Source organism: Oryctolagus cuniculus, chromosome X (assembly GCF_051225735.1).
Source record: "Oryctolagus cuniculus isolate XC-2025 breed Fujian yellow rabbit chromosome X, ASM5122573v1, whole genome shotgun sequence".
Classification (NCBI taxonomy): Eukaryota; Metazoa; Chordata; class Mammalia; order Lagomorpha; family Leporidae; genus Oryctolagus; species Oryctolagus cuniculus.
In genome coordinates, this window is record NC_142888.1 from 3855358 (window position 1) to 3927446 (window position 72089).

Genomic DNA, 72089 nt, shown 5'->3' on the forward strand with positions numbered 1-72089 from the left:
CTCTTAAGCCAGAAAAAGAAATCTTTGAAATGATCTTGATTTTTTTCAAACGAAAATTCCCAAGATGCAGAGAGGGCAGCAATGAGACGTGAGGCTCAAGGTCATGTCCCTGTGTTATAGCTGACCCAGCGCAACAGGGTTTTGTTTTGTTTTGTTTTGTTTTTCATGTTCTACTATTAGAATACTTTTGGTAGCTAGTGGGAGCCACTTGAACATGTTTAAGAGAATGAGGGCCAACTACTCAGCTGCAGCTTCAGGACAAGACTATAAGGAGACCACTTTCCAAAGTATATTCTATCACCTTGCATGAAAGGCTCACCCAAAAGTAGACAAAACAACACAGCAGAGAAGACAGGATTATATTATCATTATAGTCAGCGTCAGGTAATAGAAAGCCTCTTAAACCAACGGTTGGACAAAAACCCACTTGCGGTTTAATTTTGGAGTGCCATCCGTGAGGGTATAAGCTATGGACATCACTAGGTTCTTAGACTTGATTCACACAAGAGTAGGGAAGATTGCTAAAATTTTCAGCTAAACCAAATGTCTTGAATTCATATGATTTCATCAGTGAGATCTTATTTCAATATTCATCATGCAAATAAACAAGATATTCATTTCACTAATAAAACCCCTTTCTGACATTTGCTTCACTCACTAGCAAAACTGAAGTGCTGGAACTAGCAGAAACGGGTAAGAGTAGCAGCCTCTGAACGGCGGCTTCTCTGCTTAGAACGCCACAGACCAACCAGCCCTGCGGTGTGCACACATGAAAGGCATCTGAGTTACTGCTTAGCCTAAACTCAATACACGTAATGTCACCCTGTCACGGGTGAGGAATTTTACAGTAAATTTCAGGCACTATAAAAAAGATGAAACAAGAACTCAAACCCTGGTCTTCTGTCTTTCTTTTCAAAAGCTTTTCCTAAGGACTTCCTGCTTCTCTTCTAAAAATAGGAATCAGGGCCAGCATTGCAGCATAGCAGGTAAAGCCACTGCTTGCGATACCCACATCCCATGTGGGCACCCGTTCTAGTCCCGGCTGCTCTAATTCCAATCCAGCTCCTTGATAACAGCCTGGGAAAAACAATGGAAGATGGCCCAAGTCCTCGGGCCCCTGCTGCACATGTGGGAGACCTGGAGGAAGCTCAGCCTGACTCCTGGCTTCAGCCTGGCCCAGCCCCAGTTGTTGCGGCCATCTGCAGAGTGACCCAGAGGATGGAAGATCTCTCTCTCTCTCTCTCTCTCTCTCTCTTCCTCCCTCCCTGCCCCTCTCTCTCTGTAACTCTGCCTTTCAAGTGAACAAATAAAAAATAAATCTTTATAAAAAGTAAAATAAAAAAGAATCACAATGTTGCTAAACATGTACTGGAAAAGATGCCACCGTGCACAGGAGAGTAGGATTCTCTGGAACTGTTCTTGGGAATCCAGACTGATGCGTCCCAGCACTTCTACAAAGAGCTACAGTTCAGAACTGTCAGAGAAAGCACCTTCCCCCAGGGCCATCAGCAGAGCCGCAGCACGACCTGTGAGTGCGTTGCCGTGGCAGATGCTGCAGAAGACAGTCCTGCTCGCAGTGCATTGTGCTGTCTGCCTTGTTCGGATCTGCGGGATGCGGCAAGGTGGACCCCAAATGGACACTGAACAAACACTTGTCAAGTTTACTGGCGTTAAAATCCCTGTGGGTTTCCCTGGGAGACTGGGTGGGAGACTGGGGAGGGATTTTAGAAATGTTCATGGGGGGGCCGGCGCCGTGGCTCACTAGGCTAATCCTCCGCCTTGCGGCGCCGGCACACCGGGTTCTAGTCCCGGTCGGGGCGCCGGATTCTGTCCCGGTTGCCCCTCTTCCAGGCCAGCTCTCTGTTGTGGCCCGGGAGTGCAGTGGAGGATGGCCCAGGTCCTTGGGCCCTGCACCCCATGGGAGACCAGGGTAAGTACCTGGCTCCTGCCTTCGGATCAGCGCGGTGCGCCAGCAGCAGCGTGCCGGCCACAGCGGCTATTGGAGGGTGAATCAACGGCAAAAGGAAGACCTTTCTCTCTGTCTCTCTCTCTCACTGTCCACTCTGCCTGTCAAAAAAAAAAAAAAAGAAGAAGAAGAAGAAAAAAAAGAAAAGAAAAGAAATGTTCATGGGGTAGTAGTTTAGGTTTAGAATGATTTGTTTAGGATCTTCTCAAAGATTCTGTGTAATTCCGTGAGTCTAGCTCTGGGGGCTACATGAATGATCACTTCAGGGGTGGGGTCCAGGCACCGGGATTTATTTGATTAGCAAGTTCTCAGTACATTCAAAGGTGCAGGCAGAGACGATACCCATTTGTCTAATCCAGTGCTTCTCACGCTGGGATGTGCCACCTACCTGGAGATCTTGTAGCAATGCAGATTCTGAATCAGGAGGTCTGGAGCGAGTCTTCACTTCTAACTGACTTGTCAGGGATGCTGCTTTTGCTGGCCCACAGACCACACTTTGAGTGGCAAGCGTTAAATCTCCATCCAAAGAATTTTGAGAGCAAAACCACTAAAGCAAAATCTGAGAGGGGCCAAAATAATCTAACTCAACCCCATCATTTCTCATTCTGGAGAATGTGAGGGGTACAACGTCAGTGTGAATATGAAAGAAATAAAAACAGTTTAACACCTAAACATTTTTGTCACAACTGAATGTGACTTCCCCTAGAAGAGCCTTAAGTGCTTAGAATATTTTTCCAATCACAAAAATGGCCTGGCTCTAGTACCAAAGAGCTCGGCATCTAATGGACTCCAAAGTTTTACAAAGAGCCATCTCCCCATCCTTATTTATTATCCCCTTTACACTTACTGATGGTCTCTACGGTTAGCCTGCCAGTGGGCACTACCCGCATTTTCTGTTTGTTTCAGAGCTCTGGTTTAAGTCAATTAACCGCATGATCCAGGAAGGGTGTGGAGGAAGCTTCCTTGAGTCCAGCCAGAGGGGCTGGGAGTAGCATGGACGGCTGGAAAGGAAAAGGCAATCTTTAAAGGTAAACAAAGGAGTGGGCTGGGGCTCAGTGAGTGGCCTTTTCACTACACCTGCGTAAGCACATAGTGGCTGACATCAGTCACAGCAGCTCAGGATGAGCTAGAGAATTCTGCAAGCTCAGAAAGAAAAGCAAGCCCACGCCACTGCCCACAGAGCGTGTATGAATTACGTTATCAGCCGCACAGCAGGACTGCAGAAAGCACTAACTATGAACAATATATAAATTACAGGGGTCATTCAATGAGCAGATCAAGTGCAATTAAAATGCAAAAGACTTTTCTTTTTACCTGCCCCAGAAAAAAAATTTTTTTGCAACCTCTCTGGATCACACAAGAGTGCCTCAAATTGTCCTGAAGAGCGTACAGTGGGAAGGGGGGACCTGATTACTGGGCTCAAAAAGGCTAACGTGCAATTTGGGTTCTTTTTATGTAGATTAAATGCATTGACTGCAGCTTGTACCGCTTAGATACGCAGCAGGGAGTCAAAAGCTTGGGTATCAGTCAACCACAGCCAGCAGCTAAGCCACAGGGCCAAATCTGTTATTGTGCCTTAGATGAGACACTTAATCTAATCTAATGGGAGCAAACCCCCCTGGACAAATAAAAGGGCACCACCAGCAGCAATGGTAGCTGTAATGTTAAGAAAAAGCAGCAAATATTTTTTGTGATAACATAATTAATGACTCCTCCAGCCTCCTGCTTCTGCCTTCCAACTCCTGCCTTCCCGCTCAGTCTCACACACCCTGATGGAGGACCTCAGGATGTAAATGACAGGGGGCAGCAGGCTGCCTTCTCATCCTCTCAGGAAGCTGCCGGTCCTAGGCAGCCTAGAGAACTATGGCTGCTCTCCCTGGAGCCATGTGTGCATCCTCAAGAAGAGATAAAACATAGCTGGGTTTGCATGAATTTGCCCTATTAAAGCAAACAAGACTGTGGGAGGGATAGGAAGAAAGAGGAAGGCGCCACTCGACTTCAGGCTCCTGGGGGACATACTGTGTGGTGTCTAAGGCAGGATGAAATCGGATGTGATGATCACAGAATAGGTCACCAGAGTACTGGAAACCAGAGTTACTCTTAGAAGACGTGAAATCCAGTCTGCCCCAGTTCAGGAATTGATTCCATGGTGTTCCTATCAGATTTGGAATCCACCTCCAGAAAAGGGAAACCCTCTCCAGAAGCAACCCTTCTAGAATGTCTGCCCTTCAGTTCCCAAGTCGCCACACAAATATGCTTCAGCAAAGTGCTTCTCTGACTTGGAAATCCACATGCAAACCCTGGACTCATATAAGAATGCAGATTCTCACTCAGTAGGTCTGAAGTGGGCCATGAGATATTAAATTTCTAGCCAGCTCTGACATGATACAAGGTTGCTGGTCCTGGACTACATTTTGTATAACAAAACACATTGCACGGGACGGGTGCTGTGGTACACCTGCTTGGGATGCCTGCATCATTGCTTGGGATGCCTGCATTCCACATCAGAGTGCCTGGTTTGACTCCCAGATAGCCTGCTTCCAATTCAGCTTCCTGCCAGTGTGCACCCTGGGAGGCAGCAGGTGATGGCCCAAGTACTTGGGTCCCTGCCACCCACATGGAAAACCCAGATTGAGTTGTTGGTTCCTGGCTTCAGCCTGGCCCAACCCTGGTTGTTGCAGGCATTTGGAGAGTAAACCAGTAGATGGAAGATTTTTCTCAGTCTCTTTGTCTCTGTCTCTCTCTTTCTCTAACTGCCTTTCAAATTAAATGAAAATAAATGAATTTTAAAAAATCTTTGGTTATCTTACCATGTAGTCTAAATTTGTTACTTTGGTTGAATTTGGTGCTAATAAGGCCAACATTTCTATTTTTATCCTCACATAGTCCTTTCTCCTTCATGATCACAGCCTTGACCTGATCAACCACCTCACACATGGTCTGGAGAGCAGATCAAAAGCTACAACAGCTTTCCTGACAGATCCTCTGCAGTCACACAACGGACCTAGCTGCGAGGAATTCAATACAGAAGGAAACTGCAAAGGGTGTGAACACCAAAAGGCAAGGATCACTGTGGCCTATCCTGGGAGCTGGTAATCACACCAAATTAATCCAAGCTCCCTAGACCCTATTCCTTCAGCAAAACATGCTGACTGAGGTGCATGGCCCACTGAATGCTCAGAGCCACGCACTACTAAGCCCCACATCTGTTCTCACTGGCTGAGTTCTACACCTACAAAAGTTGGTCATGTTTGCTTCCAAATCTCTTTATGACAATTGTTCCATGTACTTGTTATTAAAATTAAGCAATTTACATGTGTGAATTGATGAAATATGAATGCAAAAAGCAGTTGTTTCTATGGAAACGAAATTGAAAATTTCAGAAAGATCCAATAGTAGCAGGTAGCTAAAATACTACTGAATTACATGTGTGCCAAACAATTGTAAAAGATAGAAAAAAGTCATTTAACAATTGGAGTGGGGGCAGGGATGGCATTTGGTGCAGCAATTAAGCTACCACTTGAGATATGCACATCCCACATTAGAGTAGCTGGATTCTAGTCCCAACTTCACTTCAGAATCCAGCTTCCTGCTAATACACATCCTGAAAGGAAGAGGTGATGGCTCAAGTACTTGTTGGGTCCCTGACACCCATAAGGGAGACCTGGATTGAGTTAAGGGCTCCTGGTTTTGACTTGACCCAGTCCCAGCTGCTGCAGGCATTTGGAAGAGTAGGATAGAATGTGTGTGTGTGTTTGTTTGTTTGTTTGTTTCTTTCTTTCTCTCTCTCTCTTCCCCCTTCTTCCCTCTATCTCCCTCTCCCTTCCCTTCCTTCTCTTTATCCTCCTGCCTTTCAAATAAAATGAAAATAAAAATAAATAAAATTTAAAATAACTATCAGAGGGATTATACATTGAGCTCACTTCACAAGTATCTTGTTCTGCTTTCAAGACACTAAAGCTGAAATTGTAGTGCATATTAGGTAAAGCTCATGCAGGAAGGAAAGCCTGCAACTCCTCTCAGCAGATCTGTATTAAAAGGAAATGATTTCAATGCACATCTAAAGCTTAGTGAATGAATGTGTATTTACATCTTTCAAGTTAAATAGAATGTTTACAGTTTGTATCATTTTTAAGACGATTCTCTGGTTTACTTTTTTTTTCAGTTAATCAACCAAATTCTGATTCAAATGACTGAGTATGAACGCATCCATTATAAATGGGAAATTGCTCCTGGGACTGGCATTTTTGTTTAGAAGTAGGCAAAAGGAAGGGTAGAGCTAGAGAGAAGGGAAGAAAGTTCTGAAGCTGACAAACAGTTGTTTGCAACGTCATCTACTTGCTACAACAAGATGGGGCCACAGCTGTCCTATTCTACATACACCAGGGGCTGCATAATGTCTCTTGGTTGCTTTTCCTTCTAAGGCAGATGAAAATCCATTGATTTTCATCTGCTCTTGCCTGCATGCAGTGGGAGGAAGCAGTCTGGCTTGCTGGCCACCGAAACCTCAAGCTCTCCTCTCCATGATGTGGCGATGTCGCTTCACAGACAAGGCTACATTCTCCAGCTCTGCTACCATCCTGATGTGGCCTATTACCAGTTCTCACTGATGAAATCTGACTGGCAGTGATGTGTGGCCCTTTTAGGCTCAGGTTTTAAAGAAGTACCTGTTCTCAGAGGTCATTCTCCTAGGGCTACAGGTCCAGGATGATGAGGCTCTGGGTGGAAGAAACCATAGTCCCTGAATCACCGTCCACTTACTGAGCAAGAACACCCACAAGCAACTGTTAGGTAGCAAGGCCCTGCAAGGTGGAGAACTGTTTGTCCCAGCAGCTGGTGTGATGTCACTTAAACTCCTAGGGAGGCTGCTCTGGCTGAGACTTGTCCCTTGGCATTATTCTGCCCCCTTCCTCCTCCTACCCCAGCCCCTTCAGTTTCACTACGATTAACCTTTGGTATGAGCTGTGAGTTCTGAACGCAAGGGGTCTGTGGAACTAAGTGCATGCAGAATGCTGTTGGTGCAGTTTGCGGGAAAGAGGGCCCACTGATTTGGTGGCCTTCTCACAGAAGCCTGGGAGCTCCCAAATTGTTATGAAGAGCTTCTGCAAGAGGTTCCCCTTCAATGTCTCCTTCTTAACGCCAATTTGCAACAGCAACCCAGCCTACACTTTAGAAACCAGAATATCTGCAAATTCAAATGCAGGTGTGCACTCTGCTCTGGGTAGAAGGGTGGGCTCAACAAAACCCACAAAAGCCCCTCGAGGCTTTATTAAGAAGTGTCCCTTCTCCTGTCCCTGTCAGTCAGTCACTCCTGGTGTCCTCAAAAGCGGTACCATGTTCCTTTCCAACAGTCTAATTTATAGCCCAGGATTAAGGAGATCTTGTTTTTTGTATATTCTGAGAAGTAATTCTACTCCAGCTGAACTCATATGTCCTGAGAGGTTTATGTCCAGCAAAACTGCCTTAATGCTAGGGCAGCTTAAAAAATGGCCTGCAGGATTCTGCAAGGGGCTGGAAATATGAGACAGTGTATCATGCCTATCCCAAGCTTTGAAAATTACTGGGTGGAACTAAGGGTGGCCAGAGAGTTGATTACTTGTATGAAGGTGTGTACTCTCTTCAGAGGCCGCGAATGACCTGAATTCTAAGCCAGGAGTTGACATAGAGCTTCCCGCTTTATGTGGTGTCTTTTAATAGAGCAGCTATAAATATATCACTTTCATCTTGAAGTACCGTGGAGAATTATGGTATCACCACAGGAAGTGCCTTGCCCGCTAGAAGCAAGCACACTGGGAAGAGGTAGAAGCGGTCATTCAAGCAAGGTAAGGGGGTGCTGGCCATTCAGATATCTTCTCTTGTTGCCCTGGTTTCTGGACACAGCTTCATGTATTTTGCTCCTTCGATGTTCTGGACCTTGGTCTACTCATTGGACTTTGGTCTAACCCAGTGGTTCTCAGAGTATGAACCCTACAGCAGCAGCATTAGCAAATGCTTGGGCCCCACCTCGGACCTGCTGAAATCAGATCCTCTGGAGACCGGGCCAGGCCATGTGTTTTGCCAAGGTTCCCTGGTCATTCTGAGGCATGCACACGTGTGCAGACAGAGGACCTATCTTTATCAGAAGCCTGTCCTGCACTGCCTAAACTTGACTCGTACAGTCTCTGAGCACATCCATGGGAATTTTTCTCCAATTCTGAAGTCTTATAAGTAGCTCTAGAGGCATTTAATTTTTTTGCAGGGGGCACCTAAGGGAAAAAAAAAACTACCTTTTGAAAAATGGATGCTTTTGTATATGAATGGTCTTCAACTTACAACAGTTTGACTTACTATTTTCTGACTTACGATGGTATAAAAGTGACATGCACTCAGTAAAGACTGTACTTTGAGTTCTGAATTTTGATCTTTTTCAGGGTTAGTGACACACAGTAGTGATGTCTCATGGCACCAGGCAGTAGCACCACTGATACTCTGTAGTGTGCTGTGCTGCTCTACCCACATGTTTGATAGGTGAGGCCTATTAAATGCATTTTCCATTTACCATATTTTGGGCGTCTGATGGGTTGATTAGGATGCCACTCCGTCGTGAGTTGAGGAGCACGTGCACTGTGGAATGCATACCATGTAATCAGGCACTCCCGGGCCTTGCCTGTCCCCCGGTATCCCCCAGAGGCATGAGCTCCAGGTTTTTATTTGGGGATGGGGTGGGTGGGAGTGGGGGTGGGAGTACCTGGAGATCCCCTCCAGCTGAAAGAAAATCCATAATGTTAATCTACTCCCTTAGATCACATAGCTTTTTTTTTTTTTTTTTGACAGGCAGAGTAGACAGTGAGAGAGAGAGAGACAGAGAGAAAGGTCTTCCTTTTGCCGTTGGTTCACCCTCCAATGGCCGCCGCGGCTGGCGCGCTGTGACCGGCGCACCGCGCTGATCCGAAGCAAGGAGCCAGGTGCTTCTCCTGGTCTCCCATGGGGTGCGGGCCCAAGGACTTGAGCCATCCTCCTCTGCACTCCCGGGCCATAGCAGAGAGCTGGCCTGGAAGAGGGGCAACCGGGACAGAATCTGGCGCCCTGACCGGGACTAGAACCCGGTATGCTGGTGCCGCAAGGCAGAGGATTAGCCTATTGAGCCACAGCGCCGGCCCACATAGCTTCTAATACTCATGTTTGCCTCCAGAGTTTATTAGAGAGAACTCTGCTTCTCAATGCTCAGAGATTTAAAGTAATTGTTTGCTATAGAAGTCACTATCTGGTGGCCACCCACTTAGTTTCATGGGTCCTCTTGGCTCTCTCAAATTCCTCTTCTTGGGGCTAGTGCTGTGGCATAATGAGCTAAGCCTCTGCCTGTGGTGCCGGCACCCCATATGGTCACCAGTTCAAGTCCTGGCTGCTGCTTTTTCCATCCAGCTGTCTGTTATGGCCTGGAAAAGCAGCGGACTATGGCCCAAGTGATCAGGCCCCTGCACCCGCATGGAAGAACTGGAAGAAGCTCCTGGCTCCTGGCTTGGGATTGGCCCAACCTCCAGCCATTGCAGCCATTTGGGGAGTGAACCAGCGGATGGAAGACCTCTCTCTCTGTCTCTGTCTCGCTCTCTCTCTGTAACTCTACCTCTCAAATAAATAAATAAAATCTTTTAAAAAAAAGAAAAAAATTCCTCCTCTTTTCCATCTCTTCACCACTTTACTTCCTGCCTGTCGTTTTCCTCCTTTATTTTCTTCCTTTTCCTCTGTCTATGTCAAGCAGCTTCTAAAACTGCACTTGTCAATGTTCACTTTGAACCATCTGAGATTCTGGTGGAAAAATGCACATTGCTCTAGACCTCCTGAGTCAGGGAGTGCAGCTCAGGAATCTGCCTTTGAAAACTGGGCCCCCAGGGGGATTCTAAGACTCACTGGTTTGCCAATCAGGGTTCCAGGGTCTCTGAAGAGGGGCAACTGGGCTTTGTCTTAGAACTCGAGGCCTAGAGTAGGCTGGGTGACTTGTCTGGCTGCATGGCTGGTAGTCATCTGAATTTTCTGTGGTTTCAGTGCTTACTCAATGAGACTGGAGGAAGGCTGAAGGGAATTACGGAGATGCTAAAGTCTGGCTGCCATGCAATAGTATTACCCTCCAGGCCAGAAAGTAGGCTGAAGCCCCGAGTGGTCACCTTAGTTGTACTTGAAATGGGACTCAAAGATACGAACCCAGGATCCTGCCACTTGCATGTCAATGTACTGCTGAAAGCAGCCATGCATTGGACGGACGCCAGTGTTTGTCACGCCCACTCTCCTCCCTGAACCAGGCAACTAAACCATGTTCCTCAAGTGCCCCCGGATGTGTCCTTCCTGGGGTTGTAATCTGATCTATCAGATCCTACTGGAGCCCTTTTGGGTGCTCCTCCCTCTATATACCCCAGGTTGCTTACTGCGAATGCGCACAACTCCTGGAGAACACTCTAGGTTGATGCCAAGGGCCACCTGGAATTACTGGAGAGTTAATGTCCCTGGAAACAGCCCTCTAACAATGACAGAGCACAGATTAGATGGAGAAACCGGCCAGCTCTCGCACCCCTGGGTGGAATAACTCTGACTTGCGGGCCGCACTGGCCCCCAGAGTCCCCAGGGGACCGTTCTCCAATGGCACACAGTGGAAACTTGCTCATTAGCACACCCACTCACGGATTCATGCCCTTCCTTTTTCAGTTCTCCACTCCCTACCCAGTGCTTCTTGGGACCCCCTTCCGAATATATTACTTGCACTTGGGTCTTTGTCTCTGGATCTGCTGCTGGAGGCCCCCAAACCAAGGCCACCATCTCACCTCCCCCAGGACCTTGCATTCACAAAGGTGAGTGAATAACTGAATGGGCCCGGGAACTGGGAGAAACAGGAATGGAAGATAGAAAATGTGTATCTGTAGCATTTTTGGTATGATGGTCAAAATCATCTGACTACTGCTCCCGTGTCTCTGGCCTCCACACAAAACCTGTGGGTGTTGGAGAAACTTGATGGTCTGTTTCCATCGTGCTAACTAAATAACGAGACTTTTGTTACCTAGAATGACTGAGGCAGAGTGACAACACTTTTCTTTTACCTTGTCACAAAAAAAGACTCCATGTTCTACAGCAGGAGGTCATTATCCAAGCACAATTTGGGGTCTTGCACAGTTGCCTGTTCACATTCATGGGGAGTCTTCAGAAAGCAGCGAATTCTACTTGTGTTTACTCCTCTAACAAATGTTTACGGAGCAACTGCAGCTAGTGGGGTCAGGAGGACACAGGAGAGGTATATGTAAGTCAAGTCTGGTCAGCTTCTGGCCCAGGGGTCCTTGTCACGCAGAAGCTCCTATCTCCTTCTGCTCAACTCCATCCACATCACCCTCTACCCTGGGAGCAATGATGTCTTTCGTGAAGACAAAGTTCCGTGTGCCTGCCCTGCTCCAATCCTTCTGTAATTCCACTTTGCCTGTGGAGCCAGGAAGACTCAGGGCTTGGAGGTGACGGAAAGGCTGGCACTGGGATCACCTGGAGCCCTCACTCGCACCTCTGGCAGTTGATACTGCCTGTTGGCTGGGACATCCGCGGGGTCTGTTAATCTGAACACTTACACATTGCCTCTTCAGTAGCTACTTTCTCACACTCTGGTAGCCCTACCTGTGTGAAATCAGACTTCTTTCATGGCAATTAGGATTCCCCAAGTGTGAGCCTTCCAGAAAGCAAAGGGAAGCTGTATTGCCTTTTGTGAGTCAACTTCATAAGTTACATCCACTTCATTCTATCCGTTGAGAGTCCTTGAGGCCAAATAAGATTCAGGGGGAGGGGACATGTTCCCCTACCTTGAGAAGGAAGGAGTGTCAAGAGAGGCACTGCACTTTCATTATTCTGTAGGACAGGGGTTCTATGTCTATGTTATCTTGAAAACCCATCCACCTAATGTGGGCCGTGACAAACAGTCAGTGCTAGATGAGTGACTGGTAGGTAAAACCACAAATCTAAGTAAATCAGTGAAAGACAAGTCACCCTACCAAAGTGTCTCCTGAGGAGTAATGGCATTTAGTCTCTTTCACCTACTTTTGTTAGTACTCACTCTGCTCTTGCATTTTAAGAATACAACAGATCACAGAGCAGACAGAAAATCAACGCCATCATGATAGTTTTGCTTCTCAGAAGCATCGTATGCCATTAACTTCCTCAACCCAGTATGGTCTCCTATGCAGGGAATTCTTCCATGGCTTCTAACAGGGGGGCTAAGAGACCCAGTGCTACTAGAACAGGGTGAGCATTTTAGGGTGGGGCCTCAGCTGCCTTTGCCAATGGGCCCGCCCAGCTCTCTGGCTGTATTCTCGGGGTTTGGTTCTGGCCTTCCCCTGCTCTGTCCTCCCCCATCTCTTCTCCTGCCTCTCCCCCTCCTTGTTCTTCCGCTCACATGCTCCTGCTCCATCCCTGGATCTCTCTCTCTGCCACTCTTCCCCGCACTCCCCTGCCCTTGTTGCACCCTCACCCACCCCCTGCTCCCCCTCCTTTTGTCTCTCCTCCTCCCTGCCCCCCACAATGCCACCACCTCCAGCTTGGGGTTGGGTGTGTCTCTAGGAACATCAGAGGAGTCCAGGAACTAGGAAACCAAGGGCAGTGCCCACCCCGAGAAAAGGAGAAGGCCCTGGTTTGGATCGGGGCATCCATGCCAGGAATTCCCTTCCTCCCCAGTGTGGGATACGGGATTTCATCACCGTTATGGGCACCAAGTGATGATGTCACACAACAAGCTGAACATACTCCCCTGGCAGTTTCACACTGGTAAGCAAAGCCCAATCTTACAAAAACACACCAGAAAATCATTCTTTAAGAACACCCATGCCAATAGGACTCTGCCCTTCCCAAATCAGCATCCCAAACGTATGCCAGCAGAGACCTCAGAGAGCACCCTGCCCAGCTCCTCATTTAATCAAGAAGCACTGAGAGCCAAAGAGGAAGAGCCACAGCAACAACTAGGGTACTGACTATGCCCTGGGCCCTTTATTATAATTACCCCTTTTTCTAGGATGAAGAAACAAGCTCAGAGAGGGTCAACGACTTCTATGAGGCCAAACAGCTGGAAAACGGCAGAGCACATCACAGAACTTATGGCGGTCCAAAAACTGTGTTCCTAAACATTCAGTTGAACTGTGTCTCCATGTAACCCTTTATTCCTCCTTCTCCACCAAGGTCACACCTCTTGCTATCTGACTAAAGTCAGAAAGGTAAACTGAGCAGTACCTAAAACAGAAGTGATGTTGCAGTTCAGGTCACAGTTAAACTTTCTTACACTGAATTCTAGCAGAAGGGACTCAGAGTAGAGCTCCTAAGGCTTGGAGGATGGCCCTCTGTAGGGTAAGTATGAGCTCAGGGGGAGCAAGGACCATGGCAGTACAGTTCCATCATTTTAAGACCTAGACGTGCAGTCAGTCTCCCAAGGATCCAACACTAGCTCTGTCTTTTGATAGCCTTACCTCACAGTGCCTCTGTTTCCCTTACCTGTCAAATGAGTGATGGTAATAGCATCTTCCTGATAGGATAGATTTCAGGGATCAATAAGATTAATAGGCATCAGGTCCTCAGAACTGTATCTGATGTGTAGCAAGCTCTTCCTAAGAATTCGTTCTGTGGTTACTCAACAATATCTCTACTGTCTAATCATCTCCAGGACTCCACCCAGTTCCTAGCTCATGGAAGGTGTTCAATGAATATTTGTTAAACAAATGAAGAGAAGCATATTTGTCCTTCTACTGGTATTCACCTGTTCTTCATCTTCTCAAAACAGAAAACAAGAAAACACAAGGCTCTCCCTCACTTTACCTTCTGGATTTTCCATATGGTGATGCTTGATTCTTCAATGATTCAAACCACTTTTCCTTGGCAAAGCTGGGAGAGGCCTGAGAATCAGCTGTTTTCCACCTGAATCCTTCTTGGGGGGGGGGGGGCATATTCCCAAGGAAGTGACATTTTATCATGTAGAAGACACATTCTCAGGATTCTTTCAGTTACAACTGTCAAACACCCAACTGAAACTAGAAGAAGCAAAAAAGGTAAATCTATAGAATCAATTAAAAACTATAGGGGTCACTTCAGGCATGGCTAGATCTAGGGGCTTGAGTGATATCATCAGGACTAGCTCTTGTTCCCATCACTTATCTCTGCCTTCTCTGATGATGCTTCTATTTTCAGGCAAGTTCTCCCCTGTGACAGGAAGACAGCTACCAGCTATTTCAGATTTATATATCCACAGCTACAAAACCAGGGGAAATAAAACGTTTTAAAAGATTTGCTTACTTATTTATTTAAGTGGCAGAGAGAGATAGAGAGAGACCTCCCATCTGCTGGTTCACTTCCCAAATAATTGCGACAGCTGGAGCTTGATTAAGCAGAAGCTAGGAACCTGGAAATCAATTCTGGTCTCCCACATGGGTAGCAAGAACCCAAGCATTTGGGCCATCCTCTTCTGCCTTCCAGGCACGTTAGCAGGAGCTGGATTGGAAGTGGAGAAGTCAGGACTCAAACAAGGCACTTGATATGGCACATGGGCATCCCAAGCAGCAGCTTAACCCCTGTACCACAAACTCTGCCCCCAAACAGTTATTTTAATGAGAACTCCAGCCAAAGTCCCAGTTTTAGCTCTCATTGGACCAACAATGGGCCCCGTGTTCACCTCTGAACCAATCACTGTGGTTCCAAGAATGAAACACTGATTGCGCAGCCTTTACATGTGTGTTCTCTCTGCTTTGATTCTGGGGGACAGTGCTAGCCTCAGACAGACCATAGGGACTAAAAGAAAAGGACAAGTTGAAAACTTCCACTACTAATAGCCATATCTTGGGATGGCTAGAAAATCCACAGTGCCCTCCTTAAAGGGGTAGGTACCTATTGCTTCTCGGCCACGTGAACTGAAACAAATATTCCACCAAATAGTATTTACTTTTCACTGCCTGCAATGCACACTAAAAATTTCTGTTCTATTCTAATTTAACGTATCCATTATATTCCTTCCTGTCTGCCCCATTCCATTTCATTGTCATTTTCATTAGTCAGGGCAATGCTTGGCTAGGTGCTAAAACAAACAGCCCTTACATCACAGTGGCTTAACAGAATCAAAGTTTATTGCTTGTTCATTTCCTAGTCTGCTGCAGGTCAGGAAGCTGTGATTGTGTTTTCTACCTCTGCAGGGTTCCAAGCTCTTTCCATATTATGATGGCCCCATCTTCAACAAAGAATCAAGGCAGAAAGGGGGAGGGAGGGAGAATCTGTGAGGTGGAAGAGTAGGAGGAGGAGGAAGCAGAATCACTGAGTGTGGGGGGAGGTTGTTATCAGCTTTGGAAGTACCTTCTATCACTTTTGTCTGCACTGTCCTGGCTGACCCCTAACTGTGAGCGCCCAGAAAGAGGCCATGCCAGGGAGGTGCCTGGAGGCCGCTCCACCACACTGTTGTCCTCTAGTTTGAGAAGGGAGAAGAATGGCGGTTCCAACCTCCTGCAAGCAACCCAGGACTCACTAACGGCTGCACTGCCTTAGTTGGAAAAACCTGGCCCTGGCAGCCTGCCTTAGGTTGGCCACCTTGGGGAGTGCACCTTTCTTTGCTTTTTTTATTCCTCATGTGTGTCATGGCACCTGACTTCTGAGACCTGGCCACCTTCTCTCCATCCCATCTTCCCCAACTCAGCCTGAGAAGTCCCAAGCACTGGTTCCCACCTTGTGCCGGTCTTGTCCAGCCCCCTCATTCTATCTACTTTCTCCCACGGCCCTGTAGCACGCGAGGTAGTGAGAGCAGGCTGTGCGGGACAGCAGGTGACCCTGGCACATCGGGGTTCTGCCCTGGGCTGGCTGCAGTGTGTGTGAGGTCAGGCCTGTGGTAATTGAGCCAGCCAGGCATGTAATAAGATAGCTGCCCCCCCACCCTGCTGCAATGGGGAGTGTCTATGGAATCTGATTCTAGCAGCATCTTTATCTGGGCGATAGACTTCAGGGTTCATTATCTAAAGAGCATTGGCTCTTAGCATGGTAGCGAATCTGTTATCATTGACGGGTGCTTTGCCTTGAAAACCCAGAGGGGTGGACGCCAGGCTTGTGGGTGCCCCAGTTCATAAGCCTGCTGGTTCCGGAAGAATTGCGAGCTGTTATTCAAGTTGATAAACAATGTGAGTCAATATGTCAACGCTGCTCCCCACACGCCAGCCAGCGTCACAATAGGAATGCACTTAACCCTCAACGAAACTCTTCAGATCAGGAAACTGGGGCCTGAGGTCACACGACTAAACCCAGGCCCAAGCCAGAATTCAAACCCTCTGACCACCAGCTTACACTGCTCCCCTGGGGATACTCTTTACCTGGAGACAATTTTGATAAGTTAAAACACCAGCATCCCATATCTGAGTACCTGGGTTCGGGTCCTGCTAATGTGCACCCTGGAGGCAGCAGGTGAGATGGCTCGAATAGTTAGGTCCCTGCCACCCATGTCAGAGACCTGGACTGGGCTCTGAGCTCCAAGCATTGGCCTGGCGCTGGCCAGATGGAAGACCTCTGTCCCTGCGTCTCTGCCTACAGCAGTTGAAAAGTCTTCACATACTCTTCAGACCATCACAAGAGCCCTGTGATCCAGATACGGTAATTATTCTGATAAAGAGGAGTCCATTTTACCACTGAGAAAACTGAGGCTCAGAGGCATCCAGTGAGGGTCCCCCATAGGAGCCAGCACTGTGGTGCAGCAGGCTAAGTTGGTGCCTAGGACGCCAGCATCCCCTGGGGCACTGGTTCCTATGCCGGCTGCGCTGCTTCCCATCCAACTCCCTGCTAATGGCCTCGGAAAAGCAGTGGAAGACGGCCCAAGCGCTTCAGCCCATGCTACCCACGTGGGCAGCCTAGATGAGGCTCCTGGCTTTGGCCTGGCCCAGCCATTTGGGGAGTGAACCAGAAGATGGAAGATCTCTCTCTCTAAAAGATAAAATAAAATAGCTCTCTGGTGCCGGCTCAGTCCAGCTTCCAAGGGCCAATTGCTAAATTGTCAAGAATTTTGCAAACCATGATCATTATTAAAAACTAAATTATATAAATTTGCCATTACAATTATATTCTAAAGTAATAAATACTCAAAGCACATCACTGCCTAAGCCTTTGACTATCTATCGGTCTTGGGCTTGCTCTGCCACTCTTGTGGCTCACCAGGGAAACGAGGGGTAAGAGGGTGCTTCGGTGACATCGCCTCGGCAGCGTGACGTGAGCCACAGCGGTAGCACTATGCAGAGCAAGTAAGCACACTGGGTGCAGGCGACCCCTCGCTGTGAGAGCCGCTTGTTAAACATCTCCTAGCACACCCTTGCTCCCATGATTGGGGCCCTTTTGGCTCCATGGGGCACCCAGGTGTGTGCTTAATGTGACTTATTTTCCTGTCTCACTCAAGACCCTATTTCCAGGGCCTAGCCCCTCCTCCTTCCCCTCAAATTCCTCACAAAGGCTCCAGCCAACTCCCCTGACTCTCCCCTTCGCTCAGCTGGACTCCTGCTTCCCAGCAGGGCCGTCCCTAGCAGCCCACAGCTGCCTCCACTTGGCCTGAGTCAGCTGCCATCCAGCCAGCCCAGGGGCCCTTGCTCCTGCCAAAGCCAAGTTCTGCCCTCCTTTTTAGCTCTGCCAAGCTGCACAGCCGCCTGCCCATTTTCCCTCTCTGAAGCGGGAGTCAGCAAGACCCGGAAACAGTCCTGCTTGCAGACTTCTCTCCCACGGTCTGACCTAGCCGGGTGGGCAAGGGGCTGCTCAGCTTCTGCGTGTGTGTTCTCTGGGAGCTGCCTGCAGATCAAAGAGCCGCCTTTCCCTGGTGTTAATACAGAACACCCCGAGCTGTGCCATCCCCTCCTACCCATGCCAGAGGCTCCCGCTTGGCAGCCTGGGCACTGACTTAGGGACATCCAAGGCGGGCAGGATGTGAGCGAGCTTTCCGATGCCTAACGAGCATAAAATACATGCTCAGTTCCATTCTCTCAAAAACACAGTTAGATCTGCTTTTTGCATATTAAGAATTCCCTTTCATTCACCAGTTCCTTTGCAGTCTCATGGACTTGTGGGAAGCCTAGAATATTAGCATAATCTATGTAGGGCTCATTACATGCCAGCCACTTTCCTAATTGCTTGGACAACCCAAGGGGGTTGGTACTACTATTGCCCCCATTTGAAAAATGAGAAACTGCAGCACAGAGAGGTTAAGGAACTTGCTCAAGGTCACACAGCTTCTGCAGAAGCCAGCTCTTGTCCAAGCATTCTGGCTTTAAAATCTGTGCCCTTAATGACTATGTTGATGCGACGTTCTATCTGCCTAGTTCTCCCCCTGGGCTTCAACAGTTTTCGGGTTATACCAGCTTAAAAATTTACCAGATTTTAATGTCACTATCTGTTTACAAGTTTGTGTGCATGCCCCTTCGCTCCTTACCTTGAACCTTTGAGACTAGGAATGTCTTTTGTTTGTGCCTGGCATCCAGGACAATGTCTGCAATGTGCTAAGTGCTCAGGAAGTGTTAGTTACAACAAAGGGCCTTCCATAGTTTCAAGTTGAGGAAACTGAGGCCCACAGCTTTGACTGAGAACCGTAGAGAACCCAGGTGTCATGGCCCTTGTTAGGACTGGGGACCAGGTTCCGGGGGCCCAGAGCATGCTGGCATGCCCACCCACCACGTTGGAATACTGCCCAGTGGCTTCTCCCAGGAGGAGTGCGCAGGTCCCAAACCCACCTCCAGGAGAGAGTGAGAAAAGACAAACAGCCATGGCAGGGCTGACCGGTCATGACTGGCGCGGGTGGGCACAGCTCAGGCAGCAGGTCAGCCTCAGCCTCAGCTGATGAGGCTGGGGATGTGCAAACAGCCAAGGCACTTAAGAAGGAAACTCATACTCTTCATTCGCCTCGTGTTTGCATCAAGATAAAAGCAGAAAGACCCCACCGCACCAAATCACCACCAGCACCACTTTGTCAGAGTCTCTGAACCCGAGCTGAGATTAAGGAACCGCCTGTTTTTTCAGCCTCAGGCTTCAGCGGCTGTTTCCTCCATCCTTTTAGATGGAGAGAAGCCCTCCCGTTTAATCTGGATGCACAAGGGCCAGACCCAGAAAAGGAGGACCAGGTTCTGTGTTGTTCTACAAAGCTTGAAACAGATGACAAATAAACAAGATGATGCTGGGGTGTGAGGGGCATCTTAAAACTTCATTTCACTTTAAGGAATCTCACAAGGCCTGGGGAACTCTGGGGAACTAGGTAATGAAATGCTTACGGTGTCACAAAGGTCCTGGCCAAGATCGAAGTACCTCTGACAGATCAAAGAAAAAAATACAACATTCTTCCATTTAGGTGCAGTGTTATGGATAACTTGGTATTCCGGCTCTTTGGAAATGATTAACCCCATGTGGTATCGATGGGAGTGAGCCTTCTGCAGGCGTAATGACTCCAACATTCCGCCATTGTTCGGGCGCTTGGCTTCCTTCTCTGTGTATATATCAATGGCAACTTTTTTTCAGTGCCTTTCAGTTTCACACACACAAAATAAAAACACTCCCCATAGGCTGCCAGAGGAGAAAGCATGAGCCCAGACGCTGATTTATTTTTATCACCCCAAGTAACCCTATTTCCTACCTGAGACATGAAACCGCATCAAGGAAGGAACAGTTCTGGGAGCTCAGAAACCTTTGTTGAAAAGTGTCCATTTTTATCTACCACTTTCCCCTGCGGAAAGCCCCCTGATTCTTCAGCAACAATGCTTTCACCCAAGACTCGCCCATCAGGCATCCCACTCATGATTAGCTAATCTGTGAAAATGAGAAACCACCTCCAAGTGGCTGCTGCCCGCTAGCAGCAAGAGAGAAGCACGGCCGCTCATCTCAGAAAAAGCGTGATTGTCTGTGACTGAGGTTTTAAACTGCAGGAATGCTGGCAGAAACGGGCAAAAAGAAAAGTCAGCTGGCCAGACATCTCTATTAAGCGCCCTAGTACTGTCTTTTCCTCGTGCGCGTTTTGTTTGGTTTGTTTGTTTTCAACGAGGTGCTGTCTCTAACAGTGCTAATCTGTCTGCAACATCATGGCGTTTCTCTGTATTACACTGAGCCATCTCCATGGCATTTAAGAGTGAAATATTTGCTTCAGAAATAAGAAGGATAGGCAATAAACTGTAGCTGTAAACAAGCCTTCATGGCTTTATTTTTCATAGATAAATACACGCTCAGTTCCAAGTAGAATTGAATTCCTAAAGCAATACTCCACTAATCTGTATTCTGGGGTCTCAAGCGTATTATCTGTAATTTACAACCAATTTAAATGGCATTAACAGCCTTCCCCTTATGGGAATTTAAATTTGCATCCTACCATTGAATTAAACAGTGATTGCATATTTTCTATAGGGGACAGAATGCTTGTTTTGAATAATAAAGCATCTATTCATGCACAGGGTGTGATGTGCTCCATTGTCCTCAATGTAATTGAAGCAAAATATGAGTTAAAGGGATTTTTCCTCTTTGCCAAGGTTTGTTGATTGGTGTCTATTTTCATCTATTCAAAATTAAGAAAACAGTCATCTCTTGCTATCTGGGAAAAATCATTTAGTCAAAGAGGCCCTGAGTGGAGGGAGGTCAAGTTTTGCCTTATTTGATCTTTTCAAAGACAGAGCAGGATGTCAGAAAATGTTGCAAACTAGCCTTTGCAGGGATGGTATTGTGGAATTCATTTGCAATTTTTCTCTAGGACTAAAACAAGAAAATTGGAAATGGGAGATTGGGAAAGGGGACATTATGGCCTGTTTCCAAAGCAAGAAAAGTTAAATAGCCTTAAGGTCCCATACCAAACTATACTGAGGAGAGAAAGGTACATTTCTTACCAATCACATAATCTGAAGCCTTAGCAATTCAGAGAAATCCATGCAATTTCCATTGTGCCCAGGCCAGACATCAATAATCAATTACAGCCTTCTTTGCCATTGAGTGAAGATATTGCCTCATAATCAAGTGCTGTGGGCAGCCAATAGCAATTGACGTGAGTTGGCACTAGAGGAGAAATATTTTTGCCATTTCAGTTAATCCACCTCTTTCAATAAATGGTTCTAGAAAGATGGAGTGAGCCTCCAGAGGTCTCAGAGCTGGCTATTGGAAGAGCCAGAGCTAAGAAGACACCACTATTGGTGCTCAATAGTGCTCTCCACATAACCACCAACATGCACCCAGTGCCTGTCTTGAGCATCCTTACATCCCCAGGTAAGAGTAACTTGTAAGGGCTCAATAATGACTTTTTAAAAGAGATTGATTGATTGATTTAAAAGGCAGGGTTACAGAGGAAGACAGAAGGAGGGAGGGAGGGGGAGAGAGAGAGAGGGAGAGAGAGAGAGACAGTCTTCCATCTGCTGGTTCACTCCCCAAATGGCCTCAATGGCCAGAGCTGGGCCAACCTGAAGCCAGGAACCAGGAGCTTCTTCTGGGTCTCCTTTGTGGGTACAGAGGACCAAGGACTTGAGCCATTTTCTACTGCCTTCCCAGGCCATAGCAGAGAGCTGGATCAGAAGTGAAGCAGCTGGGTCTCGAACTGGCACTCATATGGAATGCTGGCATTGCAGGCGGCAGCCTTACCCACTACACCACAGTGCCAGTCCCTCAATAATGATTTTTTGAAGTGAATAGGTGAGGGAGGGGCTGGCACTGTGATATAGTGGGTTGAGCTGCCACCTGTGATGCTGGCATCCCATATGAGCAACAGCTCAAGGCCCAGTTGCTCCACTTCCAATCCAGCTCCCTGCTAATGTGCCTGGGAAAGCAGCAAAGATGGCCCAAGTCCTTGGGCCCTTGCACCCACATGGGAGACCTTGATGGTGCTCCAGGATCCTGGCTTCAGCCTGATCTAGCACCAGTTATTGTGATCATTTGGAGAGGGAACCAGTGAATGGAAGATCTCTGTCCCTCTCTCTCTGTCACTCTGCCTTTCAAATAAATAAATAAATCTTTGGGCAAATAAATTTGAGAGATATACATTGCTAAACCATTATCATTACTAGGGAAAAAATTTCCTTCTTTGAGAAGGTATAATTATTCAAGGACCAAATGCAGTTTTAGCTCCTGTTTGCCAAAGCCTTTATTTGAAAATAGGGTCTATCTAGCCGGCGCCGTGGCTCAATAGGCTAATCCTCCACCTTGCGGCGCCGGCACACGGGGTTCTAGTCCCGGTTGGGGCGCCGGATTCTGTCCCGGTTGCCCCTCTTCCAGGCCAGCTCTCTGCTATGGCCAGGGAGTGCAGTGGAGGATGGCCCAGGTGCTTGGGCCCTGCACCCCATGGGAGACCAGGAAAAGCACCTGGATCCTGGCTCCTGCCATCGGATCAGCGTGGTGCGCCGGCTGCAGCGGCGGCCATTGGAGGGTGAACCAACGGCAAAGGAAGACCTTTCTCTCTCTGTCTCTCTCTCTCACTGTCCACTCTGCCTGTCAAAAAAAAAAAAAAAAAGAAAAAAAAAAGAAAATAGGGTCTATCACAAGTATCAATAACAGCAATAAGAGGAAAGTAGTTAGAGGATAAATTGTTTTTACAGACCTTAAAACACTTCCACAACAAGACTTGTTAGTCTACAATCAATATGCAATTGCAAATCACTTTTCAGCAAACAGATCACTGAAAAACTAAGCCTATTGCATTTCAAATAAAATCATATGGAAAAATTGCATACCTTAGACTTGTCAATAATTGAAATGGGGTTTCTGCTTATTACTGTGTTACTATTCTTGTATATTTCCTTTAAGGAAGTAAAACACTAAATGTTCTTGCCACTTGTCTATAGACTATCAAAGTTCTTTGATATTAAATGCTATCCCTCTTTTTCCCAGCTTCGAGACTGATAATGATGGACAATATAAAGTTCAATTGTCCTACATGCTTAATCTAAGTATATCCCAATGGTTCAACCAGGGACAATTTTCACCCGCATGGGACATTCGGCAGTGTCTGTAGATATTTCCCTTGTCATAACTGGGAGTAGGACGCCACTGGCATCGATGAGTAGAGGTCAGTGATGTTGCTCAACATTCTGTAGTGCCTAGGACAGCCCCATGAGCAAGAATTATCAGCCCCCAAAGTCAACAGCACCAAGACTGAGAAACCCTGGTATATCCCCTCCACCCACAATGGTTCATAGCAATTCAGCCTTATTTGAATTTAGAATACATCTCTCTGGGCAAATAGGACATTTAACTGCAGTTTCCAAAATGTGACCTTCTGTTTTTATTAAGATACCCAGCTTCCTTACACAGAGGGAAAGGTACCTACTGTTGCTCCTTTTGTTCGCTTCCTCCCAGAGCCACATTAAGGATCAGCCCAGGTAGCTTAATTCTAGGTTTTTCTAGAGCCCAGAGAAGGGTTTCAGGAGTTCTCTGGGTACTAAAGTACTTCACATTGGCCTAATGAAGGCAGGCAGGGGAGGAGACTGCCTGCTATTGCACACAGGAGCATGACTTCCCTTTGAGGTTGAATGACCCAGTTGGACGGTGGGAAGAGTGGAATTTTGTTTGTTTTGCTTTTCTCCTTCTAGTTTTAGTTTTGCTACTAACTTACTTTGTGGTCATGAATATGATGAGCTCATTGCTGACATTTTCTGTTTCTCGACTCTTCTATCAGGACGTGGCACTCATGCTGCTCTATTAGATGATAAAAAGGGGATTGCAAAAGCCAAGATGTCTACGGTATTACTCAGTAGAGCAGCAGTTTTAACTCTCTGGGGATAGGGACCACATCTTGCTTACCCTCTAGCTTCAGCTGGTTCTGAATACATAAGTGTTAACTGTCCTTTGGAAAGTATGTGGCAATATCTAAGAAGGTGGAACAGTGAGCTAGCCACCCAATTCCAAGGTATATACTCAAGAAAAATCAGTGCATATATCTTGCAAAGGACTACTACAAAAAGATTTAGAGCAGTTTTATTATTAATAGCCCAAATCTACAAAGAACCTACATCCATTGACAAGAGAATGGAACAATAAAAATGATTCAATTATTTCACATCAAACTCTCAGCAGAGTGCCAGGTAGTAGAGGCTGCTCAGTTATAATGATTATAATAACTACTGATCATTCAGCATGCGCCAGGAACTTACAGGAGCTTTACATATATTGAGTCATTTAATCCTCAGGACAATAAAATCCTAAGGGGGAGGTTTCCTTTTCTAGTCCCATTGTACAGGAGAGAACAGAGAGGTAGAGAGAAGTTACTTAAATCTTTGTTGAACTGAACTGAAACAAAGATACATTCTGATGTATTATTGTTTGATGCTGTGCTTTGGATAAGGTTTCAATGTGCCCCCCTAAGGGTCAGGTGCCAGAAGCTTGGTTACAAACATTCAGCCCGTTGCTACCATGTAGAAAGTAATATTGGAGAAATTCAAAAGAAGGATCTGCCTCCTACTTTGTGCGGATGCATCTTTTCCCACCTGTTTTGTATACTTTCTTCTAGACCTTTCCATCTTATTTCTTGTGGCCAATATTACTTTTCAAAACCCAAAGCCCATGCAGATGCTGCTCCTGTGATTGGTGGCTGCCACGTGAAATGCTCCAGACCATGGATGCCTGGGGAGGCATTTTGTCTGTGAAGGACCTTGCCTGCCCAGCTCCAGAGCCACCTCATGATTCCTGCACATGGCCAGTCAATGGAAACCTGAGGGTGAAGGTTTAAGTCAAGGCAAAGAGAGCACGCGGACCTCAGCTTTCTTGCCTGCCTGTCAAATAATGAGCCCCTCCACAGGACCAGAGCTGCGGGAGGAGGTAGAAAGGGCTTTTCCTCCCACCAGGCAGTTTTGGGATCTCCACAGTCAATACGGCATCCATGCTTGACAGTGGGTCCCTGGAAATCTCGTTCAGGCTGTCCTGTGCTTTGTGGTGACCCAAATGTTTAACTGGGTTGGTGTGCTGGGTTCTGGTGTTGAGGAAATGGCTGCTTAGAAGGGAGGGCGTCACTGGAGCAAGAAGCAACTGAGATTGTATCTCCATTGTTCCCATCCAATGCTCTGCACAGTATTTTGGACTCACAAAAATGTCTCCATTGGGAAAGGAAATAAATACAGGTAATGCAAGGACACTCATTTGCCTGGCATATAGAAAAAAACTGCCAGTGGTAATGGCAAAATAGGGTGTGTGAGAAAGGGAGACAGACTCAGATAGATGTTGTCACCTGGGGAGCCAGGAGTTCTGTCCGAGGTGATGGATAGGATGAGCCCCGTTTTCGGGAAGGCTGTTCTGGACACTAGTTTAGAGATGGTAGCATCAGTACTTTTAACTGGATTTAAATGGCTGTGTTTTGGGGGGCTTAACAAAAATAAATGGATCAAACAAAATTTTTTTAAAGAATCTATCTGAGGGCAGAAATTAATGACTTGATCTTGGAATTCTGGGGACGTGGAGTAGAAATAAACTTTAATTTACAGAAAGCCTCTAGGACTTTTTACTGTTAAAGTATTATGAGTATGGATTCATTTTTTATTAATTGACTTTTAACATTATACAAGTAATCAAGGGTTGCTGAAAACCTACAAAATTGAGAAGTAAAAAGAATAAATTAAAATAACAAAGAACCCAGATCTTTCATTAGAACAATTAGTTCTATTAGTGATTTGTAACTTGAAAATCTTCTCATGTTAATAAATACGTTTATATGTTATTATTTAATATAGCTGCCCAGTATGCCCTTGTGTAACGCCCTAGAATTTAATCTCCTTTTGTGGTCATGTTGACAAAATTGGATGGCTCTAGTTTTTGATTGTCATGAATAAAGTTGTGGTGAAATCCTTGTTCATATTCATGCATGTGCCCTTGGAATAAATGGCTAGAATGGGTATTGACCATTCAAGGAGTAATTTCAAGGCTGTTGGTATGTATTACCAAATTGCCTCCAGAAAGGTGTGTGAGAGAGCCTATTCTATGCCCCCCACCCCCCCACACACACAGAGGTTTGTCCAAGCAACATTTTAACAGCCTATGATTAACTTCTTTTCTATCACTTTTCATCTCATCCTGCAACATCTACACCCACTGCCCTGGTACTCTCAGAGAGCCAGGAGAGAGGGTAGAACCCATTAGGAGACCTGGTTTTTGGCAAACTCTCAAGGAATTTCAGTTTCACTATGGAATGAGACGACACAAAGAGCTGCCCATTCATTCTGTGCAAGAGGATATTTACATTACGCTTTATAACAGTCATAAATGAAAATGACATTAATCTGCCAAGTTGTTGTTTTTAAAAGAGAAAAGGGGAGGAGGTGGTTGACCTACCGGGGAAAGCCCTGTGTCTTCCAGAGCTTTGCTGTGCATATGATTTTAAATAGCAGGGCAAAGGTGATGAAGCTGGTTCAACATCTCTGTCTCCATGGCAACAGCATCCTGCTCTGAGCCTCTGACACAGCAGCAGGGACCAAAATATACTCCTCGCGCACAATTGCACTGCAAGTTAGGAGTTTCTTTTTATTCCTTGTAAATGCACAATTTAAAAATATGAGCAATGGTAGAGAAAGAGCAAATCATGCACAGCTAGAGGAGAGTCTCTAAAATGACTAAGCGAAGAAAATGAACATCCAAAGGGTTTGATGAAGTCTGCAGCTTACACTTACCATGTAGAAAGAGATTGAAAATCTTTCTCATATGAGTAGAAAAAAAATCTATGCATACATATAAGTATATGCATTAACATTTTAAAATGTCCTTTTCCTAAATTTTTAATACAGGTCAATCTTGCTTTCAGCAAATCCACTTAGCTCAGGTTATGATTTAATCAATTAAAGCAGCCATCCAATTTACATAGCTGGAAGCGCTTCATATGCTCAACCCAACCAAACTTCAAAGACACTGCATTAGCCCTGAGTTGTGAAGGGTATAAGTAGCCCCCTTCAAAGGCAGTTGAAGCCCACAAGTGGTCACTAATGCATCCTTGAATCCTGTTGAGGTCTAGCCTTCTATTTATTTTTAAGGGATTTTGAAAATAAAGCAATGCAAAAATGTGCCAATCAACTGCAGGATTCTTGCTGAGCTTATATCTCTGCTACTAGTAAGTAATGTTCAAGAGACCTGAAGTGATGGCAGAACGATTAAAAGTCACTTAACTTACTTTGCAGAGAAGGTGCCTTAATAAATATCAAGAGAATAAATGAATCATTGTGGAAATATAAAATAGGCCTGTGATAGGTCCCCTGTGTGTGTAATGCCATTGAGTATGCCAAGACCATCCAAGTTCAGTGGGTCTCAACCAGGGTTGATTTTTGCCTCCAGGGGACATTTGGCAATGTCTGGGGCATTTTTCTTTGTTCAGACTAGGGAGTAGGGATCTTACTGGCATCTGGCAGGTGGAGGCCAGGGATGCTACTAAACACCCTACAACACACAGGACAGCTGCCCACAGCAAAGAACGATCTGGTCTCAAACATCAATAACACTGAGGATGAAAAAACCTGCTCTAGTCTGATTATTCATGTGGCTACTTTTGGTTTCAAAGGTTCCATGGGGAGATTAAATCATTTTAATTTCTATATTCGGTATAGTAGCAAAATTCTCCTTGAATTGAGCACTATCATTTTCTTCATTGTTTTTATTGCCATATGATTTTCCATTTGCTTTAAACACAATATGTCCCATTTTATTTTAGGTAAATATTTCTCAAAGGAAAAATGATCAATAGAAAATGAGAGGTGGAGCATTAAGAATAAAAGGACAGCATGCATCCCTTCCAAGAGAACACCTACATAGTTGCTGGCACTGAGGAAAGTCCCAGAAATGCTAGTTGTTGTTATTTTTTCTTTTACTGTTTAGCATGAACAAACCATATGCACAAAATAATGCATTGTGTGTTGACTGCTGGAACAATAATAATGAAAAATGGGATACTCACTGTCCAACACTTCTGAAACTACTTTATCCTAGTTTTTTTACTAAGTCCCTTGATAACGATACATATATTATTGGGCTTCCCTTGTTTCTGAACTTTATATAAATAAAGTCATACTATTTTATGTTTATGTAAACTTCTTTTTCACTCAGTATTGTTTATATGTGCATGTGTACAGTTGTATTTTATTCACTTTAACTGCTGTATAGTATTCTATTATATGCTTATATCACAATTTCTTTATCCATTGCACTGGTGCTGGACATTTGGCTTTTTGGTGCTTGCCTCTTACAGATAAGGCTGTTCTACACATGGTCTTACGTTACTCTTGGGCCATGTGCACAAGAGTTTTTGCAAAATGTCTGCTTAGAAGTACAATTAACAGGCTGGAGGTTTCTGCATGTTAACTTCACTAGGCAATGCCATATTCTTTTCCAAAGTTTTATTATATCAACTTATTATATGCATACTTCTTAAAAGTGTATGAGGATTAATATTGCTCCAACATATAGAAGCAATCAACAACTGGCATAATCACTTTCTAGTTTTGCCATTTATGTGGGCATAAATGGTGTCTTCTTGTGATAGCAATAATTAATGAAGTTGAGAAGCTTTTCCATTGTTTATAGGTCTTTTGAATTGCTCTTGCTGTGAAATATTTACTACTGTCTTTTGTGGAATTTTCTATGGGATAGGTATAGATTGTTGTAGGTAGACTTCTAATATGGCCTCCACTGATCCCCACTTCACAATATGTATGCTGCTGTGTGATTCCTCTCCTTAAGTATAGGCTGTTTTTAATAACCAATAAGATACAGAAAAAGTGATGGGATACCGCCTAAGATTAGGTCATTCAACAGTGCGGCTTGTGTCTTGCTAGCATGCTCTCTCTTGCTGGCAATCATTCCTGCTCTCTTCCTTTCTTGCTCTGATGACGCCAGCTGCGCCGTGTTGTGAGCTGCTCTAAGGAGGGGCACATGTGGCAAAGAACAGATGGAGGCCTCCAGCCCACAGCTACTAAGATGCTGGGGCCTTAGTTCAACAGCCCGTGAAGAACTGAATCCTGCCAACAACCACATGAGTGTGCGCTTGGAAGCGGAACCTGACCAGTCACCTAGGAGACCCTGAAGTAGAGCACCCAGCTAAGCCACATCCAGATTCCTGAAGCATGGAAACTGTGAGATCACAACTGTGTGTTGTTTTAAGCCATTAAGCTTTGGGCAATTTGCTACACAGCAATAGATAATGCACATACACACAGGCATGTGTGCATGCAAAATTGCTAACACATCATATATATGAGAGGGTCTTCAGAAAGTTCATGGAGATGCCTATTAGGGAAGCACTGTGCATGGATTTCAAAAACATTTTACATCAAAATAAATATATATGTATACATATGTGTGTATATATACAATTATTTGTGATATATAAAATTATTTGTGAGCTGTCTGTGTTGCAAATATCTTTTTCCAAATTCTATTTTTTTCATTCTCATAATGGAGACCTTTTATCTAAAGAAGTTTCTATGTTTAATGTAACAAAATGTGTCGATCTTCTTTATAAAGTTTGAACTTTGTGTCTCATTCAAGAAATCATTCTTAAATGATTCTTAAATGACCCCAAAGTGGTCATATCAATATTTTCTTCTAAAGGTTTTCAAATTTTATCTTTCATATTTAAATTTTTAATCCATCTAGAATGGATTTTTACATATAATAAGTCAGGGGTTCATTTGTATGGTATATGGTGAGACACGGATTCATTTTCGTTCTTTATCCTTGGGAGAAACAATTATTCCAATACCTTGTATTGAAAAGTTCATTTTTTCCTTTGCAATTTGCAATTTTAACTGTCATACATCAGGTTTTCACATGTGCAAGAGTCTGTGTCTGGGGTCTCTTCTGTTTTGTTGTTTAGCCCTTGTCCAAGAGCACACTGTTTCAACTATCATTGCATAATAAGTCATGACTTTTAGAAGAACAAATTCTTCCCGCCTGATTTCTTTTTTATTTTTAAAGTATATTATTTATTTATTTGAGAGGCAGAGTTACAGACAGTGAGAGGGAGAGACAGAGAGAGAGGTCTTTCATCCACTGGTTCATTTCCCAGATGACCACAATGGCTGGAGCTGGGCCAGTCTGAAGCCATGAGTCAGGAGCATCTTCGAGATGTCCCACACAGGTGCAGGGGCCCAAGTGTTTGGGCCATCTTCCACTGGTAACCTAGGTCATAGCAGAGTGCTGGATCGGAGGAGGAGCAGCCGGAAGTAGTAGTTCTACTCATTCGGGATGCTGGCGCCACAGGCAGAGGATTAACCTACTGCACCACAGCACCCACCCCTCCACCTGATTTCTTTAGGAGCATCTTAGCTATCCTTATGCATTATGCAGTTGTGCCCAAGAAAAAAATTGATAAATTTTTGGCTAACTCTCCAGGAATGCATTTGAGGCATTAAATGAAACAAAACTGTAATTATGTTATAATCATTTTCTGATAATAATTTATATATTTCTATCCCCAGAGCTAATGTAGCCATTTTCATATAAAAATGTATAATTAATATTAGACATTATTTCTTCACATCTGTCTAATTATTTGAACTTTCTGTTTGCTGATGTCATATTTACTTTGGTCCAACCAAATCCCCCAACAATGTGAGAAGTTATGATTACTTGATACTCTAGACAGCATTTCCAGAAGAAATTTTTTCTTATTATATTATTTTTTCAAGTTTCCTCAGCTATAACATTTCTGAAGTTTCCTCATGGACAACTATGTTTTATTATGAGGACACTGGCTTTTATTGATGAATATAAGAAACTGTATCAGGAAAATCATTCTTCATATGTCACAGCAATAGAATGACAAGGTTTAAACTACCCAGCTAATTTCCCTCCTTAATATATGCAGAAAAATTTCAGGAATATATATACTGTGTACATATGTACTCTCATACTTTTTCATTACTTAGTGATGACTTTGATTAATTGATATTTTGATGAATATACATATGAAAATAAATTCATCATCAAGGAATCCTCCCTAGAAATGTTCATTTCTTTATTTTAGAATGAATTCAAGATGAGAAGATGTATCTGCTGGAAGCCATATCCTTTCCAGGAAAGGCTGAGGCATTCTCAGCTTGAGAGTGTGTTTTCCAAGAGGCTGGTTGGAGGAGACTCGGTTAGAGTTGGAAATTTTTACCTAGAGGCACTAGAGACATCAAGGTAAGAAAACGTTGGAAACCACAGGGAACTCTGAGGTCCGAGAAGCAGGGAAGAAAGAGTAGAGGGTCACCGAAACCAGAGGGGCCCGATTTGCATCCCAGAGCTGGAGAACAAGGCTGCAGATCCACGGCTGGGGAAATAGGGGCCCTCTGGTGTCGGCAAGATAGAACAGGAGCACGCAGTAAACCCTAAGCCCAGCTTTTTTATATTGCTGTTAGCAAAGTACGGGTCTTTCAGGCTGAATACTCCAGGGAGCTCAGAAGTAGCCATGGAAGCTGGAATGCAGAACACAAGGAGGGGCTCAGCCATGCCTGATGTTGGGATGGGGATCCAGGCTCGCCCACCTTCCAGTGTTTCCCTCCTCTATGGTCCTGCCCTGTGGTTTACAGCCCCGGCTTACTGATCTTGTTAGATAAGTTCTCTGAGTTTGCAGCCCTGATCATTCACCAGCACTGTTCACTCCTCAGTGGAATGGGCTGAAGTGCTCTGGATTCTTCCTCCTGCCCATATAAGACTCTCTTATCTCCTCTTCAGGAACCTCCCACTCCCCGTGACAGGTACAGGAAGCAAAAGTACTACAAGTTGAGCATCTCTAATCTGAAAATCCAAAATCCAAAACTTTCTGAGCACTGACATGATGCCACGGGTGAAAAATTCTTCAACTGAATGCATGTGACAAGTCACAATCAAAACACAATGTGCTAAAAATGTTGTATAAAGTTACATGTCAGGTAATGGTCACAGGTTTTGGGGATCAGGACATGGATATATTTGGGGGCCATGATTCAGCCAACCACAGACCTCAAATTGAAATTTAGCAATCCTTCATATTATAAACAAAAATCCATAATAGTATTGGCACTACCTGGAACTTGATCACCAATAGAAATCAGATATTTTTTAGGTTGCATGACAGCTTTTGCAGATATCTTGAATTTATAGAAGGTACCATACCCACCACCAGATCTTATTAGTTAACACATTACTAAAAACATACAGCTAGTGCTATTTCATAGATGTGGTTTTATTAAAAAAAACTTTTGATCAGTACAAGTTGTCTTCTTTATAGTCATATATTTTATTATGCATTCAAAACTTAAATCTGAGATTCTTTACCTTTGTCAAACTGGCATAAAACACCTGTCCTAAAGATTGTCATCATCTGGGACCAATGTTGTGGCATAATGAGTTGGACCACTGCCTGCAACACTGGCATCTCATGTAGACATGGGTTTGAGTCCCAGATGCTCCATTTCCAATCCAGCTCTCTGCTAATGTGCCTGGAAAGCAGTGGAAGATGGCCTAAGTGCTCGGGCTTCCGCACCCATGTGGGAGACCCAGATGAAGCTCCTGGCTCCTGGCTTCCAATCTGCCCAGCTCCAGCCATTACAGCCATTTGGGGAGTGAACCAGAAGATGGAAGATTCTTTCTCTCCCCACCCCTTCTCCCTCTCTCTTTCTTTCTCTCTCTTTCTCTCTCTCTCTTTCTCTCTCTTTCCTTCCTTCTGTAGCTCTTCTTTTCAAATAAATAAAATAAATCTTAAAAAAAATTGTCATCACCCATACAATTGAACTTTGGTAGAGCCTTGTCTGGATTAGCCTAAAGGAAGCAGAAAGAGGGCCTGGAAGAGGCAAAATCAAGAGCTTTAGGCGCAGGCGCAGAAGGGCCATGTAGCATTTCTATACAGATTCTATTATGTATCACAATCCCCCATAGGGCTTGTTAAAACAGACTGGGGGTCCCACTCCTACAGTTTCTGACTCACTAGGCATGAGGTAGGGCCTGAAAGCTTGCATTTCTTTTTTTTAATACATACATTTATTTGAAAGAGTTACAGAGAGGAAGAGACAGAGAGAGGGATCTTCCAAGTGAGTCTAGGAAGACTCCCAAGTTTCAACACACTTCATGGGACAGTTAGGCCAGGGCACAGGGCACTGTGGTGAAGGCTAAATAGCTGGCCACCAAAATCCATCTTCCCTTTCTTCTGTCACAATAGATTGCCAGACACATTGAGTGCCCCCTCCCAATTCTTACATTTGAGCCCTCCATACAGCTACTATATTTGAACATGACTGCCTGGCTAGATATATTTCCTAGCATTGCTTATGGTTGTTTGTGACTCTGAGACTCTGCTCTAGACCAATGGCTCTCAAAGCATCAGCCTCATCTCAAAGCTTATTAGAAACGCAAACTTTCAGGGCCATTGCCGTGGTGTGGCAGGTAAAGCCGCCACCTGCAGTGCTGGCATCCCATATGGGTGCCAGTTTGGGTTCTGGCTGCTCTACTTCCCATCCAGCTCCCTGCTAATGAGCTAGTGCAAGTCAAGGGAATTGTGTGTTCGGTCCTGTTCTGCCAATTCTGAGTGCTTAGGTGTAGCTGGGTCATCTCCCTTGGGACTCACTGGACACACTCTTATTCTCCAAGCTGTGGTCCCAGGAACGGTGTAGAAATACAGCTCTTGAAGCAACATTCAGGTATCCTCATTGGGTACAGCACAAGAGGGACGTCAGAACGTCCATATGGCGATCGTGAACATAGGAAAGCTCGGTGATGAGCCGGTATAAGGAATAGTAAACATGAATGGCTGCAAGCTACTAATAAGACACTATGACATAAGCGAGTTGATTAAGTCATGGTGGGGAGGAGGCTACCACCCCCAAGAAAGGCTCTGACCAGGAGCTATTCTTCACATTAAGCATCGGGTGACTTTTGAGAGCTGCCACGATGTACTCAGAGTTTCTCTTAAATAGGCCAGGCCCCACTCTGCTTCTTCCAGACTCTCTGACTTGAGTGTTTGAGCGGCTTTTCAGAGTAAGCAGAATTGCAGGAACACCAACCTGGCAAGGATTCCTGGGGGAAGTCAAAGTGAAAAATCTCGTTAGGCTTTGCATTGCCATCTGCAAAATGGAGACTGTACTGTCAGTCCTGCACGAGGGGTGGTGTGGCTTATCAGAAAAGAACATGGGCTCTGAGGTCGAACTTCCTGAATTCAAACTGCAGGAACAACAGAGGAATGGCCATCTCCCTGAGACTCACCTTCTTCATCTTGAAAATGGGGAGAATTTCACTAGCTTTACAGCTTGTGGATGCAGGCTTCAACTACACTGGTGAAAACGTCTAGCACAGTGGCCACCAAGCCATTGTAGACGCTCAGCTAATTGTCATCAGTGCCTTTGCCTTGCTTGGGGAGAGGCTGGGTATGCCATCACTGTAACTGGAAGCAGAGGAATCACGCAAGGTATATTTAGGGTGGCTATGGATTAGCTACAACAATAATAGCCTGAATGTGAGTATTAAGCCCCAAATAATGGGGGAAAGAGAAGACTTGGGCTAAATTTTAAAAAGACATGCTTATGCGGGAGGAAATAGACTTTTTTTTACCTCCTTGCGCAAGTTATTTTCCTCAAGGATTTAGACAAGGAGGGGGAAGCTGGGGTTTTTATAATAAAGGCTGGAGCGCTCCATGTTCCTTTTCTTAAACCAAATCTAATAGCTGAGCTTTGTCTGAGAAACTATGTGAACGATAATTGTGATTTTAAGACTCACTATACCAAGAGTCCTCAAAACCACTAATGGAGAGAAATCTGGGTCTTTTCGTCCATCCTGCTATTTCCTTTCAGGTCATTAAAGTGCCTTATAGGAACGGCAAACACTTGTTTTGATTTGGGTTGCAATGGCCCTGGACCAAAGGCTAGAAAGCACTCCTCTGTATGCAGCCTGGCTAGAAAGAGTCATACGAGAAAGGAATTTTTCCCCCAACAAGCTCTTTAAGCTGCCTATGCTGGGCCTGATTAATTCAGGAGAGCAGAGTCCAGGAAAATGCTTTTCATTCCAGTTAAGCTCTTTCTGGCTCTGGCTCTTTTTCCTTCCTCAATTCAAGGAGTCTGAAGACGCATTTTTCTAAAGCATCCTAGTCTCTTAGAGAGAGGAGTGTTCAGTCCCACAAAAGGAATGCAGAAATGCTTCCTTCTAACTGGCTTTGAACTCAAGGGATTTCTTTCTTTCAGCGTCCTCGGAAGGTGAAGACAATTCTGATTTCTGTAACATTGGTGAGAAATCAGGGCAGCCAGCCGTTAGTGCTGGGAACCTGGAATAATGACAGCACGAACAACAGAAAAACAAGGAACAGGTCTGAGGCAATGCGATTGTGTCTGTGTGTTTCTCCTAGACTAATCTCTCCCTTGGTCACCCAGTTGGAGTAATAACTGTATGTCCTTGGTGCTGAGCAAAGCACGCTGATTTCATCTGTTCTGCTCTCTTGTTCCTCCACTGGGGAGAGCGAGACAGGAAAATGATGGTGGGGATACTACATTTTTGTTATTTATTGGCAGGACTTTCTTGCCCTTTGCTAAAAGCTCTCATTGGGAGAAGCCGGCAGCAAGGAGGAAAGTATTTCTTTAGCATAGTTGTCATTTTTCAGTGAATGGAATGTAGTTAAAAAGGCCATAAATGCTGCTTCTATCTATTCACAGAGTGGTATCATCACAAGTGCCAATATTTCATACTGAGGTTAAAATCAATTAATTCTTTGAAATGTCCTGTTTTCTAAGTGGTTACAATAGGGCTACCTTTCAGGGTTATATTAATTGTAGGATCTGCATTCTGTAGGGGCTCATTTAAAAATTAGCATACTGAGGCTCAAAGGTGGTGACACGAGCTTCCCAAATTATTGAAACCTGGTTTCATATCTGGCTGTAAAAATACAAATCGGCCTTTTTTTTTTTTTCCCCACTGTGCCGGCTCAGGGAGCAGCTGTTTATGATATAAAAAATATCACAGCTGGCTGGTTTACAGCATCTACTATAAATACAGGGGTATTTTATTCATCTGAAGAAAACCATGAATTGGATCAAGACAAGTTAGAAGGAAAGGCAGGAGTTTAGATTTTAGTGAGTGTCACAAAACATGGGCCAGGTGGAGGATTTGAGCCCAGGGCTGCTTTTCTGGTGGAAATCCCTCTCCCTCCCCACCCCTCACCCCCATTTGTGGGACTCCCCTGAGCCATCACCTGCCCTTAAGAATTCATCTTCTCCAATAGACGCTGGAGCCTGGGCGGGGAGGAAAGGAGCTGTGGTTGAGTACACAAGAATTGGCATCATAGAAATTCCAGGTGATCCAATTATTAAAAGCCACCAGAGATATTTTCTAGTATATATGCCTGCCACATCAGGGAGCCCCAAACAATAGCATCCAATTCCAGCATCAGAAAGGCCACTGTCTCATAAGATGAGCCATTTCCTTTCAAGGCACTAGACTGCTTCCATGTTAAAAGAAAGCTTGATTCCCTATAACTTCATTGCACTGGCTTCCTTCTGATTTTTCCAACTCCACATATTTAATGGTTTATGTGCATTAAAACAAATGACATTTGGCCCGAGGAAGCCTCCACAAGAGTGTTTACATAAGAACCTGCAACCCAACTTCGTGTAGGAACAAACTGAAAACCTAGGCAAGGAGCTGGCCTTTGTAACAAATAGCTGAGTCTCAGTCGATCACAGCCAGCCAGCTTCAGCCCAGCACAGGTGTCAACTGCTTACATCATGTTCGAACAGACAAACACCTGGCTGTAAGCAATCCAGCTGTCTTTGGAGCTCACTTCCATTTTCTGAATGTCACATCCTTCTCTCTGGCTGTAAGTATAGCCTGCACATTTGGTGGGATAGAGTATTCTGAGCCATTCTTGGTCTGGACTGCTGCCTGTTTCTTGAACCACAAAAAAAAAGCCAAATAAGACCTGCAAGACTAGATCTGTTGTAATTTTGTCTTTTAATATTTGCTCGGATACCCTGCTCATCCAATAAAAGATTAGGGGCAGCTTGCCAAAAACAAAATTCACAAGGGCATCAAAAGAGACAAATAAAAGTTGAGAAAAATCAGGTAAAGAAGAAAAGATGAGGGTTAGAGAATCATACAACCAAGAGTCAGTCAGAATGTATTTCCTAACCATCAGAGCAAAGAGACACTGAACATAGGCTCCAGGAAGGCAAGGTACATCTCTATTTTGTTTCCCGCTCGGTTCCCCAGGACCTATACTGGTGCCTGGAACCTAGCAGGTGCTCAATCAATGTGTGTGGGAAGAATTTTGAATGAAAGAAGAAAATGCAATCAGCTACAATACGCCTAGTATCAGTAAGATCAAAAAGAATGAATTGTTCAAAAAAGGCAATTCCTGGAAATAAAAATTTGAGGAGAAAGTCCTCCGAGTCCTCAAATAGAGGACAGAACAAAATGTAGTGGATGACATACTTTTCAATTTCCTTACAAATGGTAAAAAATAAATAAATAAATAATCTCTGGTTGCTTTTTATAATGCTACTCAGTGTAGGGAGCTCATATAAGGTTGAAAAGCTGTTCCATAAAAAATGACTCCTTCCTACAAGAGGACAAATAATGAAATAAAAGTCTAAAGTGCTGTAATTCCAAGCTTCTCAGAGGCACGTGTGTGCATACCCAGGAGATTATGTCTTTGTGGGAGGTGAGGCAAAGAGAGGAGGTCATGGGATGCACAGCCACAGATGTGGCTACCGTGCTGGGGTGTTAAATTTACTGGAAGATGGAGCTGGGAGAGAGGCAGAGAAGGCAAGTGACTAGGCTCGTCCAATTTCAACCCTTACTACTCAAAGTACACACATGCCAGCAGCTTTGTCATCAACTGTCCCCCAAACCCACTGAAGTGGCACCTGCATTTTCACAAGACCCCAAGGTGCTTCATACATGCAGGTTTGGGAACCACTCATTTAGTTCATTATTTGTAAATTCAGAGATACATGAAGCCATTAGGAAGTGAACTGTAAAATTTGCATTACTTTCAAAGATAATTTGAGAAGCTCAAAGAGAAATTTCTCTCTATTGATTGGTAGATTGGGGCTATACCTGTGGATAAGTGCATAGATTGTGAGAGCTCAAACTCTTCTAGTTCTTTTTTTAAAAATTTTAAATTTTTAAAAATTTTATTTAAGGCATACACATTTCATGTATTTCCTATATACAGATTCAGGACACAGAATATTTTCCACCCTTTTTAGGGCAAAGATGCGACTACTTGACAAGCATTGTTCCTATTTGCTGAAAAAGAACATCTAACTTCTTCGAGTATTTAAAGACATCTCTGAAGTTCTCATCTTCTCTCTTTTGAGCTTTTCTGTTTTGGTTTGGTTTGGGTTTCCATTGACTGTAACACACGAACACATTTTGTGGTTGTAACCATGCTTCACAGCAGAAGGGTACTGATGGTAGTAGCATCCTGCCAAACTCCCTCTCCAGAAACAGAAAGTCCTAACCTATAGCGCTGGCCAATTATAATGGTGTAAATACTCCCACTATGACCCATGTCAAGCTACGAAAGTTTAAAAAGTAGCTCACGAAATTCCTGAATACTCCAACAAGTACCAACAGGCTCCAGGACAGCACTGCTTCCAGACCTTTTTCCGCTGTGCCTGGCTGACTCAGATCCATTGCAGTTTGTCAGCCTGTCATGGTCTAATAACCCAGACAGAGTCTGGTAGATACCAAGAACACTCTGGAATTAGCTTTTGCATTATAGTGTAATTAAGGTAGTCCAACATCACATTTGATGTGGGTAGCCATGCACACTTTTGGCTCATGGCGAACTTATAATAAATTAAAGGTCCCATGCTCTCCTCTACCACTACCCTAATGTTAATCCATATCTTTCTCATACTATTCTTGCATATCATAATTTTTAAGCAAAGGTACCTATGCATTTTTGTTGCATTTAATCTTGCTCATTCTAACCCTCCATTCTAGCTTAAGAATCTCCTGAATTCTAAACCTGCCATTGGCCATGAGATCTATTTATCTATATTCTACAGCCATGCTGAAGTTTCCTCATAATTGTCTATTACAGGGCCAGTGCAGTGTAGTGGGTAAAGCCACTTCCTGCAGCACCAGCATCCCATATGGGGGCTGGTTCGTGCCCTAGTTGATCCACTTCCAATCTAACTCCATGCTAATGGCCTGGGAAAAGCAGCAGAAGATGGCCTAAGTGTTTGGGCCCCTGCCACCCACTTGGAAGACCTGGAAGAAGCTCCTGGCTTCTGGCTCCCACCTGGACCAGCCCAGGCCAAATCTCTCTCTTTCTCTCTCTCTCTCTCTCTCTCTCTCTCTCCATCTTGCTCTCTGTAACTCTTTCAGACAAATAAATAGATCTGTTTGAAAATTTTCTATTATGGTCTTTAATAAAAGTAGACTAGGACAGAGTTAAAGAGAAGGACCCTACAACACTATTGAGGAACTCCCTCAAAGTTGACATTCAAGATCAGACATAGATTCACGAATCTATTCTATCACCCAGATCATAACATCTTTCTTTCTTATCAACAAAAATGTCATGCTAGCCCTGTTAAATAGCCTTCTGAGATCCAGATACACCATAGCTAAGGCATTCTTCTCTTTGGCCACTTTAGTGACACCAACCAAAATCAGGGAAGGGGGACTAAGTTTTGTTTTAGAGAGACTTATTAATAACCATCGTTTTCCATTTTAAGTGCTTCCAAATCAACTCCTACAATTTTCCAAGAGCCAGTGCCCAATTCAATGACTTGCTACTGTGGTGTGTTCTCTTATACTGGAAGGTTTCACTAATGCAGGAAACCAAACAAAATGGGAAGTGTGGGACCTTGGAATTAGACTAAGTTGCAGGGACATATGCTCAATTGAGGGCAACTTGAATGAGGAAGTGGGAAGAGGTTAGTTCTGACCAGTAGGTGGAACATGGTCGGTAGAGAGTATAATTCTACACAATTCTTTGGCAAGAGTGATTGGTGTCATGGAAGCCTCTCAAAAGATAACAGGGAATAGAATGGGCAGGCAGGTAGAGCCAAGGAGAAAGATCTGTACAGCGACCTAAGGAAAGAGAAGATCAGGAATCAGGGTGTTCTGTCAGCAAGTTGCAAGCTGGAATCTAAGAACAGACCCCAGTACCTAAATCAGGGGTGGACAATGCAAGGAATGCCCAATGCCAAAAGTGGGGCACAAGCACAGGGCTGGACATATCGCCAGCAGAATAGGATGATGGAATAGCAAAGCACTGAAGTAGTATATTGCTGACTGAAGTCACCTCTTGCCGCAGAACCTAGCTGAACTTTCAAGTAGACAAAAGATCATCCCTAGCCACAGAGAGAGGGAAGGCAAAAAAACAGGGAAGCAGGCAGATACTGAAACCTTTAACCCATGGGCAACGCAGTGCCATGCAATTCAAAGAGTCACACTGCTGAGTTCCAATCTTGCCTCCACCGTCTACAAGCTATAGACCGTAGGCCCATTTGGAACTTCTGGGCCTCAATTTGCATATCTGAAGAGTGACAAGTTTGAGCGCATCTCTCACAGGGTTGGTGTGAGAACTCAATGCGTCATGTAAAACTCTCAGAACAAGTGTCTGGCTCCTGTAAGTGCTGTGCCTGTGCTTGTTGCTAGTACCGTTTGCCTTTTCCAGTCAGAAAACCTGGACACATGCCAGTCCTCCAGCTTCTCTTCCTTTCTCCATCGTTCTCCTTGTACTCAATTGCAGTTCTATTATCTCATCTGCATGTTCTTTCCAGGACTCTAGATATAATTTATGCAGACTTACAGACTTTAATTCATTAAAGGCAGCTAGGGGCTTTTAAAATACTGCTTGATATCTCTTCACTTCCTTTTTTTTTTTAACTTTTTTTTTTTTTTGACAGGCAGAGTGGACAGTGAGAGAGAGAGAGACAGAGAGAAAGGTCTTCCTTTTGCCGTTGGTTCACCCTCCAATGGCTGCCACGGTCGGCGCACTGCTCCGATCCGAAGGCAGGAGCCAGGTGCTTCTCCTGGTCTCCCATGGGGTGCAGGGCCCAAGCACTTGGGCCATCCTCCACTGCACTCCCTGGCCACAGCAGAGAGCTGGCCTGGAAGAGGGGCAACCGGGACAGAATCCGGCGCCCCGACCGGGACTAGAACCCAGTGTGCCGGCGCCGCAAGGCGGAGGATTAGCCTAGGGAGCCGCAGCGTCGGCCTCACTTCCTTCTTAAGTAGGCAAAGGCCCTGTGTCAGATCCCTGCTGAAACCTTAGGTAAAAGAATCCATCTTTGCTCTTCTTGTTCCTGTTTCAAGATAGTTTGCCTTAATGAAAACTGTAGAAACAAAATAAAATTGAGATTTGGAGTAGGTAGTCAATAAGAGTTTAGGTAATAAAAAAAAAAAGGAAGAAAAATTCTTTGAGTAGTATAAAGTGGCCTTGAGAGGTAATTAAAAGATCTGCTTTCTAGTCTTGCTTTCAGCCACGGCAGTTTGGATGTGGCAAGTGGCTTAACCTCTCTGGTTGTTGGGTCCTTATGTGCCAAAGAAAGGGATTTGATGAGGCATTCTCTGTTCACCATGCTGGTTGCCAGCCACACGCGACAACTGAACACTTGAAATGTGGCTAGTCTGAACTGAGACATGTGAGTGTGTGCTACATACTGCATTTTGATGACTAAGCACCAAAAAGAATATAAAACACCTCATTTGTATTTTGCATAGATCATATGTTGAAATAAGAATATCTTGGGGAAAAAGTTATTAAAATTAGACATAGCTCTTTCTTCCCACTTTTGAAAATGTGGCTCCTGGAGAACTTTCAAGTAGTCATGTGGCTTGCATCTTACGTCCATCAGACAGCACTGCTTTATGGGCCTTCTCTGCTCCAACCACGTTTTAGTCTGTAGGATTCTGATTGTCTTGAACTGGTGGCATTTTCTGAAGTCCGAGATGACAGTGGAAGGAGATGCAGACAACAAAATTTCCAGTGGCATTCTCGAATGTACTCCCTCCTTTTCCCCAGCCTAGGCTGGTTAGAATGGCCCAGTTCCTGAAGGTGAATTACTAAGAACAATGTAGTAAAATTGCCATTGTGTTTTCCACTGCAGAGAAATGTCAGTGGTTTATTACTGTAACTCATTCTTGCCCTAACTTCCAAAAGAATGTAGCAAAGGCATTTACAGCTTAAATTCCTAGTAAGGAATTATCCAAATTACTTGAAAAATATCTTTCAGTTTATATCTTGACTTTCATTCTGGACCACCTACGTGAGGGTGAAAAATTTGAACTTTGATTTGGAGAGCTTGAAAGTATTACAATGGTCCTAAAAACAATTAGAGACAATTTATTTTTAATGACACCTATGAAACACCTTCATTCCCTTTCCAGCTAATCTTACTGAATCAAGGTCAACTTGTAACCAGCAGGAATAATTCAATTTCTCTACAAAGAAATTCCTGCCAAAACCACTGAAGATATTAGTAGAGATCAATAACATCAAACTAATTAAAGAGTAAGAACAAAAATGATAATGGGGACAATGTGTGTTTGTGTGTGTGTATGTGTGTGTGAGAGAGAGAGAGAGAGAAAAATAGTTTCTAAAGCACTAAAATTAAACACATTTCAACATATATATTAAACATTTCAACATATACTAGAAAAATATTCAAAATAAAACAAGCAGGAACAAACCTGAATTCTCAGGGGACTGATTCAATGTCTGTGATTTATAATGCCAAAGAAATAATGTGTTAAATTGAGAAATTTCTTATTCAGTGTTCACGCCTGATGTCATAAGATCTGAGACTTTGTGACTGACAATTATAGATATGAAATCAAGATGCTCTCCTTCTCTACTCAGACCACAGTGATGTAGGATTGTATTACAAAGAAGTAGCATTTCCAAAAACACACTCCAAAAATCTTTGTTAAGTAAACTAGACATCTAAAATACTGTACAATGAACCTATAAGTTTCTATTAAATCATCATCCTGACAAACCAAATGTATGCATCTAAATGTATACCAGACGTTACATACTGTTGGGGGATATTTTCCCCCTGTAGCTATGAATGATGAGTGCACAGGGAGGAATAATGCTATGGCAGCAGGTGATATATAGGTTGGGGTCATAAAACAAAAACATCAAAACAATTTCTTAGTGTCCCCAAACAGAAGGCATTTTGATTTTGCTTCTGGGTTGAGGGTGAAAGTAAAATGGAAGGGACTAGGAACAAAAAGCAAAGACTAAAGACCAACTGTTTTCAACTAGAAAACGCTGCCTTGAGCTATTCAAGGTCTTGCACATAAAATAAAATGGTGATGCTCTTTTAATTGACACAGACTTAGCTAAACTTGTCCTGCCTTCTAAAATTCCAATTCAATAAAGCCTTCCCGAGGAGCTGTGATCCTCTGAATATGAGCCACACAAAATGTCAACCAGGCCCTCCAACTCGCTGAGCTGCTCTGCACAGGGCCATTTGCTGGAGGTCAGGGCACACATATCAGATCAGCTGGTGCCCCCAGCAAAAGACATTCTAGGCCCTGTTTATCCTTTGAGAACTGTTTGCCTTGCATTATTTGCATGGGTGGCTATCTTTGTCGTAAAACCTGTTTTGTTTGCTTTCTGGAATCACTTCATCAGCAATGACAAATATTACGAAGCATTTTATGTGGGTAGAATATTGCCCTCGTTGCTGAGGCTACAAAAAGAAAGGAGACAGAGGCTCAGCATTTGACATGTATTACACGGTGGTTGGGGGGGGGATAATCCATGGAGGGCCCAAAAAATATACATCGTAACATAAGTGTGAAAGGGTAGAAGGGCAGAGGGCAAGCTAGCATCAAATGTACATGGACATGAGCAGCTGACTATCAAGAAGCCTGTTTACCTGGGTTTACAGGAACAGCTGTTTAAAAAAAAAATCCCTCCCTAACACAAAAAATAATAAATGTTCACCCTGATGTGAAGGTACCATTACACAATGGTACCCCATAAACACGCACAATTTTGTATGTTAAATCAATTTAGAAATTATTTGTAACCCTCTGTAAAAGGCCAGGAATAAGACTCTCTTACAAGTAACAAAGCATAAAGGAATAACGTTCCAAGTAAAACTCAACAGCTATGCTGTTTCTAACCCAGCCCTAAGGAAACATTGCTGGGATTCTAAGAAGGAAGAAAGCTATAAGTAAACATTTACTTTCACTAAAACTGTGTAGCACATTAGAGAAACACCATGTATTGAGAGCCTTGTAACAGAATATAACAGTCGGGGACTACTATTCTCCAAGTATTTCCCACTCTCTATTTTCCGGATATACAAATTGGACTGCACTTCTCGGCGTCCTTGTGTTTGGGTGAGCCTGGTGACTAGTTCTAGCATGTGGACAGACATATGCAGGTAAGTACAAAGTGTAAAAATCCATGATTCACATGTGAACACTCACCAGAAAGCATTCCCCATGAACGAGGCACTAAACAACCAAAGAGACAAAACCAATGGACCAGCTGATGTCAGTGAGCTTCTGTCAGAGCTCCATGGATTTGGCAAGGCAGAAAAAATGGAGTAGTCATGGTAGTGGAGAGGAAGGTAAGACAGAGGTCCAACAAGAACTGATTCCTGCCACCTATCAGTAACAGAGATTAATTACTCAGCCTCCACTATGGTACTTCCTTTGAGGAGACTGCTTGGTCACTGGTAGCAGTTGACTCCCATCCTCAAAAGCACAGTAATTCATTCACTCATAAATAAATACTTATTCCAGGAACCAGCGCCATGGCTCACTTGTTAATCCTCTGCCTGTGGTGCCAGCATCCCATATGGGCACCAGGTTCTAGTCCCGGTTGCCCCTCTTCCAGGCCAGCTCTCTGCTGTGGCCCGGGAGTGCAGTGGAGGATGGCCCAAGTGCCTGGGTCCCTGCACCCCATGGGAGACCAGGAGAAGCACCTGACTCCTGGCTTCGGATCTGTGCACTGCCGGCCTTAGCGGCCATTTGGGGGGCGAACCAACAGAAGGAAGACTTTTCTCTCTGCCTCTCTCTCTCACTATCTAACTCTATCTGTCAAATAAATATCTCATTCATCTCTTCTAGGTTTCCCCTCAGGAAGGAAGCCTCCAGCGCCCTGGACTAACTTCTCCCTGAGCCTGTATGGTGAAGATGCTGAAAAGGATGTGAGCGTCCACCATGGAAGGCAAGTCCATGACTACCCAGAACCATTTCTCCATCACATGCCCCTCCAGCCCCTTCGTCAAGGCTACAGAGACTTTATTCTGACTCGAGCTCTTCATTCTCAATGCATCAAAAACCCTGCCTTCCACGCTGCTCCATTCCCATCCCAGGAGAAATGAAGTCCTGAGGCCCTCATTGGCTTTCCCTCCATCTCCTTAACTTAGGCAGAGTAGTGTTCTTTCACCATCTACTTCAGCTCCTTTACCTTCCCTTTATAAATATTCTCTTCACCACTGACTCACAATTGTGTGTATATTTTATTCTACATTATATTATTATGGAAAATATGTATGGGCTAATGCTACCTACATAGCATTCCAAGTCAAGAAAGCAAGCTCTTTAGTAAGCATTACTATGAGATAGTCTCACATAGAATGGAAAAGCACTGACACACGTTACACACTCTCTTGATCACATATTTTTAAATTCTAAGCATACACATCCTTTCTTGCACCATGCACCAGTTTACAGTATCACAGCTGGAATCCTGCAGTACTGCAGTTTATCTTTAGGTTTCGATGCAACAGCCATTCAGAAGCACTTGCAATAATCACGTGGTCACTACCATGTGTTAGTTCATCTTGCACATGTAGCAGTGGTGTGTGGGCCTAGAGCTCAGCTTCCAAAACCCAGCCTTTCCATGACCATTTGTAACACTGGCCACTTGCACCACACAGGAGGTGTGTGTGTGTGTGTGTGTGTGTGTGTCTGTCAGGGCAGGGGATATTTATTTAGATCACTTTCTATGGCGGTGAAGCAATTTCTCACATCTGAATACTAAGGTAATCCTCCCTGGTACAGGGGCACAGGGCAACTGCCTCTAATTGCCTCCTAAGAGCTAGAGAAAAGGCACTAGCTGTTCAAATACATGCACTTCCCGTGCACATGGAAGAGGAGGGATTCTGCAGCTTCAGGGTCAGAGTTGTGGGAGACCTCAGCAGGCAGGCCCACAGCAAGAGATGATGCTGAAGTCTGGGGAGAGAGAAAAGAAAAAACTACTATAGAAAATATGGAGGGAGGTTCAAGACAGGGGGTAGTCACCAATAACTGGAAGAACACAGATTCTTTTTCGAGGAACATTCACCAAAGTTCAGTATAACTGGGCCATCAATCAAGTTTCAACAAAAGTCAAAGGATAGAAATCATCAATAGCCTGTTAACCAGTCCCAGTGATCTTAAGCTACACATCAATTACAAAAAGATTACCAGAAAATTAGCTACTGATTGAAAATTAAGCAACACAATTCTGAACTATCCATGAGTCAAAAAAGAAATCACAACAGAAATCAGAAAATATTTTCAATTGAATAATAAAGAAAGATATTGCATATCAAAACTCATGGATTCAACTGAAACAATACCTAGAGGGAAAAATCAAAGCTGCAAATTCATATATTAAGAAAGCTAGGCTGAGAATCAATGATGTGTGTTTCCATTTCAAAAACTGACGGGGCTGGCGCTGTGGCATAGCGGGTGAAACTGCTGCCTGCAGTGCCAGAATTCCATATGGGCACTGGTTTGAGTCCCGGCTGCTCCTCTTCTGATCACTCTGCTGTGGCCTGGGAAAGCAGTGGAAGATGGCCCCAGTTGGGCCTCTGCACCCACGTGGGAGACACAGAGTAAGCTCCTGGCTCCTGGCTTTGGATTGGCCCAGCTCTGGCTGTTATAGCCTTTTGGGGAGTGAACCAGCAGGTGGAAGCTCGCTCTCTTTCTCTCTCTCTGTGCCTCTCTGTGGCTCTGCTTTTCAGATAAATGAATAAATCTTTAAAAGAAAGTTATCTTAAAAAAAAACTGAGAAAAAGAACAACAAATCAAATCCAGAGAAAACAGAAGGAAGAAAATAAGACAGATGACCACAGAAATCAGAGGAGAAAATAATAGAGAAAAATCGCTGAAACCAAATGTGGCTTTTTGTAAAGATGAATAAAATTAGTAAAACAGAGGATGTTAGGGAGCTTTCCAAATCCTGGGGTCAGAGAGAAACATTAAAGTCTGTATGTCGGGAAGGTGGCAAAAGGGAGTGGAATGGAGCCTGCCTGAGTAAGGCCCCGACTGCTCTCTGTGTGTTAGCTGCTAACTCACGTGGCCAGCCAGCATGGTACATGGATGGTCAGCCAAGCTGCAGGCACTAAGCTAGGAACAGGATATTGGCACCAGCAGAAGATTGGCTCCTGGGCTGCACGGCTGGCTCACAGTGGAAGCAGAAGCTGTGAGAGTGTTTGTAGGAGACTCCTCGCACACGTATGCCTGGGAGATGTTTTATACTCAGGATCTGATTCATTTGACGGTTATGTCTGTGATCTCCGTGTATGGTATAGCTGCTGCACTTCCATTTCCCTCACCAGGATCTAAGACTGGAGTAAAGCCAACCTGCAGCTTCACACGTGCACCTCCCAGCTGGTGCTTCTGCAGGCATTTGTTTACCGAGAGAGGATCACGGGATGTGTGTTCTGTCCTGTATTCAAAGAGGAGGCCACATGGACCATCTGAACCTGAATCCAAAGGGCTACTTCAAACCCAAAGATGGGCAAGTTGCTAGCCAACTTTGTTAAACTACATGCCAGGAATTGCTCCTGAGCAAGGAGCACTTGCCACTGGGGTCACTCTGGCCCTCTTATGAGTCCATCCCTGGAACAGCCTTGTCTGTGTTAGATCTTGGTATTCAATATAGTGGCTAGTCCCATTTAATTTGATATGGCTTCCTGTGATCTGAATGGTTGTGTCTCTCAAAAACTCATATTTTGAAATCTAATCCCCATTGTGATGGTATTAAGAGGTGGAGTTTGAAGGGTGATTAGGTCATAAGGGCTAAGAGAGACCCCAGAGAACTCCCTCCTCTCTGCAGCCGGAAGCCATCTGTGAACTACAGGCAGGCCGTCACTATCCACTGATTCTGTGGGAACCCTGATCTTGGCCCGCTCAGCCTCCAGAACTATGAGTAATAAACATCTATTGCTAGACTGGGGTATTTCATTTTAGCAGCCCAAACAAATTAAGACACCATTCAATAACAATCTACGCGACTCTCCTTGCTATGCCAACGTTCTCCACTAAAGCCTTTTATCAAAGCCAGGCGTTCCGTCTTTCAGCAATTTACCCTATGATGTCGTGTCTAACAGTGCATCAAGTCTCCACTCTGCAACTTCCAGTATCAACAAAGGCATTCCAGTAAACAACTTGATATCCTGAGAAAATAGAGCTTCCTTTCTTCAATCCTCATTCATTACAAAATAGGTATTGAGCACCTGCTGGATAATAAGCATGATGCTGGGAGCCATAGAGATGAACAAAACAGGGCCCCAAGCTCAAGTAAATAACCCTCTAGTAGAAGGAGACAAAGTATGTAAGCCAGGCAGCTCTACTCAGCATCCCAGCTACTACATGTGGTGCAATGGAGTGTGAAGGCTGGACAGGATCCTTCTAAAAGGCTGAAAGGTAGAGCAGGTGAAAAATTTTCATAAGAAGCCCATTGGAGGCTTCATGTTGAGAAACAGATGAGTTGAATGTTGCTAGGTGGTCAAGGCAGAAAGGGATTTTCTCAGCTATGCTTGCTCCAGCCACCACCCCCTTCCTCCTCTTGGGGGAGGTGTGAATTCTTTATTAAAGGCCCAGTGAGGTAGCCCTGTAAATAGGAGCGACCATCATTCAAGCTTGCTTTCCTGCAACGGTGCATAGAAACATGTGAGCCAAAGACTCCTTCAGGAAAAGGAAGTGAAATGAGGACTAGGCATGTATATAAGAATCAGAAATAGTTTGATAAGAGCAAGGAAAGGAAAGGAAATATTTGCATGTTACGGAAAGGAACAAAATTTTTTTTCAGATCCTCAAATCAGCAGGTGTGAATATAGTTTCATGTCCCCTTCTACTGGGTTATGTTGTTCTCAATCTTGGCTGGGAAGGAAAATCACCTGAAGAGGTTTTAAAATGACCAATTCCTAGGGTGTACCTCAATCAAATAAATCAATGTCTGTAGGAGTGGGCTCACGGACCTGTAATTTTAAAACTCTCCAAGGTACAGCCCAGAGTTGGAAACCAGGGCTCCATAGATCAGAGGTCAGCAAGCTTTGTCTGGAAATCAGCAGGGAGTAAATAGTTTGGGCTTTGCAGGCCATACAGCCTGTTGCAACTATTCAACTCTGCCATTGTGGCATGAAAGCAGACATAAACAATACATAAACAAATGGCATGGCTGTGGTCAAATATAACTTTGCTTACAGACACTGACGTGCGCATTTCATGTATTTTTAGATGTCATGAATATTTGTCTTTCCATTTTTTTCAACCATTTGAAAATGCAAAAACTATTCTCAACTGGCCACACGAAACTAAGAGGCAACTTTTGGTCCATGGCCCATAATTGGCTCATTGCTCCTGAATGGGGAACATGACATACAGACCAAGGGGAGCAAAATGGAAAGCTTCCATTGCTTGCCTCCTTGATGAAATGACAACTTGAAGATAAAGTATATTCCCATGGGTGCAGCATTTTCATCTTCATTTGGAGTTTTCTCTCTCAAAAACAACATAATAAATAAATAAAATGAAAGAAACAAAAGAGCAACCTTAATATTGCACGTGCATTGCTAAAATTGCAGCTCATGACTCTTTGCAAACAAACAGGTAAGTTGGACAAGGTATACAAAAATGGGTTTTCAAAATAACGGTTCTATAACCCTATGCAATATCCGCTTTCAAATTGCCAATACTGCAACCTGCTTCGCAATTTCATCAAACTGGCAGAAACAATCGGATGGGGTTGGAAAGCAATGACTTGCCAAATGTCGCCTGAGCCAGCAGGGGCTGGAAACAGCCTTGCTGACGAAGCTCCAGCTTGGTGAGTGCACACACAGCTATAACCAACCTGTTCTCAACCAAGTAATTACCTTCTCCTGGGGAGAGAGAGGGGTATTAAAAATTGCAAAGAGATATCACACTGTGGGGGGAGAGGAAGAACCAGGCAAGGAAAAAGAAAAGAAGGGAAAGATGAGAAGACGGCCAGAGGAAATAAATTCCTGCAAGTCAAAAAAGAGAAGATGGCTCTGGAGAGAATCGCTCAAATTCCATCTGCAAAAAACGGTCCAGGAGATGGAAACCCAAAGGCTGGCAGGTGAACAAGCCTGGCTTTTAATGGCTTAATAATAGGGATGTTTGGTAACCAATGAGGTTAATGCGCCAGTGACATAAACCAGCAGGGGGTCTTGCAAGGGACGCGCTGCACATACTAATTGAAGGACATTTAATGCAGGATAATGGCAGAAAGATAGGGCTGCGGCTGAATCCACTTCCCTTCATTCACAAAGGATGAGCTGGCAGAATTTAAATAGCTTGGCACTGTCATTTAGAGGAGCAGCAGTATTGATTGAAATAAAGTCTTCTTTTTCATGTGGGAATCCACGGAGGGAAGGAAGCAAGAAGGGAAGGAAGGAAATGAGGGAGGGCGGGAGGAAAGAAGAGAAGGAGGGAAGTTAACAAATGAAGTTAATGAGAGACCCCATGGCTGATGATTTCAGGGTTAGGGAGCTATTATCTGCCATTCATTAGAAAACGCCCTGGTAAATCACTAGGCCCGCTACTCAAACTTTGATGTGCAAACAAATCACCCCAGGAGCTCGTTAGAAGACAGATTTTGAGTCTGTAGGGCTGGGGTTGAGAGTCTGCATTTCTAGCAAACTTCCAATTGATGTGCTGCTACTGGCTCTAGAAATCTGCTGATCCAGGACAGTAGCCACTGAGCGCATGTGGCTATTGAGTATTTGCCATGTGGCCAGGCTGAGATAAGATGTGTTGTACATTTGGAAGATGTAGTGAAAATGAATCCAAAATACCTCTCTCATTCTTATTTTGACCACATATTGAAATGATAATATTTTGGCTCAAGTAGGTTAAATAAAATATATTATTACAACTAATGTCACCTGCTTCCGACTTTTAAAAATGTGGCTACTGGAAAACGTGAACTTGACCATATGGTTTGTGTTGGATTTCTACTGGACAGCCCAGCTCTAGGCTCTTCCTCCTGGCTGTCTCCTCTGGTTTCAGTTATTAAAAGTGTACTGAGCAGTTTGCATAGTTAAGCCACTAGCAACAGGCAATGGTGGCCTATCTCGCATTTCCCCTTCCTTCTCTCCCCTCTATTTCCACGTCCACCCTGCTCTGTCAGTTTCACCAGGAAAGTAAAAGGAAATATTAGGCATGTTAAGAAAAGGTGCCCATGAACTCATTACTCCCACAGTAACTCACTCCCTTCATTGCATTAACTTCAGCACAGCCCTGGGCTCATTCACAGAGCCATTGCTGCCAATAAGTACACACAGATGTTGTGCTCAAGCTCACAGTCTAGAGGGGCAGAAAGAGAGACATATAATTCAGGGAACGGTGTGCTGTAACAGAAGATATTCAAGGCACATGGTAGAGAACATAAGCCAGTCCTGTTGGCCAGAACTTCCTTTTCTTTTGTATATTATTAGGTACATGATCTTACGCAAGTAACATAACCACTCTGTGCTTACATTTCTCCGACTGTCTAATAGGAATAATAATAATGACCCACCTCATAGTACTGGTATGTAAGTTCAACGGGCTCATAGGTATAAAGTCCGATCAATGTTTGACGTATCATAAGCTCCATATGCATGATAGCTAAATAAATAGACTTGATTGGCCATTGCCAATCTGTTGATGAATGTTTTTAGGGATAAATGTCTAAATACAACTACAACGCCATCCTAACTCAATGACCTTCTAAAATGCAGGGTTTTTTTTGTTTTTTGTTTGTTTGTTTGTTTGTTTTGACAGGCAGAGTGGACAGTGAGAGAGAGAGACAGAGAGAAAGGTCTTCCTTTGCCGTTGGTTCACCCTCCAATGGCCGCCGCGGCCGGCGCGCTGCGCTGATCCGATGGCAGGAGCCAGGAGCCAGGTGCTTTTCCTGGTCTCCCATGGGGTGCAGGGCCCAAGCACCTGGGCCATCCTCCACTGCACTCCCTGGCCACAGCAGAGAGCTGGCCTGGAAGAGGGGCAACCGGGACAGAATCCGGTGCCCCAACCGGGACTAGAACCCAGTGTGCCGGTGCCGCTAGGCGGAGGATTAGACTAGTGAGCCGCGGCGCCGGCCAAAATGCAGTTCTAAGAAGATGCTGTGAATACTCAAATTGATAGATCAACTGTAGTTGATCTGTACATCTGAGTATTATACAGTTGTGAAAAGACAAATTACTGTCTGCTCCTCACAATACCATGGATACACCCCTCACAGGCCTAACTCTGAGCAAAAGAAGCCAGACAAAACAGCACATGCTCTGTGATCCCATTTCTATAAAGCTCCAAATGGGCAAAACTGATCTACAGCAAAACATTATCTTTACTTTTGGAGTGGTGGTGATGACTGGGTAGATATGAAGCAGGCTTCTTGGGGTTATAATGCACATCTTAGCCTGGGTGATAGTTTACATGGGTGTGTTCACTTTGTTAGAATTCATCAAGCTGTACATGTGAAATTTTTATATTTTAAATATGTAGAGTATCCCACAATTTCAAACAAAAATGACAGAGAAGCTATAGAAGAATTATTTCTAATGAATTTCAGTTGAAAAAATCCAGCCATGCACCCTGGCTACAAAGATGTCAAAACCTACTTAACAGTGAGAGGTCACACTGAACATTTCTTGAGCTTATGAAACTCACTTTGCTTTGGCTCCACTACTTTTGACTTCTGATTTAGAACTAAATCCTTCCCAGAGTAGGAGAAATGGGTGAGTGAGAGTGAGGTGAGATTACAGCAAATGAGGAAACTCAGAACACAGCAGCAACACTGAAGATCCCCCAGGAGCCCAGGAGTGTGGGAATACTGGTCCATGTATCCCGGAGAGCACACACAGCAGCGACAGAGAAGCTAATCTTCTTCCCTAAGACTTTCCCAAACACCTTCATATCTAGAGCTCTACCTGCAGGACTTCTTCAGTTCCCTGTGGGACAAGATTTTGAAAATTCTTTCCTCATTGCATTTTTATGTTTTATTTCTTATTTGTGAGGCACAGATACAGACAGATCTCACATCCATTGCTTCACTCCCCAAATGCCTACATCAGCTGGCACTGGCCTAGGCCAAAGCTGGGAGTCTGGAACTCCATCCAGGTCCCCTACCTGGGTGAGAGGAAGCCAGCTACTTGAGCCATCACCTGCTGCTTTCCAGGATGTGCGTTAGCAGGAAGCAGGAATGAGGAGCAGAGCAGGGGCATGTATCCAATATCCTAAGCCTTAGGCCAAACACCTGCCTCTCATTGCATTTTTCAAAAACCTCCAGGAGTGTTACAAGAGGATGAGGCTGGCTATACCACATGGTGTCTTGAACTTAACAATCAAACGGGCAGACTTGAAGCAGAAGACTTCAGAGAATATCCAAAGAAGATAGCAAAAGGACCCAGCACTGGGGACACCGTGTTGCTCACAGATATGGGAGAATCATCTCATGCCCAGGAGGTGCGTGTCTAGGGAAATGAGTGCTCATCATCATTTGTACTTTGTCCCACAACCAGTTTACTGATTTCAACAATCCTGTTTTCTTAATACTTCCACTCTAAAAACACAATGAAAAATTTTCTGTAAATGTCATGACAATCCAATAAAGAAATGATCATTTAATATTTTAATTATCCCCTCGATTTATGAATAATATGGTAGGGTTAAAAAATCTAAAATAAAAGGTGGGAGAATTAGGTTGTTGCTGCAGCCCTGCTAATGTCCAGGTGTGAAACTTTGCCTATCTGGACCACAGTTACTTTGAGTATAGAATGGGGAGGTGGTAAGGGGCTGGTGCTGTGGTCTAGTAGGAAAAGCCACTGCCTGCAGTGCCAGCATCCCATCTAGGAGCAGGCTCAAGTGCCAGCTGCTCCATTTCCAAATCAGCTCCCTGGTAGTGTGTCTGGGAAAACAGTGGAATATGGCCCAAGTCCTTGGGCCCCTGCACCCACATGAGAGACCTGGAAGAAACTCCTGGCTTCAGATCGGCGCAGCTCTGGCCATTGTGGCCATTTGAGGAGTGAATGAGTGGATGGAAGACCTCTCTGTCTCTCCCTCTCTGTGTAACTTTGCCTCTCAAATAAATAAATAAATACATCTTTTAAAAAATGGGGAGGAGGGCCGGCGCCGTGGCTCACTAGGCTAATCCTCCACCTGTGGCGCTGGCACACTGGGGTTCTAGTCCCAGTTGGAGCGCCGGATTCTGTCCCAGTTGCTTCTCTTCCAGTCCAGCTCTCTGCTGTGGCCCGGGAGTGCAGAGGAGGATGGCCCAAGTACTTGGGCCCTGCACCTGCATGGGAGACCAGGAGGAAGCATCTGGCTCCTGGCTTTGGATTGGAGCAGCACGCCGGCCGCAACACGCCGGCTGTAGCGGCCATTGGAGGGTGAACCAATGGAAAAAGGAAGACCTTTCTCTCTCTCTCTCTCTCTCTCTCACTGTCTAACTCTGCTTGTTAAAAAAAAAATGGGGAGGAGGTAAATCACAGGGCTCTGGACTTTACAATATTTAAGATCCCTGTCTTAGTCCGTTTTATGTTGCTATAACAAAATACCAAGGAGTAGATAATTTATTAAAAAACAAACAGAGGCTGGGAAGCCCAAGGTCAAGGAGCCTGCATGTGGTGAGGGCCTTCTTGCTGCATCATCCCACAGTAGTAAATGGGGCCAAACTATGAACTTTGGGGACACATTCAAACCATAGCACCGCCCCCCAAGTCTAACCCTTTATTCCAAGAAATCAAAATCTGCTTATCCTCATCATTTCCCAATGCCAGCACATGCATTTCTTTGTCTGAGGGCTGTCTTTGGTCATTGAAGCCAGATTTATCTGCCCATATGGCAGGCCAGAAACACCAGGGAATTAGAATCATTTGCAAGGAGCCCTTCTCCAATAAGACCAAGGAGTTGGAGTATAAATACCCCCAGCTCTCTTGTTTGTAGAAGAACCCTAGAGCACATGTTTTATCCTGTCTTCCAGAATTTTCCAGTGAGATCAGGTTCCTTTCAACTAGTGCAAAGTGGATTCAGTCCCTTTATTTGCCGCCGCCCCCCCCCCAACTGTCTTACTGCCACATTCCCCTGCCAGCGTTTCTTTCATCACCCAAAGGAACTAGTTATATTCACATCCTTACCTCGGCATCTTCTGGGTGAACTTAAGCTAAGACATAACCCCACAAAGCAGATATACTGTAGAGACAGGTAACCTCAAAGCAGCAGGAAAATGGTCCCCTTCCCAAACATGAATTTCAAGGAGTTGAGTAGCTAATGTGAACAGGGGAAGAATCATTGCCATCCAGACACAAAGCTGATGGCAAGACCACTTAACCAACTGCTCTTCTCCTCCACCAGAATGATACCCCCTTTAGGCATTTTAACTGCTAAAAATGCATGAGAATTATTAGAAGGTTAGAAAACTTGCACCATCTGGCTAAATCTAGACTGGTGTCTGGGAGACACACTAAATTTGATGTACACTCCATTAAGGAAGATAATGAAATGCCCATTTTTCAAAGATTCAAATGAAGTCATTGGTTAAAAGATCATCCTTCCAATTTGATAGAAGAGTCTTTCCAATCTGCTGTTCCAAACGCTTCTCACTGTGAGCTGCATTTGATACCTTCTTCTGAAGGGATCAGCCTGAAGCTCTTTTTTTAAGACTAGAGAAAAATAGCAATTGGTAGTTTCTTTTTCTCAAAGAAGGTTTCCCCTTCCCTTTGGCTCTGTCCTTCCTTTCCCAATGTGGAAGCCTTTTCAACAAGGGACAGTGTAGCAGACGCCCTTTGCCCTTTGCCATCACAGCCCACAGAGGCTGGGAAAGTCAAAGACTCACTTTTCGTTTCTTTCAAATAAAGGTGGCATTTCATCTCTGAGTAATGGTGGGGAAGTCTGGCGGGAAGCTTTTCAAAAGGAGCTAAGTATGTGAGGAGATTCCCTTGACGTCCCACTCCTTCCTTTGCAGACCCGGTGAGTTGAGGCTTTGTAGCCATCTTGTGCCCATGACCAAGAGGGACAACGGAAAGATCTTGGATCACTGAGTGCCAGCAAGCTGCTCAAGCAGTCCTGAGACCACCCACCTCCTTGTTAAACAAGTAACGGATCGCCCTCTGGTTTAGGACGCTGTTAATGAGATTGGTCTTCCTTTGGAAAGCATTCATTCCCAACTGACAGATTTCAAAGGTTAATTTTTTCTTGAAATATACATACAGAAATAGGCACAAATCATTAAGGATACAACTTGCAGAGTTTTCACAGCATGGTTTTTTGCTTTTAAATCCCCATTATACAAACACCTGCAAATGAGCATAACAGCTAAGTACACAGATTCTAAAGCCAGATTGCTAGGTTCAAAATCTGGCTCTGCCACTCACTAACCTGAACACCTTGAGCAAATTATTGAACCCCTCTGTGCCTTGGTTTTCTCACTTATAAAATGAAAATGACAACATCCCCTACTTCATGAGGCTTAGTAAGGATTAAATATACTAATTTTAACTTTATGTGCCTAGCACATAGTAAGTGCTAATAAGTATTTCTTATCTATTAATTTTTTTAAAGAATTATTTATTTTATTTGAAAGAGTTACACAGAAGAGAAGGAAAGGCGGGGGGGGGGGGGGTCTTCCATCCGCTGGTTCACTCCCCAGTTGGCCGCAATGGCCAGAGCTGTGCAGATCCAAAGCCAGGAGCCAGGAACTTCCTCTGGGTCTCCCATGTGGGTGCAGGGGCCCAAGCACTTGGGCCATCTTCTACTGCTTTCCCAGGCCACAGCAGAGAGCGGGATCAGAAGTGGAGCAACTGGGACTTGAACCGGTGCCTATATGGGATGCTGGCACTGCAGGTGGAGGCTTTTCCTGCTACAACACAGCACCAGCCCTGTCTATTAATAATTTCAACCAGTGCAAAACTCAAGAGGAAGGTAGAGCAGGAATGATCTCAAAAGACTGAAGAGAGGTTTGAGGGCCTACAATGACCTTAGGAGTGAAAAGTGCCTATTGAATTGGGAAATACCAAAGCTATCTTACAGAGCTCTAGACCTTGGACAAGGTTTTGGAATCTCCAGTTGGCACTTCCTAACTGGGATCCAATGGCATGCCTCAGGAAGCCCACCTCACCTGCAAGAACATGCAAAGGTACAAATTGAGCCTATAAAGTCACATGTGTGCTTCACTGTGGAGCCAGCCAGAGTTTCATCAGTCTGTCAGAGTGCTCATGATCCACAAAAGGTCAAAATCACTGACTAGTTCATCTCAACGTCATAGCTATGACCCAGAGAGAGGTCATCTAATACTTCAACCAGAATGTCACGTTTAACTTTAGGTACGTCTCCCCAGAAGAAAAATTAGGTCAAAGAAGATGTTATTCTACTCCAAAATCCTAAAATTTTCCAATTGGAAAGACTTAGTCGCTCTTTAAATAGAATTCTGATGCATTTACACATGAGGAGTCCAAGTTCTAGTGAGGTTAGGATGACCTATTCGGCATCCCAGAGGGGAACAGAGCCATGGCTGACCAGGTGTCCTGGCTCAAGGTCTCATGTTCCTCTCACTAACAGTTTGGTGGCCCTGGTGGTAACTGTTCAGTGCTATATACTGGAGCCCTCTAAGTGTTCTTGTCCTAGGGAGCCAGGACCCAGGGGCTTCAGACATGCTATTCCTTCCACCACTATAAGCTTCAGAGAGGTTGTAATTCGCCACATGTCTCCTGAGTATCATAGGGCTAAAAAGGGAAAATAAAGGCTTTTCTGCCAACCCAATGTATCATTGCAAAGCTATTTAGTCATCTTTTTGCTGCCTCTTCTCCTTTTACAAGTCTTTAAGAGGTCCTTCCTGAGTGCTGTATGCATTCATAATCATGAGAAGAGCAGGCACCGAAATGGCAGCTATAATTTTGAAATTGACGTACAAAGTTTTCATAATATGCATTTCTAGAAACTTTTTGAAGCCTCTGTGGATGCATGAATTTCCAAATGCCTTATACCAAAATTTACTTATCTCTTAATTCCTTTTTCCACAAACTTTCTGAAGTGCCCTACTATATAATCTGTATGAATGAAACCATTTCTAAATACAGATTGCTCTTTTTTTTTTTGACAGGTAGAGTGGACAGTGAGAGAGAGAGACAGAGAGAAAGGTCTTCCTTTACCGTTGGTTCACCCTCTAATGGCTGCTGCGGCCGGCACGCTGCAGTTGGCACACCACGCTGATCCAAAGCCAGGAGCCAGGTGCTTCCTCCTGGTCTCCCATGCAGGTGCAGGGCCATCCTCCACTGCACTCCCGGGCCATAGCAGAGAGCTGGACTGGAAGAGGAGCAACCGGGACAGAATTCAGCGCCCCGACCGGGACTAGAACCTGGTGTGCCGGCACCGCAAGTGGAGGATTAGCCTAGTGAGCCGTGGCGCCGGCCCAGATTACTCTTTCAAGGATGGGAATTTGAGGGGTTGGGGTGAGTGACACTGATGTTAAACACGTGAGGGTTACTGTGGCTCTGGTATCAAGTTCTGCTTAAACAGTATTGTGCATGTGTGTGTGTGTGTGTGTGTGTGGTGTACGTGTTCCTGTAAGTTTACAGGCAGACTTGAATGCCTGAACTCACAGCTCTAAGACTTGCCTGCTGCAGGAATGGCTTTCCTATCCCTATTGGGGTTTGGATTAACCCTCTATCTGGATTCTCAGTAGTTATGGACACTTGATTTCTGTGGGAAGGAAGAGGGACGAGAGGAAAAGGAGAATAGTCTGGTAGCCCTGGGACCACATGAGCTTGGCTGCAATCTAAGACTCAAAGCTTACTCAGATTTCTTGTTAAATGTAGTGCAGAAAAAAAATGTTCCTAGTGCTGATTGACAATCACATTTGTATCAGTGAACTAGGAAGGTTTTAACCATAATTCCTGATTGTGCAACATAAATAAAAATAACAAATCCAATTGTGGTCTTGATTCCATATTTATTTTCTGATTGCATCATTTATTCTCCCTAAAGCCTCACCCTGCCCCCACCTCTTTGCTTCCTAAAAGGACAGCACACACAGCTTTCTTCCCTCCCCAGCCCCCAGCTAACAGCAATGCCTTCATTTTGTCAAATGCCCGGGCCGTGAGGAGCCAGAGCAGCTGCCCCGATGACGAACAGCCAAGAGCCCTCACCCTCTCGAGCAGGTCCTGACTCATTTCTCTTCATGGCACAGAGAGCAGAGTGGGTGACCTTTCTGTCTGAGCCAGGGAGAAATGCACCACGACAGAATCCAAAGTGGACTGCTGGCGGGCAGGCGGGCAGGCAGGCAGGCGGGCAGGCGGGCAGGCGAGAGGGAAGAGATGGCACCCAGGGATCCGGCGCGTCTCCTGGGACCTTCTCACCACGTGCGGAAGGCAGCTCCTTCTCCCCACCGCCTCCTTCCTGCCCTTCTTTCTGTTAGGAGTGGGGCGAGTCTATTTCCGACAGATTTAGATCAATTAGAAGGGGTTGGGGAAGAGGGGAAGGGCAAGAACAGATGAAGAAAAAGGTACTGAAATTGTTCTCTATGAAAAAAATCATGCATTTTTGAAGTTCCCTAAAAGGTAATCCTCCTCCAGTTTGGCTGGGGAGGCAACTTTAGGCTGGCTCCACGTAAATACTGGCCTTCATTCATATGAGTTCTATAAAGCTGGATTATATGGATGGGAGTTGAAATTCCAAATAAATTAATTAAATTAATTAATCACTGAAATCTATTCTAACTGCAGTCAGGCGGCGCCCTCGGCGTGAGGGTGGAGAGGACTTGGCACTAACAGGTCTTGAAATCAGCACTGGCAACTAAGAGCAGGAAGACCAAAGAGCAGAAAGCAGAGTCACAGCTCTCACGGAGACCTGCTTGTTTCTCGGGGTCTGAACACCCCTAAACCCGCAGGCAGGAGATCAACTCCACAGCCCACGGAAGCCTCCTAGTGCCCCCCTTAAATACTGTTCCCATCTGGCCCCTCCGATACCGCGAGTCCTCCATCCAAAGAGTGTTTATCGGGCGTCTCTTCACAGGGCTGTTTTTCTCTCCTAGTCTCTGTTTGCAGACCCTCGAGGTGAAGTCTCAGGGACCCTGAGCCTGTTTGCTTTCTGCCTGTCGCCAGCAGGCCTGATAGAGCCCAGAAGGCTTCCAGAGCCCATTAGTGCCGCATCAGGTGGACAAGCAGAAAATGCAAATTCAAGTTCAGGAGGTCGGGGCTGGGAAATCAATGTCCCCAATGACTGCGACAGTGTGGGGAGAGGCGAGCGCATTCAGCCCTGGCAGGGGACAGCTCCTTCAGGAAGCTTCCCCACAGGCACGGAACAAAGGATTTCTATGCCCTACCTCTCAGCCGGCCACGCGAGGTTTAAGTTGTGACCAAGATGCAACCTCTGATCCTGGCCACTGGTCCCCACTTCCCCTTTTCAAGAATCAAAAGGCAACATGGGCATAAAAGACCTTTTTCTGTCTATTTTTCCCAGTGTATATTAGCGATCAGTTAGCACGCCCCTTCCAGCACCTCCGAAGCACCAGCCGGGGCCAATGGCTTTTACTGTGTCTTGCAAAGGGCCGCCCATGGATCATGCTGTCACAGAAGGCGAGCCAGCAAAATAGGCCCGGAAGCGTGCATTCTCACGGCTCCACCCTGCACAGCTTCTGGAAGCCAGCCTGTGCTGGGGCCACCAGAAAGCTGCAGCTGTGGTGTCTGGAGACGCTATCCCTCCCCCAGTTCCTGTCTTCTTCTTGCTCTTTCAGTATAGAAGGGAAGCAAAGTAGTAACTGAGACTACTGGCGAAACCTGAATTATCTCTTCAATGGCTACATCTTTTGGCAGACATGGCACTCTGTGCATTCATCCCCTGGGGCCCATCTCCACCGTGGACGTCACGGGCACTGGCAATCAAAATGAGAACGTTCTCCCTCCCCCTCTCTCTCTCCAAAGATCTAAACCATCTCTTATAAGAGCGCTGTTTATATACCAGCATCTATGCTGGCTGTTGGTAGAGCTGAAAGTGTTCTCCCAAAATATTTTCATTTGAAAGCCACTAGCATAGAGGGAACTCGCTAAAATGTCAACGTCCTGTGTCGTGAGCATTTCCTGAGCAGGCAGAATAATTCCACATTAACAGCCAAAAACACGCACAGGGTCTGAGATCTCTCCCCATCGCTTCGGTGTTGCTTCAGTAAATCGCCTGGACAGATCTTGAGGTCCTAGCAATAGTGCTGATCCTTTCGCAGACTTAACCTGCCTATTCAGGAAATCTCAGGATGCTCAATTTTGAAATCTCACCAATTTCTTCCAACTCAAGTCAGACGCATGCATAAAGAAGCCAGACCCCTACATTCCTATTACTAAGCTGTGTGACTTTGAGCAAGTGAACTAACCTCTCTGTTCCCTGGGATCCTCATTTGTAAAATGGAGATAATAGTAGCAACTGCCTGATAGCACCGTAACAAGGGTGAACTGAATCAATATTCACAATGGGTATGAAACAGCGCTGCCACATAAGTGCCATATAAGAGTCTGTGACAAATAAAGTTCAGCGTTTGCATGGTGTCTCATGCCCTACTTTTCACCAACTGGCTGAATTTCTAAATCTCAAGGAGCTCACCAAGGACATGGTGCACCCTTAGACCACAGCTTCCGGAAATTGAACTGCACAAGAACAGGCCTTGAGTGTACTTGTGATGGTGTGGCACCCGTGCCCAGGACCTGTGCAAACTCTCAAAAGCCAGCTCTATGCCCACGATGGAATTTCGACCTGTAGGACCTGGAGCTTGTATACCTTTCTCAGCTAGACTGGGGCACTCACAGCCGCCTGGACCTAAGGAGATAAGGGACAGCCATGCAGACGGATTTTTGTTTCCAGGTTAACTGTTCTGAGGAAAAAGCCAAGCAAGACGACGAACCAAAATGTGTAGGATTTCAGACAGACAAGAAAACATGGAGGGTAAATATACAGATGCTGTCCCAGACGTACTGGAATGGATCAAGGGTTCGTTTAGCCTGGGGGTAATTTTTGTCTTTTTAAAAAAAAAAAAAAAAAGAAGGTGCCCCCACCTTCCTGGAATGGAACACCATCCCATTTGTGTCTCCGAATCACAGGTCATAATTCCTACTCCCTCCCTTCTCTGCCCCAGGGTCAAAAAGATGGGTTCCAGATCAAAGACAGCAACAGAGAAACACTGCCAAAGCTGCCGAAAGAGAGAGAGGAGTGTGATCAGGAATGTGCCCTAGCCATCTTGGCGACATTAACGAGCTGCCCACCGTGGCACAGCCACACGCCTCTTTCCCCGTGGTGGCGAGAGCTCTGCAGACGGGAGAGCAGCTCAAAATATGCGTGGGGCTGCTCCAGGCAGTCAGAAGAGAGGCGAGAGGGATGGCTTCTAGAGAAATGGCAGCAAGGCAAGTAGAATTCTTCCGTCTTTTGGGCCAGTGCAGATATAAATTAGCGAGGCCCCACATAAACTGCATTAAATCACAAATGACACGGTTAAAATAACATTACAGGTCTGGTTAAAGCTCTAGGAGCCAGCCAAGTTAGAGATAAGCTTCTAAAACTAGGAGGTTGTTCCAAGCGCCCTTGCGTTTGGGGCCGCAGCAGGATTTTTACAAAGGTTCAGCTTGTGAATTGCAAGCTGGGTCTGTGCTGGTTAGCTGTGGCCTCTGGGCGGTCCATGGCACATCTTACAGGGAAGACTTGCGACCATCCGCCCTCAGAATAGGAAAGAAGTCCCTGGCCTAGCCACCATAGGCACCAACCAGAGCGAGGGTTCAGAGCGGAGCCTCTTCATTGGGAAAATAGTAATAATAATAATAATAATAACAATGTCACTTTCTTCAGTGGCGCAATGAGTTAAATTGTGTCCCTCCAAAACCAGGGTGGGCCTTCATCCAGTAAGGAATGCTTGGGGCCACCAGGAGCTCAAAGAGGGAAGGGCAGAGCCATGCTAGGGGCTTTGCAGGGAGCCTTTGCTGTCTGACTTCCAGCTGCCAGAACCCCGAGAGAAGAAATTTCTATTGTCCTAGCCAAGGAATCCAATGGGCTTTTACCCTTTCCTAGGCTTCCTTGCGCCCTGCATCCATTCCCAAAAACCCCACACGGTCAGCGGTGCCGAGTCAATGGAGAAGAACCCCAGAGAGCAAGCCTGGCCCGTAACCCTTGAGCAGCACGAGACCCGAGAGTATAAGGAAAATGACTACCACACAGGAGTCCAATGTCCTCCTTCCGGATGCCAAATGGAGCCGACCCACAGCAGGTCTGCGTTCCCAGAAGAAATCCACAGCAGCAGAAACTGCCTCTCTTCAGGCCACCACGGCAGCCCAGCATCTTCAGTAAGGACTTGATCTCCCAAGGCTTAGCAGCCAGAGTCGGGGGAGGGAACCCAGAGGCTGGGCGATGGGACCCATGCTCTTGTTTTCTCCCCTGCCGGCTGCAGGGCCAGTACGCTATAGAAGCGAGATTCAAACAAAGATTGCAGCCCTTGGGGCTTTAAATACTACAAATATTTTAAACAACCCAACCTGCCCTCATGATCCTGCAGCAAAGGCAAAGCTGGGAGTCTTGGCTCGAACGAAAGGCTCTCTCTGCATTACACTTTATTTTCATTTGTGATTTCTCATACTGTCCATATGGCAGGTCTTCATGAGAAAGCAACTGGCTCGCAGTTGAGGGGGACATCTGAAGTATGCTGTTTTGGCATGCAGCGGGCTTCTTTTATTTTTTCATTCAAATCAGTGGCTTGGTCGAGAAGGAGAGTTTGAAAACATTTCCCTAATGTTTCCAGCATTTTTACAACTGGAAATTTATCATCTACACATGGAAATCACAAACTGAAACCTATTGCTCAACTAAATTGCTGCTCTTTGAGGCCGACGCCAGTTTGTAATAATGGAGTTCTGTGGGCACTCATTTGAAAATGGAAAATCCTATTTGGATACACTAAAAAAAAAAAAATGAGCTCACGTAAAGACCTGAAGTAGAAACAGTCTTGCTAAAACCCCAGGCTCATGTCATGGAGTGACTCCTCGAATCACCTACAACCCAGCTCTGGGCAGCACCCTGGTGCCACCTCTCCCATCTCTGTGAAAGTCTTTGCTCACAAAGAGCCTCCAGGCCACATGCAGGGCCCCAGGATTGTGATGTGGGGACAGGAGCTTGTTTGTTCTCTCTTTTCAATTTTCTCCTCTAAGGCTTCTCTTGACAGCTGCTCCTCTGAGGGAAAGACAGGAGACCCCTGCAGGATCTCAATTTGGTGCACATTTATGTCTCTTCGGGGAGAAGGAGAAATAGGGGAGGTATCATTAAGCCAGTGCACACGCTGATAAAGCAAAGTCACCTCGTTGCACAGAAATCTCACTACCCTAATGCTACTTCTGTGGAGTCTTCTCTGACTGTCTCATCAGACCTAGCAGCCCTGAATAGATGAATGAATGCAACAGATCTTTAGAGGCTCCCTTCTATGCACCTGCTCTAGAATTGACTCCCGTGTGAGGTTCAATGTTCCCTTCCATTTTGCCACCACCCGCTTCCCCATGTCTTCTTGCTTTTTGCCACTATCTTTGCCCTCACACCTACAGAAATCTAATGACTTTCTTTCCTGAGTGATCCCTGCTTCTTTGCTCAGACAGCTCGCCTGGGCATTCTTCTGAACTTTTCCCTCTCACGTCTTCCCCAGAAAGCATTTTCTGCAGGTGTAGCCAAGATTACATGCTTGTAAAACACTGGGAACAAGCATGTTGACAGGGCACCATCTCTTCTGACTGTCACGAATCACCCAGTTGAGCAGCGAACAGTAAGCTTGGCTTGAAAAAATGATGAATTAGTGAAACAGTTATACAATTAGCTGCTGAACTGAGTAGCAGAACCCATAAAATCTCGGCGCAATGAGGGCTGGTAGATTCCAGAAAAACAGGAAATAGCAGCAGTAGGGCTTGAACTGGCCCTGACTGAAGTGTTGGGTTTGACCAGAATGGGATTCCTTGCCCTCAACACCCTTGACATTTGAGACAGATCCTTCTTTGTTCTGAGAGCTGCCTGTGCATTTTATGTAGGGTGTTTGGCATTGTCCCTAGTCTCTACCCACAAGATGTCAGTAACATGTCTTCCCAGTCATTGCCAAATGTCCCCTAGGAGGTAAAATGGACCACAGTTGAAATCTACAGAAGTCAATGGAAAAAGAAAGAGGACATCACACCCTAGTGGTTGAGGAAGGGCCTGCTCACTCAACTCAGAAGCCTGGCTGCACCGACTCACAAACCTGACTTATGTGGGGCACATTAATCAGCTTTATCACATGCTTTGCACCTGTTCTACTAAACCTGTGTCTGCATTAAATCTGGATTCAAGTGCTGATGTGGCTTCCAAATGCTGTAGACTTGGAACCATTTGTTCCAACAAAACCTTATCCAAAAGGGCAAATAAGAAGAACATATATAGAATAGTTCTTTTTAAAGTTTGGCTAGAGAACCACCTGCTCCCCCACACACCCCACCCTTCCCAATGGCCAGCAATTGCATCCCAGTTCCTGGTGTGTTCCACTGTGTTGTAAACATGATAAAGACAAAAGAGGACATCTACCCCTACCATACTCATTGTTATGTTTTATGAAGCAAGGGGGTCAAAGGGGCAAAACCTGGGCATATCATTTAATTTTCCTCATTATATTCTCTAAGTCCACTTTCATCTTCAAAATATTCTGAAAATGTAAGCATAACTGCATCACATAATTTGAGGATTCACAATAAGAATGCTGATGATTATAATGAAACAAAATATTTACAATGCCCTCACGTGCCCTTTTTGTGGCAAGAGGGAATGGGGAAGTGAATCTGACCTGTACAATCATCTCTAACACTTTAGTCTTTTCTTGGTTTATTCATGCTTGCAGCTCACTACTACTCACTCTGATTGAGCTTTACTCAAAAGTTCAGGCTAAATGGGACCACAAGTGGATACTTTAAAAGTTAAGAATCAGGGGTTGGCCTTTAGCCTAGCAGTTAAGGCCTGGCTAGGATGCGCACATCCCATTATCAAAGTACCTGGGTACGATACCCAGCTCTAGCTCCTGACTCCAGCTTCCTGCTAATGTAGATCCTTGAAGAGAACAGGTGATGGCCCAAATAATTGAGTTCCTACCACTCACATGGGGAGACTTGGATTGAGGTCCTAGCTCCTAGATAAGGTCAGGCCCAGTCCTGGCATTTGGGGAGTGAACCAGTGAATGGGGGATCTCCCTGTCGCCCCCCACTGAAATAAAAACAATTTTCAAAAAAATAGGAATGGAAGTGAAAAATCTAAGATACTTTTTGCCAAATCTATGAAACTAGAATAAGACTTCTTAAAATGAAATTCAATAGATTCTATAATGGTCAAGCAAAGGCCAGAATGAAAGTCTAAACATAGCAATAACAAGATACATACAAGCTGTGGAGCCTGCGGTAATTTGTCTCCCTCCTCAAGGGCACCAGCAGCCAGATCTCAGGACAAAAGGGTCTCACAGAATGAGTAGAGGCAGAGCAGACAGAACATGCCCATCCCCCTCTTTGGACTGACTTTCTGTCTTCCCTCACTGCTGCACAAGAGATGGGTGGGAATGTGTGCCTTTACTTTCTGTCTCTGCCCCTTCTTTGTAAAAGAGGAATTTTAAACCTCCCTGCAACCATCTAATACCATAGGGAAATAGCACAAAACCACAGCTACCAAACAACGACGCTAAGATCCACAGCTATGTTTCTATCAAAATATGATACTGTGTTTACAAATTCCCTATTCGGTAGAGTAGTTCTGCTCTTCTATTTTAAACATAAATGAGATGTTATGCTAGTCACAGATAAATGATGATTTTTAATTGGAATGGAAAATGGTTTTCAAATAGCCAGTAACCTGATTCTTAGTGAGAACATGATAGATAGAAAAACCACATTTGGTGGTTTAAAAACCATGCCAGCAATGTATGTGTATCGAGGTGGGGGGACAGTGGGACCTCTCTGCTCAGGGAGGACAACTTAAAGTTCCCTAAGGTTCCTCAGTCTTGATAACTGGCCGGGCGCTGAGTGGTTAGTTTCATGGAGTTGTTTTTCCAGGAGGGATTTCTCCTTCTTGCTGTACCAGAACCATGAAAATATGATTATTGCTAATCCTTTACATTTTCATTTACTCATTTTGAATAGATAAAAGATTGACATGGTGAAAATAATTAAAACAATGTAAAGTGGCAAACAAGAAAATTCAGTCAACCCTCCTTCTCAAGCTCCCAGTCCCTCTCCATTACCAGTTCCTTATATATCTGACACAGCATATGCACTTTTTAAAATATATATATTTATATATGTCTTATGTGTATATATGTCTTATTATATCTGCACATATGTGCATGTGTGTGTATATATGTGTGTGTGTGTAGGAACTCCCTTGTATATATAAATGGTAACATAGCCACACTTCTGCACATTTGTTCCCTTGTGATGAATTAAAAATGACTGCAAATTCTTTGCCATTCCTCACATTCAAAGTTGGACCCTATATCCCCTGTCTTTGAATCTGGGTCTGTAAGTGACTTGCTTTGATCAATAAGATGTGACAGAAGTAACTCACTATAACTTCCAAATATCTATATTTGCTGCTTTTCACCTTCACAGGTGTGGACACTCCTTGGAACCCAGGTGCCATGCTGTGACAATAATCCCAAGCAGTATCAACATCTAATCACGGGAGGGAGGCATTTGGGCCCTCAGATGACTGCAACCCCAGCGGACACTACATGTTGTAGAAAAAGAGCACAGTGGAGCCCAGTCAACCCTCAGAATCATGAGAAATAATAACAGGTGGTTGCTCATTTAAGTTCGGGGTGTGATTTCAATGTATTTCAATTCAATGTATAGATCTGCTTCATTCTTTCAAGTATTATTAAAAGTAATAGCTAACATATGTTTATGCTTACTTACTGTCGCTCCCCCATTCGCGGAGGAACAACACTGGACCCTGCGCTGTTCTTTTCTCTGCTCGGCCCTTCCCGGGTTTGCTGCTGGTCCTTCCCGGGTTGGCTGCCGACCCCTCCACCTCCGTGGAGGGGCGGCTCCCCCTGCCACTTTCCCCACTTCCGCGGGGGAGTGGCACACCACCAGCCGGCTCTCTTGGGGGCTGCTCAGATGTTATCCGGATGTTCCTGGTGCATGTTGTCTCTCTCCTCCTTTATAGTCCTCTTCCACCAATCCCAACTCTGCTACCCACATGCCGAGCACGCTGCTCTCCTCCAATCAGGAGCAGGATCAGCTCCTGCAGGTTATTGGTCGAACTGGAGGCAGCTGTGTAGAAGTTGTTTACTCCTCTCCCAGCGCCATATTGTGGGAGAGCAGATGCATAGAATAAGTCTTAATTCCAGTAACTTAGTCTAGTCCGAGTTGCTCCCCACACTTACTATGTGTCAGATATCAGTCTAAGTGTCATATATATGTCAAATTATTTAATTCCACTAACTCTGGGTATTTTTATACAGTTATATATCCCTATTTTACAAATGAGGAGCTGAACAGTAGAGAAGTGTCATGAGTTCCCCAGAATCCCACGTGAGTAAACAATGTGAATGAGAATGAAGTTCAAGTCTTCTAACTCCAAGTACTTTATACTGAGCACTACTGTAGACTGCCTCAGTGGCTGCTTTTTTTAACTAAACCTCTATTGGTAAACATTCTGGTCATGTCTAATCTTTTGCAAACAAAGATACAATGTTTTTTCTTTGACATGCTTTTCTGCCCTTGTGCAAGAAATGATTCTTTTGAAGCACATGAGGGCTAGTGATTAGATTCCGTTTATTTTGCTGCATAGGAGTCGGGTACTTAGAATGTCAGGGACATCCACTCCACTCAGGATAGAGCTCCAGCCCATTTGGGTGTTGCCATTTAGTGCCTGAAACCACCAGGTGCCAGGGCACACGCGGATCTGAGCAAAAATACCTTATTATTTTTGTTTGGGGCTCCAAGTCGGGCCCAACTTCCATCCAACTCCTCTCAGAGTACACTGTGCCTTACTGTTTATTTTTCTAGAAATTCTTCGATACCTGAAAAGGATATTTGGAAAGTAACGTAGGAACCTTGACCTGTGGTACATACAATAAATCTGTCACCACAGTCACTGCCAGTTCTGAAGAGTCACTGGACATATTTATAAGGCACATACGTGCAACCCATGGCTGTATATCTGCTCAGATTTCACTCCAATAGAAGCCCCTTTGGAGAGGGGTGGATAGGCACCACCTCTTTTCGTGACTACTTGGCTGTCTCTAATACCTCAGAAGTTGGACTGTCAGCTCCCCAAGGCTGGAGGCGGGATGGCAGGCACCTGCTGCCTCCAGGTCGACTTTCTGGCTATGAGGAAGGAGGTTGGTAAGCAAGCTGTAGATGTTTGAAAGCTAATGAAGTCATCTGCTTCTATTCACTGAAATATGAAAATAAATCGATACTATACAAGCCACAAATGATCATGAGATAATTGTTTCATTATCACATTTAACAGATACTCACTTAAGAATCCCACTTCTGTTCCTGCATGTGCGTTCCTCCCCTTGCGGGGCAGGGTGGGGGTTTGGGGGGAGTGTGGGGAACATGAAAAGATAGCATGCCCTCATCCTCAGGATAGCTCAAAGGTACTTTAGGTACCTTGTTCAACACCTTCAATGTATAGAGAAGTCAACCAAGTTCCAGAGAGAAGTGACTTGCTATGGGGATGCCTGGTTGGAGCATCAGTCGGTTATCATCAAAATACTACGCATAACAAACTACCCCAAACCTCAGTACCTTTAAAACATTTGCTCTTCAGGCAGGCATTTGATTTAGCAGTTAAGATGCCCACATCCCACACTAGAGCCCCTACATTTCAGTCCCAGCTCTGTTCCCAGTTCCAGCTTCCCACTAATGTGTACCTTATAAGCTAGCAGGTGATGGCTCAAGTACTTGAGTCTCTGCCACCTACATAAGTAGCCTGGTCTGAATTCTAAGCTCCCAGCTGTGGCCCAGCCCAGTCCTGGCTGTTGTGGCCACTTGGGGAATGAACCAGCAGTTGGGAACTCTGTGTCTTTGTTTCTCTCTCTTCCTCCACCTCCTGCTCCTCCTCCCATCCTGCTTCATAAATGTATTATTTTTTAGGGGCCAGTGCTGTGGCACAGTGGGTTAAAGCCCTGGCCTGAAGCTCCGGCATCCCATATGGGGCACCAGTTCTAGTCCTGGCTGCTCCTCTTCCTATCCAGCTCTCTGCTATGGCCTGGGAAAGCAGTGGAAGATGGCCCAAGTCCTTGGGCCCCTGCACCCACGTGGGTGACCCGGAAGAGGCTCCTGGCTCATAGTCCCAGATCAGTGCAGCTCTGGCTGTTGTGGCCATCTGGAGAGTGAACCAGCGGATGGAAGTCCTCTCTCTCTGTCTCTACCTCTGTAACTCTGTCTTTCAAATAAACAAAATAAATCTTTTTTTAAAAAGTATTACTTTTTAAAGGAAAAAACATGGACTTTTCTCTTGCTAGGGAATGAATGATTTAGGCCAGACTCTGCTGGGCTTGGCTCCAAGTTCAGGTCTTCTCTCCATGTCTCACATCTCCTGGGTAAGCAGGCTAGTCAGAGTTTTTCTTCTTCTCATGGAGAACATCAGATGTGCAAGAGAACAAACCTAATCATGTAAGCATATTTCAAGCCTGTTCACAAAATTCTGCTAATAGGTCATTGGCCAAAGCAATTCACATGGCCAAGTCCAATGTCAATAGGCAAAAGATGCATTCTTTGCTTCTAGTGGCAGAAACTACCAAAACACATGGCAAAGAGCATGAATACGTGGAGGAGTGAAGAATTAAAAGTATGAAGAAATCTACATAAGTTGCTAACTGACAAAGCAAGAGCAGCACTTGATTGGTGGCTCAATCCCATAGTTGTGTCTTGGTTTCTCTTGGGAGGTATTTCCTTCGACTGATGAAGGGTTTATCAAGTCTCAGAAAAGACCTGGAGGCAGACAGTAAGCAAAGTAAAAGACAGTGGTGATGGTGGCAGGGATGGTGATGATGCCTACAAGGCCCAGTGATGGCATGTGACACAGAGATGGGCATAGTGATGGGCAGCACATTTTCCAGGCCACTCTCCAGGACGAAGCCAACAGAGCTGCTGAGCAGGCCCTCCTCCATCTTCTTGGATGTAGAGTCCAAGGCAATCAGTCAACTTTCCATGCATTTCTGCTGGGAGTTTAACTCTGTATGCAAGGAGCTGGAGTCCCTAATACTGAGTTGTGCTCTGTGCAGCCAGTGTGGATGCCAGAAGCAGACCAAGCTGAGTGTGCATCTCAGAGCCACCACTACCTAGTTATGACCTTGGACAAGTCACTTCATCTCTTTGACAATCAGCTTCCTTCCATGTATCACCTTCCATGTTCCTCTTCCAGCCTGATAGAAACAAGTCCAGTGACTTTTGAAAATCATTCCAAGGAGACATAAAGAAGCTGGTACTCCTGAATCCTGCTCACAGTACTCAGTTTTTACTTTACAAATGCAAGTGTTCTATTGGATGTGAGCCGGTTTGGTTTTTCTTGTTACAGTGTGGCATTAACTTAACAATGCTGCCTCATTATTTTCCTCCTTTGTGCTGATGGGGAACCTGTGGCTCAGAGAAGTAGCTTGCCCAGTGTCACACAGCTATGAAGTGGTGGCTCTCAGTTGTGCGTACAGTCTGTCTCTAGAGCACCTGTTCTTAAACACCCCACTCCTCTGATGCTCATTAATAGAGTGTCAATCTTTTACAGTGCTTGTGTGGATTAATGAGCTAGTGTTTATCAAGCCCTCAGCACAACACCTGCCACGAAGAAGTACGCAGTAAACACAAGCTGTGGGTGAACAGGATGCTCCTAGGTAATATGGAAGATTGAAGTTTCCCTGAGGTCTGGAATGGGAAGAAGGACAAGCAGCCTGAGGAAAACACCCAAGGAATATTTTCAGTGTACTTTAGGAGGTACCAACAGCCCTAACAGCTCAGCAGGTTGCCAACGGCTTCTTTCTCATATGTGACTTCGTTTT

The 72089-nt window shown here is 44.9% G+C and overlaps 1 long non-coding RNA gene across 12 annotated transcripts; it reads left to right on the plus strand.

Annotated features, from left to right (window-relative positions):
• Positions 1–7548: 7548 nt before the first annotated feature.
• On the plus strand, positions 7549–45301 carry LOC103351774 (uncharacterized). Of its 12 annotated transcripts, none has more exons than XR_016228545.1 (7): positions 7701–7788; positions 8377–8473; positions 10643–10785; positions 21032–21178; positions 27582–28998; positions 30894–31051; positions 44927–45301. It is a non-coding gene; the product is annotated as an uncharacterized LOC103351774 (long non-coding RNA). The 12 variants fall into 12 exon arrangements; XR_016228546.1 differs by having other exon boundaries at positions 28763–28998; XR_016228548.1 differs by lacking the exon at positions 8377–8473 and having other exon boundaries at positions 7549–7788.
• Positions 45302–72089: the final 26788 nt, after the last annotated feature.